Below are 60,948 nucleotides of genomic sequence, written 5' to 3'. Positions count from 1 at the left end.
AATAACTCGTTTGACTCTCGAAAAGCGAAAAGTGACGATCTTTTTGGGACGGAGGGTAGTAATGTACTTTTACCCTACCATAGTTCAAAGTAGAATGGTTATGTTTCCATTTCAGTTATGTTTAACAAAAACGTCTATAAAGAACTAATTGCACTTGCTACAACAAATTCAATAATAGAATATTCAAGAAATTCCTCTTCTCTGCTTCTGGATTAAGATGAAAATGCAATGAATTAATGTGCACATGATATGGTAATGCTCAAGTCCTCAACTATTGAGGTGTAATGTGTTTGCTTTCAATAATTGAGATGTACTCAAAACCAGTATATCAGCTCCTTTAGAAAAACATATTATAATTCTTTTGATTGTCCAATAAATACATATATCCATTATCCTTTCATGGGAACGAGATAATACTAAAACATTTTGTATTTCTTGTGATTGAGGACATTTGATGTGGGCTCCGCAAGAGTAGTCATCGTTATATCTCTGCGAGACTATAGATGATTCTTTTGAAGAAAAAAATAGTAATGGGAGTCACGAGTTTTCAAGCAAAAAATGTACTGTCGTTTATTGTTTCGTTTTCATAGTAACCAACAAACACTTGTCATTCGTCAATTCAAGCATCACTCGTCCAATTTGTACACCGAACCAAATTACATATAGTAGTATATAATATGATACTGTTACTCTGTTCATCTTGTCCCAAAGGTTCTTATATTGAGTCCAAATAAACCAAGGCCAATGCACACTTCATTGATAGATATTCTTGCATGCTTACTGATCAAATCAATCATGAAATTAAATGGCGCTAACATTTAATATATCTCGTTTTATATTTATCCTCACAAATCCAGGATCTATTAAAAATTCCTTGAAAAAGAATTAAAAATCATCAACTTCATGATCCATGAGAACCCAGGATCCATTTTGTTGTTGAACCATTCCTTTATTCTTCTCAATCCACCACGAAGCTGGTACACCATATTCATCTTTTAACGCGTCCAAATACTTGTTAATAAGTGAAATATCGCGTTCCACTTCTAACTTGAACCCTCCTTTTGATCCTTGCGTTCCAGCAACTCCGTGCAAGTAACAGTCCATATTATGCCAACTGCTCTGGTCTCCAGGACCTTTCAAATAGCCCGACTTCCTAGTGTCAACAGCTAACTCGACACCAACATCTGAGTAGCCAAGCAACGGGTAAGTTGGAACTATATCTGGGGCATTTCGGACTCTCAGAGCTCGAAGATTTTGGAGTTTGGACAAGGTTCTCTTAAAATTTTCATCTCCCACCCTTGGACTTGCAAATAGAAATGCCGTCACTGGGAAGCCCTTGTTAATTCCATTGAAGATAATATCCCCTGCATTTAATGTCGCGAGTGCTGACCCCATGCTATGTCCTGTTACTGTTATGCTAATTTCTTCATTCTTGTATTGTTCCACCAATCTTTGAACTTCACCAAGTACCTAAAAAAGTAAGTCAAATATTATTACTCTCTCCATTCCAATTTTTGTGACATGATAGATAGTTTGACTCATCGGGTTTAATAAAGAAATGAAATTTTTTGAATCTCATGTTGCGAAACATGTTATGACATTTACATGAGTATAAAAGCTGCTTATTATGGATAAAAAAGAAGTCTAGATTTAATTGTTTCTTGATATTTAAAAGGTCGTCCTTTTTTGGAATGGGATAATAAGGAATTATAATGTAACATATATAAATTGGAAAGGAACGAGTAATATCTTACTCATATTTTTTGTTTAACATGATTCATGCCAAAAAAGTCTCGTTTCTTGTTGGAGGATGATGAATTTACCTGGTCTCTAGCACTGGCCTTATTGAATGGTGATCGCAAATCGTCAGAAGTATAAACAGAATGCCAACCACGATGAACTTTGGGAACTGATTTTTCACCAAAAATTGTAGGGGCTGAGACTTGAATAAAATCAAAATCATTAAGCCATTCAATTGTCTGAACACTTCCTCTCCAAACTATCACTATATCCCTTCTTCCTAATGCAATTTTCCCCTCATCAGTAGCCACAGCAACAAAACCAACCCAATTTGACTCTTTACTCCAAGCTTCCCGCGACAATGATTTAATAATGAATGCTTCTGGAACTTGTATAGATGATGTCGCGTAGATATATTTGGTCACATCATACTTGAACGGATTCGATATCTCAATCCCCGTTTGAGAGAAGAGGTTCTTCTTAGAGTATTTGCAACTTCCAGCATACTTTGACATCTTGTTGGTGTTGAAGGCGTCTCGGGTTGCTTGGGCCATTTCTCCATAGTGAATGAGGTACCGACGAAGATCACTGTCTAGTGGATCTAATAAGCCTTCCCAATTGTTACTCCCACTAAGAAGCCTCCATCTTTCCGTCATATTGCCCATATTTGTGTACGCACTTTGCATCATTTCTAAGGTGGGAGAAACCATAGAAAAGATGCAAAGTGCAGACAAGAATATGGGCATCTTTTCCATGGTTTATTTCCCTTGTGTTTTTTTTTTTTTCTTGTTTTGAAACAGTTGAAGATTTTCCTCTCTCGTAGTAGTATTTGTTAGTTATTCTTCTTTGTGTTGGACTTCAACATTCTAATTTAAATACTATCCTAAAGGTTTAGGCATAAGGTCCAACTTCCTCGCTAACTTCTAGATATCGTCATTGATTGGGCGGCCAAATATATTCCCATACCTTTTTAACGTAGGGGCAGATGTGCTATGTCCAACTCGGTGCTCCTCCAATTTTTTTGCTAAATATGTAGATTTAGATGATAACAAAAAAAATAAAAATATTAGGTATAAATATAAAAATTAAGCCCCTTATTATTATACGATTTTATTCATTTGTTCACTTCTTCAAGTGTTGACACCCCTTAGAAAAAAAAATGCCATTAAATTTAACCCTTTTTTTTTTCTTTTTTCCCAAGCGAAGCTAAGTTTTTTATCCGATCAATTTCCTTAAAATTTCGAAAGAGCAAAAAGATACCGGAAAGAAAAGATTTAAGAAAAGAGGAGGTGTTAAGAATTTATACATTAAGTATAACCGACAACATGACCACGAATATTGTGGTGGTATGATTGGATCTCTTCATCCTTATCAGATGTCTCGGGTGGATATAGAAAAAATAATGATAGGAAGTGTTATCCCTAGATACGGAAAAATCACGCTTATCATTTTATTAAGCCTTATACAATGTAAATTTAGATTATTGAGACTGCAATAAAAATAACATACCCCGAATAGGAAAAAGAACAGACAACATGGTGATTGGATCAAATAAAAGCAACCCATGAAAACAGAATGGGAAATCCTTGCCGTTTTCACATGGCAAGTCAAAGAATTTCATATTTTTTGTCAATCTTTTTAAATGCCTATAAATTGTCAATGATTCCTGCATTTACGGAAATGAATTTGTGGCCGTTACTTTATGTTGCTTCTTTAATTTGTAGAATGAACGCGTCGATATTTCACATTCAAAAGTCTTTTACTACTCAATAATGTTAAGTCATTATCACGACGATATAACAAACCACAGTACTGGAAATAGACAGGTACTTGGCATCAGGTTACTGAGCTCTTCGGTGAATCCGTGATAGTGGCTTGATTTGCTAAAGTCAACAAGTTTGTAATTGCTTTGAAGCATAGTTGCTTATACAACTTGGAGTATCCAATGATTAAGCTCCTAAAATTTTCGTGTTCTTCTTCGTCAATTTCAGTTTTCTTTTTAATTCCAAAGAAGCAATTAGAATATACCTACGACTAGCCATTTATACCAAAAGATAGAATGAGATTTTACTAAGTGTATAACTATAAATTATATAAAGATTAACCACATTAGAGAAAAATTATACATTGTTGAACACAAAATGTAAATAATAAACTTAAGATCTTGGAGTTCTCTTTTTGGTAATTAAGATTTTATTAACCAAAAGTAAGAGTTATGTACAAAGCTCCAGGATAGAACTCAAAAACTGGCGCATGGACACAGTCCCATGGTCCAGAATCAGCAACAAAACAAAATGTCAAAAAATGGATCTACTTAAGGATAGAAATCCAGACTACTCAATCTTCTGGCAAGTTTAGGCTGCATACTTCCTCTCACCATAGGTTCTTGAATGATCAATCTTATGAGAACCAGGAGACGTTTGTTTGCCTTGGAACAACCTATTGTTTCTCTCTTGCCAAATGAAACACACACTGCCTGCAACCACCATTCTAAACACCTGCGATTGTGCAGCTTTGCCATTAACTTGTTCAGTCATCCATGTTACCTCACTTGTCCAGTCCATTGCACTTCTGTGACAGCCTTGCCAAGTTAGTAGTTTCTCCCTGACTGTAACAGAAAATGTACACTTGAAAAACAAATAATCCAGACTCATCTTCAGTTCCACAGAGATGGCATAATACTTGATGGGTGATACCCCATTGCTTGAGCCTGTCCCTTGTATATATAGATCTTCCTGTTCAGTGCCAAATAGAGGATGAAGATCCACTTTGGTGTACCATATTTATTACAGATAAGTCTTCTCCGTATGATCTTGGAGTTTTTTTTTTTTTACCTAGCTAACTTTAACTAAGACGTTACAATTTTATTTATCTTACCATATTAACATAGGATTTGTTGTGTGCTACCCTCCTAAGTAAGGGTATTCTTGTCTTTTGCAATTATATATACTTTTATATAACTAATATATACTTTTATATAACTAAGTACAATGATAATGTAATTGATGGTTGATCCTTAATCTTAATTTATCACTTGCCTTTCTTCCATATAATATGCTCGTGCTCGACCTATTTTCAAGTTAAATTTTCATGGAACGAAATCAAGGAATACATTCTACAGCTTTACCCCTTTTGTCCTAGCCGCTTCTAGTGCACAGATCCAGCCCTGCATTTTCTCACCTCCCAACCATGATCAACATCTTACATTACTTCACTGCTACCAACTTAAATTAATAGCAAAGCAATTAGAAGTCATCATATTACACTTATCATATACCGCATTATAACGCCCAATACTACAGAAAAGCAGATCTCATTGACCAGATCATTCCGAATATATAGTTTCTCAAAAATGTTTTTGAAAAAAGAAACATTTACTGTGAAAAATCACTGTCATCCTCACGATCATTGAGAGTCCAAGATCCGTCTTCTTGTTGAACCATTCCTTTATTTTTCACGATCCACCACGCTACTGGTACACCATATTCCTCCTTCAATAAGGGCGCTTCCTTATTCACAAGAGCAATATCCCGCTTTATTTCCAACTTGAACTCTCCTTTTGGTCCTTGTGTTCCGGCAATTCCATGCAAATAAACCTCCAGAATATGACCGTTTATGTCTTTCTTCAAGTACTCTGACTTTGTAGTATCAATTGGAAGTTCAAAGCCAACATGTTCATACACTCTCCATTCTGTTGGAGAACCTTCGACCTGTCCACGATCTGGCATCTTCGGAACTGGATCAGGGGCATTGCTAATGCGCAATATTTGAAGATTTTTCAATTTTTCATAAGCTTTCTTGAAATTCTCTTCTCCAACTCGAGGGCTAGCAAATAAAAATGCAGTCACTGGAAACTCCTTATTGATTTTGTTGACAACTATGTCAACTGCGCATAATGTGGCCAATGATGAACCCAAACTGTGCCCACTTAGAGTAATGCTAACTTTTTCCCTCTTGTATTGCTCCACCAACCGTTTAACTTCTTCAAGAACCTGTTTGAATGTTTGAAAGCAACAAAATTTAATGGGTCTCTAAGAGTAGTTTTACTACTTGAAAAGGACTTATAGCACGTTTCAAAAGTACGCTAGAATTTATGGTTATATCATGATAGTTTTACCACTTACTACTTGAAAAGGACTTATAGCATGTTTTAAAAGTACGCTAGAATTTATGGTTATATCATGATAGTTTTACCACTATAGAGGCATGCTCCCTCGGTTGCAAGGTCGCAATTTATGTGACATTGTTTTGTTATCCGAGAGTAAATTTGACTAATTTTTGAAACTAAATTAGATTATATCAACTCAATATTTTAAAAGTGAAAATTATATATTCAAAAACTATCTGAAAAGTCTATAAATTCACAATTTTTCTCATGTCAATATATATAAAAAAAAAAAGTACATTATAAAGTGTTACCTAGTTTATGTTGAGCAAAATCAACCAAAAGATGTTTTTAACATTGGCGTGATATTGTACGCTTTATGCCAAGTCGACACGGTTTTCCTAAGAAGACCTCAAACAATTAAGAGATCATACACCTTATATCAGCTTCTCGATCTTTTCGGTTATCTACGTGGGACTTTGTTTGCCCACCAAACAGTTTGACTCTCGAAAAAAATAAAAATGACATAAATTGATGAATTTTCAAATACAGAACAGATTAAAAAGTAAAGAATGTTGATATAAAAGAAAACAGTTAGATTCCTTACCTGATCTCTAGCACTAGTTGTTCGATTGAATTTTGATGCCTCATTAAGAGAAGTATAAACTGAATAAAAACCTCTGTGTACAAGAATGCCATCCTTGTTTTCTCCAAAGATTTTCTTTGGTTGGACCAAAACCCAATCATTGTCATCATTCATTTCTGCAGGACACATAGTCCCTCTCCAGGCAATTAAAATATCTCTTCTCCCTAATGCAACTTTACCTTCATCAGTAGCAACAGCAACAAATCCAATCCAATTTGATACTTTAATCTTTTCAGCTACATCTGAAGCTCCATAGAAATATTTGGTCACTTCATATTGGTAAGGGTTGTTTTTGTCTAGTCCCACTTTTGTGAATAAGTTCTTTTTTGAGTAACGATTTGTACCTAAATTCTTTGAAGCTGTTTCACTGTTGAATGAATCACAGATAGCTTGAGGCATTTGGCCATAGTGAATAAGGTATCTTCGTAGATCATAATCCAAAGGGTCAAGTAAGCCTTCCCAATTGTTGTTGCCACTCAAAATTTCCCATCTTTCTGCTATACTGTTGTCTCTGTTTTCGATTTCTTTTTTCCTTTTGAAACAACTCTTGATTTTTCTTCTGAGGACTTCTAATCCTTTGTCAATGCATGCCATAGAGATATATCTGGAGTAATTAGTAGCGGTAATTTCAAGATTAGAGTTTATTCCTCTTCTACAATTTAGGACTGAACTAAGCTAAGAGGAATAATTTGAAAACAGAGAAAAAGCCAAAGAATAGGCATCTAGTAGTAGCAATAGGGGGTAATAAAGCAGAAAGCTTAACAAAAATATCTTTAAGAAAAGACTTATCTTAACAAAAATATCTTTAAGAAAAGACTTATACGGTATAATCAAGTAATTACTTCTTATATCATGCTTATGTTGGGATTATTTTATATCATCTTTTAGATGGTTTTAAATTAAATTATGTTTGATAATTTCGACTATCTACCAAACGACCCCATACAGTATAATCAAGTAATCACTAATCCTCTGTTTCAAAAATTGTTTGGCTTACTTTCCTTTTCGATCGGCGTAAAAAAAATGTCTCTTTTGTTTTAGATAATTTTTTAATTTCAACTTTTACGTGTTTAGGACCATAAGATTAAACGATATTTTGATACATTCAACATATCTTTAATTTAAGTCCATAAAATTTAAAAGTCTTTTTTTAAGTCAAACTCAGACAAATAAATTGTAACAGAAGGATTTTATTCTTTTTCCCCTTACCCCATTTAGAACAAGTAAGTTGATTTTTTGGTCCATTATAAAAATTAGTTTTATGTTAATTTTTTTAATAAATCATTATTTTATATATTAAGAATTTCCATAATAAACATAAAAATCTTGTTAGAATCACTTTATTTCTATTCAAATTATAAAAGGTTCATATTCACCTATTTTTAGTATATACTTATTTATGCAATATAAATATATAAAGACTGTAGAATAAGAACACAACGGAAACATACAAAGTTGGTGGCGGCTTTTGGTGAATCAGTAATTCATTTAATATTGTATTTTACTTTTCCAATGAAAAAGACTTATTGGCAATATAATAAACAACGCCTGTAACAAGAACATAACGGCTTTCTTAGGCATGCATTATGGGTGCAGAGTGCAGACAAGCATTTTGATTTGAGTGTCCAAAATGATAGCCCCAATACAGCTGATAGATTATCAAGCTTCTTTTTTACTTCAGAAAATTAGGAGTATATAATTTTTACAGTGTAGGGTTAATTTGCAAACGTAAATTCTTTTCTCTGTATGATAGAGAGAGACAATGAATATGTTCGATGAGAATTAAGGATTTGTACATTGAAGCCCTCTTTGAACCTTTTTTTTTTTGGTTCTTTGAACCTCTGGTAAAACAGTACTAATTGAAATGGATAAATTGTGTATGTGGACTCTAAAGCATCACCTTGGAATGAAGTAATTGTCCGATAGTCTATATTTGGTCTAGAAAGCCCAATATTTTGAATTCGGTCAAGGAAGCCTTATAAGACCTAATCTTGTATACAACAATAATAACTAGGGGAAAAAACATAAATGGACAATATTTAGAAAATATTTACAAACTTGTAGCAGTATTATTTGTTTAACATTTCGTAACAGTTGCATTTCATAAGAGAATTCCTGTTCCAAAAGTTTAGGGAATGCTATCCTAATCTCATGCTCAAACTCATCAAATGGGTTTTCTTACAGTTTATCTCTCTTCCAAAGTATGACTTTGCCATATATAATACTAACTCATTAATAAATGCAATTTTACTTTCTCTCTCTTTCAATATAGTGGCAGACTGGCAATAAATAATGATTTTATTAAAATATTATATGTATGTAAACAATATACGTTTTATATATATAGGCAATACATATGATATATCTTCTTTCTGTAAAATATATATAAATTATACCAAATATATATATAGTATAATTAGTAATATACAACTCCTATTATAATTATACTCATAATATTATTGGTATATTTAGTTATACTCATTATTAATAACTAATTATGCTATTGGTATATTTAGTTATACTCATTATTAATAACTAATTACTAGCATAATTAGTAATATACACCTCATATTTTAATTATACTCATAATATTATTAGTATAATTAGTTATACTCATTATTAATAATTAGTTACAGAGGAGAGAGAAATGAGATTCTCACTAGTATAAGTATTTGTCTTGTTCAGCCTGTAAATACGTTAATGAAACTGAATGTAGGCTAAAGTGGGCCATAATCCCTTGTTTAGTGGGATAAATTAAATTTTTATTCCTAATTTAGGGGAACAAATTACCACACGTAAATATGATCAACAAGTAATAAAATCTGCTATTATTGAAGAACTCCTAAAACTATGCTAATTATGTGTCTGAATATAATATAGTGACTAACAACGTAATTTTCTCTAATAACTAGGTCTTAGTGCTGAACAAGTTTGAATCAACTATGTGAATCCTTACGAAACATGCTTCTCCATTTAAAATCATCTCAAGTCAACATAGGTATAGAGTCTTATATGCCTAAGTAATAAGAATCCAATATCAATGGTGAACCCTTCAGCCGGAAGTAAGGAAATAGTGACCCTTATCATACATGAAGTGATAAGCCCATTGAGAAAAAATAGGGGGAAGTGCACATATAACCGCTTGAAGGACCCAGTTTTACAAATTAGTTAAATTTTAGACTTGAGATCTGAAGTTTCAAAGTTATTTCTTTCGGGCCAAAGTCTAACTTCAGTACCTCAGGTCTATGATAATTACTACCAGAAGGTAATGAGGAACATAAAAATGGTGGAGAGAAATAGCGGGCATCAGATTACACTAACAAGAACAACTTAGAACAGCCCATTAGAAGGGCACGATTGCCCATATTTGGAGGTGGTCTTTAATTTTTTCCCCCTCAAATTGCTAGTCTTTAATTTTTTTGTTTCACTTAAAAGCCGAGGGTTTAACTATAGAAACTAAAGACTGATTTAAAAAAAAAATCGCAACACAGAGTTTCGTAGCAAAATTAGGCTTATTAGAGCAAGGCAAACTTTGTAAAATAAGTAAAATTTATAAGACAAATTTGCCTAACACGTAATTTGCCTTAAAATTATTAGGCGAATTTTAATTTTTTACTTTTAAGGCAAACTCTGCCTTAATGTAGACTTTTAAGGCAAATTCTGTCTTATAAGGCAGAATTTTTGCGAAGCCTTGCCTAGCGAAATTGTTTTTTTTTTTTTCACTGAATGGGGGATTCGAACCCAAAACCTTGGAATATTTTCGATATTTTTTTTTTAAGCGAAGGACAAAAATTAAAGACCAGCGCCTTTGAAGGACATCCGTGCCAAAAAATGCCATTAGAATGGTATTGGGCCATTGATATATACTAGGCTACTATTTGATTATCCCTTTAGCTCATTAGTCTTACTCTCTCCATTGGAAAATTGTAGATTTAGTTGACATTTTTTAGTTGAAAAAGAAATGTTCAAATTTTTTAAAAAGAATTGTAAGATTGTTTGGGAGTTTATGTAACTATAAAGAAGATACAAGATCTTAAAATAAAGGTAAAAAAAAACATTCAAATAAATTGTTGATGCGAGTAAGAGAATCTTCGAAGTGGTTGTTATTGAATTCTAACTGCCTTGTAAATATCTGACTATTACATTATTAATTTAGAAAGAAAAAAAAAACAGCCTCATTCTAGTAGTAATTGTTAGTTGTTTACTAATAGTAACTATAGAAACTAAAGACTGATTTTGATTATGCAACCATGCAAGTCAATAAAAGCCTACAAGTAAATACAGGAAAAGGAGAAAAATCTTGACTAACACGTCTAGAGGATTTACAAAATAGCACGAACAGTGTAATTAATAGTGTCTTCTTTTTCAAGAAATTGCCTTCTCATATGCATAAGTCTTGACCTTGAATGAAATTGTCTGAGTTCTATTTATAATAATTTAAAAAAATATTTGCATTGTCAAGTCACTTAAAGAATAATTGTGATTAAATCACAGTAGTAGGCATTGATAATTAACATTTTCTAATCGGTAAAACTATAACCATCAATTTATAATAAAATTTCCATTGTCAATTTATGTTGCTTAAATCAACAACAATAACAACAACAACAACAACAACATACTCAATGTAATCCCATTACTGAGGGTCTGCAAATAATAGGATGTACTCAACATTATCCCTACATTTATGGGCATAAATGAAAAAAGCATAGGCAGATCGAAGAGACAAAGGCAAAACCTTAAATGAGAATAATCATGAAACTCACACTAACAAAATAATTACACAAAATTGCAAGGTCCTTCAAATTATAAGTGAGAGCTTAATTTGGACATAGTTTCTTAAAGAAATGAGCAGTGATTAAAAGTCATTGATATGTCCAAATCAGAGAAGGAAAGAGCAGTGGGTGCCCTCAATCTTACGAAATTAACTTAGACAAGAATGTCAATAAGAAATGGCCCCTACTCATGGCCATACTCAACTGCCACAGGTCCCTGAGAAACAAAGAAGATATAAAAACAGCAAAAATAACCCCACATATATTTATTTATCATCAAATCAAAGTGTGCCCTCCCTTCTCCTTGTACCACCAACTCTAATATTGAGCCGACCTCATTAATTTTAAGTATACGTTTGGTTTTATAATCATCATTGACTGTCAGAATATTACTTGATAGGATCCTGCAAGTCTCACTTCCTTCATTTATTTTTATTTCAATATTATTTTCCTATAACATGAAGTCGATACGATGTTTCTCCATTTTTTTTTTCCCCTTTGACTATATGTGTGGAATTGATGGTGTTAGCATATGGGCCTTGCAGATCCAGCTGGGATCACATCCAGAGGTCCGATACCCATGGAAGACTCATGGGCTCATGGCCATAACACGAAATATCCTGAACAACGTACTGTTACAAACTTACATCTTAGTATCATTAATTGATTTAATATAGTAAGCATATATATTACTCCTAGTTAATCATGGTCAAGTAACATGCAGAAGTATATATATATATATAAACACATGTCATGCAGAGACGAATCTAGGATTTGAAGTTTATGTATTTCAAACACTAATCTCAAATTAATTTACAATTATATATATATATATATATATATATATATGGTGTGTGCAAAAACTACAAAGTTCTTGGGAATCCCTATCTAAAGTTTTGAATTTGCTCCAAATATTATGTATCTACCCTTATTAACTTGGTATAAATACTCTGTGCGAGTAGCGTTTTTACCGTCCTGGAACTGTACATGTTGTTCTAATGTCTTCGGCCCTCCAACATCTCGAATATTGTATGGGAAAAGAATCTCCGTGTAGCGCGGTATCCATTTCCAAGGAACTCTAGGTGAGAGGCAAAGGGGCACAAATCTTGACAATTAGATCCTAGACCCAATGAATTATGTCGTGTTTTGGGAAAGAAGTGCTGTGATGAAAATTCCGAGTCATTCTTAAAATAGGAACAGAGAAAAGACAGGAAAACAGAAAAAATAACCCTCCTGTTCTAAGAGAGGATTCAGTTATATACATCGTCAGATGACATATGCTTTTTATAACGGGTAATTTGTCAAATTTATAAGATTACAAATCTCATAATTTATAAAAATATAATTAGAGTCTATAAGTATTTTTTAGGTGACCTGATAGTGTAAATAGTACTAAGAATTATCTAACTTAAACTCTTTTAAGAGGCTATGTAGCTAATATATTTAGTCAAATACCCAAAAGGCCCCGGCATCCGAGCATATATACTGGGTAATGAAATTAACCGATATCTTTATGTTTAATATATATGCTTGGCCTTTTCCTTTTTTGTGTTTTGGTTTTTCTCTAGGGGGTTTAGTCACGGAGCGGGAGTTTTTTTTTTTTTTTGTGTGTGTGTGTGTGTGTGGGGCGGGGGGGGGGGGGTGGGGGTGTTTGTTGTTCTGTCTAATATCAGCATGTGACATGGTGGCCCCTATGAAAGATGAAAATAATATTATTGTAGTAGCAGAAAGAAAGGAGCTAATTCGAAGGTTTGCCATGGAGCCAAATGTTGGAGGCAGGGAATAAATGCAAGTTAGGGAAGCTGATGCATGCAAGAAATGTTTGGAAGATAGTATTACTCTCTCTGCCCCAATTCACATGATACAATTTCATTTTTAGTCTACTAAAAAAGAATAATACATTTTTATATTTAAAAATAATTTAACTTAAATTTTTCTTTTTTATTCTTAATTAAATGATTTACTATTTATCTATGGGTTGTTTTAGACTATACATTTCAAAAGTTTTACTTTGTGTCTTAAAATTCATACTTAGTCCATTTATATCACATAAATTGAACGGAGGGCGTATTACTCTTCCTGTGCCTACTTCTCTGCATTTATTGCATACTTAGTTGGTCATGCATTCATGCATATACTTACATCATTTTCTCTAACCCCCTTTTTACATGTGCCATCCTTCATTACTTATAATTTTTGTTTGTTTCAATTTACATGACACTTTTCAGTGAATTAATTTTAAAAGTTGTTAAAAGTTTAGAAATTTAAAAATTATATTGTACAAAAAGTACTGCTTATAAATTACTTATAATTTTTCTTATCTCAATAGGATAAAAAAAATTAAAATATTAATAAAAGCTTACTTAATTTGAAGCTCAAAAATAAATGTGTCATATCAATCGAGACAATATTATATTTATTTGTTTCCTCTTGTTTATAAGGTAAATAATAATTTTCTGAAGGATAAAAGGAGGGGTTACCCTCTGCATTTATCACTCTCTCACCGCATTCTTTTTTTCATGTTTCGACTTAAGTCACCGCTCCCTTGGCTTCTTTCCTCCTTGCACAGTTTTCTTGCCCAAATGACCTCTCTATATATCCATTTATTCTTAACCCACGTGATTTTTTTTTTCTTTCAGAGATTAAGTTTTTATGTTTTTTGTGTTTTGTTTCGCCAGCAAATTACTGTTCATAAGAAGAATATCTAAATTCTAAGGAATTATCTTGCCGGATCGAGTCCTGGCCCATTATTTTTTGTACATTAGATATTCCAATTCCAAATCCTTACAAGTTACATCGTATTAGATTCTCTATAGGACTTGATGATATTAATATTGACGATTTTTTGTAGTGATTTGTTATATCATGCTATCCAATCAATCAGCTATGGTCTCTTAATATATTGATCACTATGGGACCTTAGCTTATACTATATCATAGTTATAGACAAATCAGTAACAAGCGTGTTAATTACAAATATAACTCTCTCAATAATGGACATAAATATACATTCTTCTCTGGATAGTTTGAAGAAACCCGGAGAGTAATAAATTAGGGAAACAATAATCAGATATACCTTATATTTGGCACATGGAGTGTACGTTAAGCTTTCTCAAAGTGGGATTGGACAAAGAGGCCTTTAGAAAAGAGATACTGTTTACCCCTTTAATTAGTCTATGTTACTCTACCTTTTTTTTTTCTTTCAATTTTTTGTTTTGTGTTACTCTACCTTCTTCTTTTTTTTGTGTGCGTTACTCTACTCCACCTTCACTCACTAAGACGCAAAGATCAATTTCTTCCAACATTTGGTTTCTTTTCACCAATTTCTTCTTACATTAGTTCACTATCGTTGAATAGATACAACACCAGCTAAAACAATATCTATGATGTGGGAGTAAACGTCACATTTAATTAATAGCTTATTGATGGAAGAAGTAAAAATAAAATCAGAGAAAACGTCACAGATGAATTTTTGTTTTTTCTAAAATATTATAAAAATTAAAACAATTTTTTATTTATCAAAATTAAATAAATTAATAAGGTTGTCCTAGCTCCCACCACAGCAGTGCAATTAATAAGGTTGCCACATTTGGAAAGTGGACCTAATTTATCGAAATTGCACTTCATATCCTTTTCAAACTCCTATCTTTTGCAGCTTGCACCATTCCCTATAATGTAATAAATCAAAGCAAGAGTATCATAATGTAATGGAGTAAATACATAAGAAAGCGAAGAAGCAGCTGCATCAAATGATCATATAAAAAGGCAAAAATCTTTGCAATCAGAATGGTGTGTTCATAACATCAACTTCAAGAATAAAGTAGCTAGAGCTTTTTCATTTTGTTCGTGTTATCCATTTGCATATCTAAAGGTCAAGAGTTGAAGTAAGAGATATACTGATCAGTGGCATTTGCATATCTAAAGGTCAAGAGTTGAAGTAAGAGATATACTGATCAGTGGAATGAGACAAAACTAATAAGTGAAAAAGAGAGGACGTGAGAGGGAGAGAAAGCTGTATATTTGTTAATGGTCACTATATTGCCAGGCTCACCAATCTTCATATGAAAGTGATATATCGATCCATGAAAATTCCAAACTCCTAATGCAATCCCTTTAATTAATTCCTCACCATCTCCATCCATAAGTGCCTTGCATGTTCTTTCAACCAACCTTACCTAAAAGTAGGGGAGTAAATGGGAAAATTGCCATTTTTGAACCCGCGGTAATCAAGTTTTAGTCAATATCTTAAATTTAATTATTTAACTTTAGCGGCTTGTTAACGCGGAAACATCATTTAGATGATTATACTCCGAGACTCATGGAAACTTTTAAAACTTTGACGTAACCTAAAATATAGGAATCCAGAATGTTCCTTGAGTTAAAACTGACCCCTTTCAAACTCCATGAAAATTTCTAAAGTTTGAGATAGATATGTAGTTCAAACTCAAGAAAAAAATCATGGAGTTTCTAAGTACTTGTAGAAGTTAAAACTCCAAAATATTTTCTTTGAGTTCAAAATAGGTGTCATAAATGAAATAATCGTTTTCACAAAACATATTTCTGATACATATTTTGAAATATAAATATTTTATCATTATTTCACTGATGGTTCCTATTTCAAATTCCACTAAAATTTCATGAAGTTTGACCTTTCAAAAGATCAAAAGAATTGTTTCATGTTTCAGCTATGCCGATTTTGTTCAGATTTTATTTTTGCATTAAAAAGTGGTTATTAATGACATTTATAACGGTGGCTAAACTTTGATTGTCAGCTCAAAAACTGGTCAACCCCCTGAATTTTACAGCAATATATGTGTCAAATGTGTAGTAGAGTTTCATTTACACGGATAAAAATGGAATGAATTAATCCTGATTCGTATCCCCGCTTAGTCAAAAATTAAAAAAAAAAAAATTGCAAGGTATAATTTGGATTCGCAAGGCAAAGTTTTGCCTCAAACTCAACCTGATCAGGCAAAGTTTTGCCTTAAATCTGAAGGCAAAACTCTACCTTAAGGTTGAGGTAGAGGTTTAATTTACATTAAGGCAATTTTTTTTTATTCAGTTGAAATTTTGCAAAACTCTGCCTTAATGCCTAACTTTTGCTACGAAACTCTGTCTTGTAATTTTTTTCATTGAGCCGAGGTTTAAATCCAGGACTTCGGGGTATTAGGTGAAGGGCAAAAATTAAAGACCACCAATTTGAGGGGCAAAAATTAAAGACCAGTGCTTTTGAAGGACAATCGTGCAAACGACCCTAAAATTTCTGGAGCTGAAATGATTTCGGTCAAGATGGGCTAAATAATAATGGATCAATGTCCAATCCACCCAACTCTTACTTGATTTAAGTTTCATTGTTTGTTTTATGTTAATTTGTTTAATTACCGAATAAAACATATTTTTCTTTATTATGATTATTTATAACATATCAAACAAACAAACAAAAAAAAAATCTTCTTAAAATTTTGTTAACATGTTTCTCATGTGTTAATTTAGGCCAGCCCAACTATTTGATGGGCTTAATTGACAGATCAAAATGGACTGAATTAATACATGAACGGATTATTAACCCGTCCAAACTTAAAAGTGTTAGGTGAATCATGTTTTTATGAGCTAGTTTGCCACCCAGCCTCAAAGCAATAGTTGAAAGGGGTTCCTGATTAATTGCGCTTTTGCCTATTAAAAATTAATCCCATTCTGTACTACTTAATTTTCACCGTCTTCCTTGTAAACATGATCAAAATTAAATGTTTAAAATCTGTTGAGTTTGAGCTAAAGCTGATTAAAAGAAATTCTAGCTAGGAATACTTTATCTATTCTTAAGTCTTGGATATCAAAAACTAATTTCCCATGGTTTGGAGTTTAGTGATCTAAACCATAAAATTAGACAAATAACGGGTGGCAACACTACAGGAAAGAAGCCCTTTGCCAACACAAATACTTTTGTTGTTCATGATATATAGTTGTTATTCTAAAAAAGATCTTTTGACAACAACTATTTTTTTTGTTGCATAAATTTTTCCCATTGGCTGTTATTGCAACGACGACGTGCAACAACTTTTTTGTTATTGTCAAAAGTACTTTTTGCAACAACAGTCAATACTATGACAACAAAATTAAATTGTTTGGCAAAAAAAAAAGTTCATTTTTAAAAGATTCATCACATATGCCAACAATAAAACTAAGTTGTTGCCTACTATTGAATTTTGCCAACTATGTTATTTTTGTTGCCAAAAGAGTTGTTGTAATTTTTGTACTTTCTTGTAGTGGAACTAGACCAACCCCTAATTGGTTGTCTGTTATATACAGTTTAAGACAAATTCACAGTTTATATAATGTAAAGTACAAATATCACACTTATACATAGTTGTTGCGTGCGACATAGTTGTTGCGGGCGAACAAACTCACATAGTCACATAGATAATCGAAGGGAATAAGAAGATACATAATAAGTTATGAATACTATGATGTGAGATAACTTGAGGCAAAAAAAGTTGTACTATTAGACCAAATTAAGATTGTCTGCGTTAACTCAACAAAGAGAAGATTTCATGGGCCAACATGACAAGATGAAAATGTAGGACTGCTGGCATGGATGGATTTTCTTCCTTGAGGATTTGGTGGCTATAAAAATATTGGGACAATGTGTGTGATATATATGAGATCTCCATATAAAAGCTTGTCAAATTTGGTGGTTCATTCAGCGGTGGTTCGCTAGTCTTGGTGGAGCCGTGGAGGGTCATACACTATTAGGTTAGGTTATCATGCATCACGCGGGGCTTAATTTGCTCAAGAAGATTTATTTTTTATTGGTGCGGAAAATGTTTTATATTAATAAGTGAAAGTTAAATAAAAAGAGTACGTATAAGTGGAATATTTTAAAAAATGTGTAGAACGGGAATTCGAACCGTAGTACACCAATAAATTTTGTAGCCTACTACCTTGGGCAAAATCTGTAACCGTTCGTAGCTGCTTCTGAAATACTAATATCTAAGGAGTACTACTAGAACTTACGGACATGGTTGTAAGGTGAGATAATTCGAGAAGAAAGAGACATCACACCATGTGAGGGACACATTCAAGTTAATTGTAGCTATAAAACAGTACTAAAATATCTCATCTTAGTCATTAGACTCATTAAATTGGACAACACCAAAACTATACATATAATGCTGAAACTTTGCCAAAACTCTTTGCCAACACATATCCCTGAATAAGTAAAATTTGTTGTAGTAGTTCAAATAATTGTACTCTGAATCTGATATGTTGCGTATGCATTGTATACAATCATTTGAAAGTAAAACAGTCACGTAAATTTTTGGGGAACAATAAAAATGATTAGCAAGTTTTCAAATATATCGTTTGCCCATCATTATTGTAGGTTAGGCACTCAAATCTTGATTCTTTTCTTTAGCCACCAACTTGATATTACCAAATACACACACGCAAATTTTCTAATTTCTCTTTGATGGATGCAAATCGTATTTCCTATCTAAGAAGGAAGCAGGGACAAAGAAAAGAGTAAAACTTGGAACTAGGGGTGTACAAAGGAAATCGACAAACGGCACCAAATCGATAATCCGAACCAAACTGAGAAAAAAACCCGACTAGTGGTTTGGTTGACTTGGTTTGGTTTTAAAAAGAAAAATCCGAACACTATTAGTTTGGTCTGGTTTTAACTAAAAAAAGTCAAACCGAATCAAACTAACCCGACATTACATTTATAAAATTTCAAACATATTTTATACATAAAAATATTTATTTATAATGTAATTTATAAATGTTTCTTTAACTTTTTCATAGTCTTTTGTCTTTTAACATATTATCTCAAGCTTGGAATTAGAATTTTGAATGATCCATTAAGTTTTATAGCCCAATGATATTAGTAACTCAAATAAAACTCAACAAAAATCAAATCAATACTAATGCTAACAAAAGTAATTCATATCTAACACTAGGATTGACAATAATCTTAATATCTATTCTTTAGTTTTATATTAGTTTAGAAAATGAAAATAAATAATTTAATTTTTTTTTTAATATCTAGTCATGTAATTAATAGTTATTAGCCATACTTATTTTAGCATGACTTACTACTTTTAGATTATGATCATTTTATTTTATGCAGTTTCATTAATTTTTTTCATTGAATATTTTAGTACAATGACATCTCTCATCTCGCGTTTTGTGTTATTTTCTTAATAAATATCTTAATTAGATAGTCGTATTTTACTAAGACTAAAAAAAAATATCTGAAGTACAAGTTATATGTTTTGTATGAAGACTTTACCGGAAAAAACTCAAAAACCCCGAGCAACCCGAAAAAACCGAGAAAACCCGAGGTTAAAAAACCCGACTTTTGTTGGTTTGGTTTGATTTATAGAAAAACGGATACAATTGGTTTGGTTTAGTCTTTTAAAAATCCGCGGAACCAACCCAAAATGTCACACCCCTACTTGGAACAATAGGGCATGCACTATGGTAGTATACAACGTCCCATTAATATTTCAACCATAGTGCAAATTACAAATTATCTAAATGTGGGTTGAAATCAAACTCAAAATTGTAACAATAATAAAGCCACATTGCTTTTTGAAAATAATTTCGATTCATAAACTTCAACGATCTTGAGATCTCGGCCTTAAAACACAAGCAATTAGGTGTCACTGCCAAAATAATTCTTAATGATTATGCTAAATTAAACTCCATTATCATCCTAGGTCCTAACAATAGCATAAAATGTCAGGAGTAGAGTGGGCAGATTTAAATTTTAAGCCAAATCCATCAAATTATGAGCACTAAATTCTCATGAAGTACTCAATTAATTCCTTAAATATGCTATCGATCTGGATTTTGCAAAAAAGGAAAAAGAAACTAATCAAGCTCTCGTGTCGCTAAATGCTGGAATTGAAAGGGAAGTCAGTGGTTCATTGTTCAACTTGCTATTGATGTTACCTTTATTAGTCGTAATTGTCACCTTAAATGTAGTGATAAATGCTGAACTATTGTGAGTACTTGACACAGCGGTCAATGATTAATTCAACTCTTACCATATGTCCTACTTCTTCAACAGTTGAACTAAGGGACTATACAAATTCTTCCATTAATCCAACATTTTGAGATATAAACATATGCTAATTTCATAATTAAAGGATTACACAATAGAATTAAAGGATTACACGATATATATATATATTTTCCTGTTTGTAGTCTACTTAGTTAATTGGTTCTCTCACGGTATATGTGTGAGTCGACGTTTTTTTCTTCATGCATAAGCTCATAACTTGGAATGCATCATTTTGTTTCCCCAATACAACCTGATTAGCTTAAACACAGATTTTCCTCATCTCATAAGAAATCTTTCTTTTTTCTCTAATTGGCTTCAATATTTTAATCATTAGATGAACTAGTCTAAAACTTTTTCCAAATGTCAATGGATCCAACAACTTATATATAAGCAAAAAAGTATATTTTATATTCTATTTGCACAATGTAATTATTTTTAAACAATCCCCTTTCTTTCACCTAACTCCGCTATTGATGATTCTTCTCAAAATGATACAATTTAAATAGAAGAAAATAATTTCAAACAGATTTCATGTCTTCAATCCCTCAATTCTTATATTATATTCTATTGATTTTTTTAGAATAGTCATATCACTAAAATAATATTTTTAATAGGTCATATAATCAACGTTAAATAGTTTAAATGCCCTTAATATATTGGAAATGGCAACATCCTTCCACCTATTGGACTCCAATAGCCCTTAACGTTAATTTTCAGGTTAACAATGCCCCTCCTTAGTCCTTCCTCCTGTTGGATCCTAATTTCCCCTAAACGTTAATTTTCGGGTTGAAAATGGCCCTTCTTTTAACGAAATTATGAGGTGAAAAATGTGGGGCTTTAAATAGGTGATACTGATTTTGGTTCACGTGGATATTAGAAATAATTTCTTCTGACTGAATAGATTCAAAAGATAATAATGTCTTCTTCGTTTGAAGCTGCAATTTTTTATTCAAAATCGGTGCAAACAAGCTCCAATACACTCTAAATCTCGGTTCAACTCAACTTCTTATCCTTTAACAATAATGGTCTCTTAGAAATTCAATCCCAACAATTACCAACAAATAAATTTGAATAAGCTAATGGATTGGATCTAATATCCACGTGATACTAATTTATTATTTAGTTAAAGTCTAGCCATCTCATAATTATGTTAAAATGAGGTGCATTTCTAACCCCCAAAAATTAGCCTTAAGATTAATTGAGTTCCAATAGGTGGAAGAAGTGACAATTTAACTCGAAAATTAATGTTAAAGGCAATTGAGATCCAGATATTTGGAAGGATGACAGACCAATTTAAGGTCATCTTTAATTTATATATATTAGGACACGTCGACCTTTTCTGTGTACAATCTCCCTCAGAGTTATGTTGTATAGACGAACAAAACCTTTTTAACTGAAGTGTCTTGTTATAGATCAAACTTAAATATCTTTAAGTTGGAACAAGATTGTCGCTAATCAAGATTACTACTCCAAGTCAAACACACACTAGTTGTACATCCTAAGCAAACAGTCAAAATAATGAAGAGATCTCTTAATGAAAAGTGAGTGAGACCTACCTCAAAATTCAAAACCAACTACCCCTCCTTAAATAACATCACGAAACTTCCAAAATATCGCGATAAAAAGTTTAAATTCTCACGTACTGATAAGCTGACCGTTAGAAACAAATTTTCCATTTCCTTACTACTCTAATTTTCTAATGTCCTCTGAGTCTTCACTCTCAAAAATTGGTTTACTTACAAAAATAAAACATTCGAGAGAATAAATAAAATAACATATCCAACGCTCTCACTCGGCGCGTGATGGTAAATTTTTGTAAAACCAGTGCATCAATTCAAATACCTAATACATAAATTTCAATTTTCATTATGACTATATTTAAGCAATTTATTCCAAGTTTTATTTAATATATAACGTAAATAGTGCACCACCAAAGGATGAGGTTGCTCATCTCTTAATCAGAGGTCTCAAGTTTAAGCTTTGAGTGTGCAAAAATTCTTGGTAAGGAACACTTTCCCCGAACAGGGCCTTATGTAGTGTGAATCGGATAGTCGAATCCGATGTGAGTCTGTGAAGTACATTTGGAAAACCACAAAAAAAAAAAAAAAAAAAAAAAAAGGATAACGTGAATAGTGAGAATACATGTCCATTGGTTAGACCAATTTTCATTAGGATTGACCCGAGCATTTGACTTTGTCTAAAATTTACATTTAAGAAATACTCCCTCCGGATAAAAAAAAGAGTCCACTTAGCCATTTGCACACCCCTTAAGAAAATACTAACTCCTAAACAAAAATAGGTAATTTAACTAAACTATCCCTAATTAAATTTGCATTGAGATTTGATCAGATAACACTTAATAGGGGCAAATATGAAAAAACAAGGTTAATTCTTTCTTGATTTGCTAAATGAACTCTTTTTTTTAGCTAAGAAAAAAAGGCTAAGTGGACTTTTTTTTTTATCCGGAGGTAGTACTAAGTTGAATGCATTTGACATCGGTGAATCATATTGTGTGCAAGTTACAGATTTTTGTTTACTCTGATCATGTTGACGTTGAGGTAAACCAAAGCCTTACCCCTTAAATACTCTTTTTCTACATCATAGCTTGAAGAATGAAATTTGATTTTTTGAATTTTTTTTTTTTTTTTTTTTACTTTCACAAACCTAAAAGATAGTGCATTCACGCTCTTTACCGTGTTAGCTTCAAAGAATAAACGATGCTAAATTTAAAGGATCCCAAAATACTTTACCTTATTTATCCCACAAACTTTATTCTAGATTATGTGCATTCAAATTAAAATAAAATACAGGAAATTTTTATCAAGGCGTATGACCGTTGGAACAATTATCTGTTTCCAACGTTAGGGTAAAGGTAAAATAGTGATTCAATTTCGCGCGTGGATGAGTCAAAATATTTCAACTTTAGTTAAATGCTTGTCTTATTTTTTGTTTTCCTTTTTTGCCTTTAAAAATAAAAATCAAACCGGATCCAAGAAAAGAAGACCGTTCATCGATATCTCTGCATCATTACACATTGAAAGTTCCAACAAACGAATACCCTCTATACAAAAACAAACACAAACACAGTAGTTACAGACTTACAGTATCTTCACTCTTCATACCCCTATAACTCTCTTAAAGAACCCCTACCCCTCCCCTAACCCTACCCCGTTAACCCTTTTCTTCCAGGCACATAGATAGGGACCTCATTTTGGCCTATTTCCTTCTCTTTGAAGGGATAGATAGCATTCTTGAAAACAATAATTAGAGAGTTAAAGCTTTTGTGATAGATGCAAGAATGGTTGCTGGCAAAGTAAAAGGTGTTATGGGTTTACAGAAATCACCTGCAAATCCAAAGCCATCAAAGCAAGATTCATCACCCAAGCCTCCATCTCCTCCACCAAGCAATACAAAACAACAAACACCCAAAACTACTACATTTTCTCGTTCTTTCGGTGTTTATTTCCCTCGTTCTTCAGCCCAAGTCCAACCTCGTCCACCAGATGTTGCAGAACTCCTACGTATAGTCGAAGAGTTGCGTGAAAGAGAGTCACGTTTGAAAACAGAACTCCTTGAAAAGAAACTGCTTAAAGAATCAGTTGCTATTCTTCCACTGTTGGAGAGTGAGATCAATCTAAAAGATTCAGAAATCGATCGGAAGAGTCGGATGATTGAATGCTTAGAAGTGGAAAACGAGAGACTTAGAGAAGAAGTAGAGATATTACATATTGAGTTATCGAAACAAAATGGGAGGTATGATGAGAGGATTAAAGCTATGGAAGCTGAGATTTCTGAGCTTAAGAAAGCTAATGAAGAGTTATCTGTAACAAATGGTGCACACAACAAAGCCAACATGACCAAGTATTTAAGAAAATGCGTTACTCAACCTAGTATTACTGTGACTACTTCAAAACAAGAGGAAATTGTTAGTGCAATGGAAATATGTGAAAGGCCTAGACAACATTCTCGTAATAATTCAGATGAGTTAGCTGAGATATCTGTTGGGATTATTGGTTTAAGATCACGAGTTCCACGTGTTCCTAAACCACCACCAAAACCATCATCATCGTCGTCTTCCTCCGTATCTTCATCGTCATCTTCACCTTCTTATAGTTCATTATCAGATTCAGCTGAACGTGCTTTAGCTGAAATTTCCAACATTCCACCACCTCCACCACCACCACCTCTACCTAAAGTAGCAGCAGTTCCTCCTCCACCACCACCACCGCCACCGCCACTGCCGTCTACAGCGGTGTCTAAAACAGGTACAGCACCACCACCACCACCACCACCGCCACTACCAGGTTTAAAGCCGTTACCAGCAAAGGTCAGGCGAATACCTGAAGTAGTTGAGTTTTATCACTCATTAATGAGGAGAGATTGCCGGAGAGACTCCGGTGCCGGAGTTAGTTCCGGTGCCGATGGTCCAGCCACGGCGAAGGATATGATCGGAGAAATTGAGAACCGGTCAGCGCATTTACTAGCGGTAAGTTTTACCATCATTGTTACTCTCTCCGTCTATTTTTACATTAATATTAAAATTAGATGTTAATATTATTTGCCCAAATTAAAAATATTACTATACGAGATAATTTATCATTCTATACCTATTTTAATTTTATTATTAATTATTGGTTTAAAAACTTCAATAAATTATTAGGGCTTGTATAAATTTTAAAGCATATTTGATTGATTTAGATAATTAGGGGGGTGATATAATAAAATGTCATTTATGGATTCTTTTGAATATATATGACAAAAATCAGTACAGGTAAAAATGGACGGAGAAAATATTATACTATTATTTTGTTAAATTACTGCTTTGCCATTTACCTTTCGCATTACTGTCTGTGAAAATGACTAGTCTTGACTCTTGTGATGTCTTTTTTTTTTTTTGGTACCCTTATTGCACTTTTCTTGGAATTTTGCAAGTAATGTTACAAGATAAGACAGTGTCTAGATTCGAATCAATGTAGGTCGAAGGAAAAGTGCAATTATGAATCAGGAAAGGTGTAATTTCATTAGCTTACTCTGGGCAATTTAGTCATTTGAATGCTTAATAGACTGACCAATCGCTATCACAATCTTTCTGGATTTCATGGGTTTAAGTGAAATTTTTTGTCTCAGATCTGATATATTAGTATTTGAACAAAAGATTGGATTTAAAAGTGCTGCAAATTTCTTTTTAGTTTATCAATAACAACATGGAGTAAAATAATTGAAGATCTTAATCAAAATTTATTTCTTTGACTCTTGGACACTAAAATTAGACTGGAATTTTGGAGTTCATGGAATATTATAGAAAATAAAATGGCATTTTAAGAAGGTTGCCTAATGATGGTTGAAAATAAAGGGATACTTGTTTTAACTTGGGAACTTTCAAAATTGGATGTAAAATCTTTAAAGATGTAGCATTTGAGGGATCAACTGTAAAGTCTCATTGAATGTTAGTTGTTTTATTTAATTTCTGATTCTTTCCCTTTTGCTTCCTTAATTGCAGATTAAAACAGATGTTGAGACACAAGGAGATTTTATTAGGTTTTTGATCAAAGAAGTAGAACATGCTGCATTCAGAGACATTGAGGATGTTGTGCCTTTTGTAAAATGGCTTGATGACGAGCTCTCTTACCTGGTAAACTTTTTCTTTAGTTAATCATTTAAAGATCTTTTCACTGTCTAACGTGCGAAATTGTATATGCTTGGTTAATCAATCTGATGACGTTTTTTCAGGTTGATGAAAGGGCTGTTCTGAAACACTTCGAATGGCCTGAGCAAAAGGCTGATGCATTGAGAGAAGCTGCATTTGGATATTGTGATCTAAAGAAACTTGAATCTGAAGCATCGTCCTTTCGTGATAATCCCAGACAACCCTGTGGCACAGCTCTTAAAAAAATGCAGGCCTTATTTGAGAAGTACTTATCTGCTCTATTATTATTACTTAAGTTCTAAATTAGTTAATCTGAACTTGCATTGTAAAGATAATGTGGTAGTTATTCTAATGTCAATTGTTGTCAATTTAACAGATTAGAGCATGGAATTTACAATCTGTCAAGAATTAGAGAATCAGCTACAAAGAGATATAAAGTCTTCCAAATTCCAATTGAGTGGATGCTGGATAATGGTTTTGTTACTCAGGTAATAAATAATTCTCGTCTCCTTTGTGATTTCTACTAATTAGCTGTTTGATGTTCCACATAGTAATGTCTTCACAATATGTTAAGTTTGACGGGGACCTCAATTCATTCCATCTTTTCTGGTAGCAGCACCCCTTTTGGTGCCTCCAATTTTTTTACTGACTATTAAAAAAAGATACTAGTGACAGTTCCCAAAATCTCTAGGAAATGACGTATAATGCACTGAAGCAAGTTCTGTTCAAAGTCTTGAAGCAAAGCTGGGTAAACCACCAATTACTGACTTTTTTTTTCTTGAAGTCTATAAAACATAATAAATTTTATGTCTCATGGTATAATTTCTTTCTTCGTTAAGAAAGCCAATTTATATCAGATATCTCTCTATTTCTTTATTCTTAGAGTTATGACTTGAGGAAAAGCAATAGAACCAAAAAAAAAAAAAAAAAAAAAAAGTCAGGTAATTGAAGATGGTTCTTGGTGTTACTGGTGTGGTCCCATGGATGTTTTTGCTGATAATAATGGATAGACAAAGCAAATAGCATGGGATAAAATCTATTTTGTATTATTCTAAGATTAGAGGTTACTACATGACAGAATTTATGAGGAAGTTTTGCATTATTAACTATGCCCATGCCTGCATGAGCACATGTGAAGTCTCAGTCTCCAAAACCTATTTGCTTGTCTGCATCCCTTTTTATGCCAATGTTGGTGGTAGTAAGTAGAAAAAAAGGAATCAGATTCTTAAATGTGTTGACCTTTTATAGATCCCTATGATTTTTATAATGTCACACTAAGATAGATCTACATAATTTAATGGCACATTAAACCTCATACTTCTTTATTGTGTTGGTCTTAGTAGTCAACAGTGAACAAAGAGCCTCTAGTAGCAAGAAGTTTCCTAATTGGCAAAAACTTGTATCTTTACTTTTCCTTTCATGGTTTTCAAGATCTGTCAAGATTTAAAAATGCTTATATAATTAGTACAAAATATAATTGAGTTACATTTACAAATCCCCCCCCCCCCAAAACCCAAATATGGTTATCCGCTAATTTTATTTTCTTTCGGAGTTCAGTTTTTGGGCGTATAATTGAGGTTTCTGCAGAATGATATGGGCATCTAAACAAACTATCTAGTCTGTTGGTCTTTATTCCTACAAGATGACATAATTTAAGAACAGGCAAAGTTCACGGACATTCTGCTTGCTAGTTGCCTGCACAATTACTGCTTTCCCTTTTTTTCACCGTTATGTGGGGCAAATATATTGCATTAATATCTACCCTTTTCTTGCAAACCGTGTGGTCTCAAATTTTGTACCATGCTCTGCTGCTTTGATTGAGAAATAACACAACGAAGGACTTGGTGATAACATGAGGTGGTTGTGTTGTTTTTTTGCATTATTGCAGATCAAGCTGGCATCAGTAAAATTAGCCATGAAATACATGAGGAGGGTATCCGCCGAGTTAGAAATGGTTGGTGGTGGTCCTGAAGAAGAAGAGCTTATAATTCAAGGCGTTAGGTTCGCCTTTCGAGTACATCAGGTACTAAAGAAAGAACATTAACTTGCAAATTTGATCTTTCACACGCTTTCTTGTACTAATAATTAAATTTCTGTTTATTGTTTTTGTTAAGTTTGCGGGTGGTTTTGATGTGGAGACAATGAGGGCATTCCAAGAGCTGAGAGACAAAGCAAGATCATGCCATATACAATGTCAAAATCAGCAACAGCAGCAACAACACAAATATGTTTGCAGATCTACACCATGCTAATTCAAAATCTGTAGCGAACTCAGCTTCAGAATGCTGTTATTTTTGTTGTAAAGAGTGACATAACCGTGTCCATGTGTATGTGAATATACCAATGGCAGTAGCCATTTTTCTGCATAAACATTTATTAATTTATTCATAATTTGTGCGAAAATGGACTCTCCATCAGTTAATAACTTGTCCTTACAGCCATCTAATCCATCAGTTTTTATATTTGTTATATGTATTAATCTGTTAATCCTAATTGACCATTTGAAATGACTCGGCAAAATAACTTGAATTAACACCTAAAACAGTTAAAGGGAAATGTAGAGGAAATGACATAAATTTGATTAATTAGAATTGGTTAAATGTTATTTCGATCCCTCAACATGCTCAAACTTCAAATATTAACTTTTACATTTCAAATTCAAGTTTTGAAGTTTTAAACTTATGTCTACTTTTCTTTTTCTTTTCCCAGTTTCCTCACTTTCCTTGACATTAAACAAAAAGTAGAAGATACATTTTCTTTGTGTGTGTGTGTGTGTGTGTGTGTGTGTTTTGAAAGGGGAGAAAGGAGAGCAAGCAAAAGGAAGTTTAACAATTCTCTACCAACTAAGAGGATTTGAAAGTTTATCCCTCTTTATTTGGAAAAGCTTCTCGTCTATACAGATAATAAAACTTCCCTTTTCATTTTGCCCTCATCTCACAAACATAATTAGAGGAAAATATGCCCAATATTTGAAATCACAAACATCCACAACCAGTAGAACTTTAATTTATTTTACTTTATCCTTTTCCCAAATTAAAAAAAAAAGGGAAAAATGAAAAAAGAAAAAGGAGACTAGCGTTTTAGAAGAGCTGTTAAACAAAAATGATTGAGATTATCTCAGTCTCGTCTCCGTCCCATCAACTATAATCCCAACACACTCATCAATTAATTATCTACACTTTTCTCCTCTACCTCAAATTGGTCGCCAAATTACATGGTTTGTGCCTACTTGTTTTAAAGTCTGTTCAATTTGTGGGGTTTTGTTAACTATGGTCATAGGTTATGTTTTTCTCTCTCTCTTTTCCTCCCTTTCTTCCCTAGTTCTTCTAAAGTGATACAGAAGACAATAAATCTAACCTTAGCTTGCAATGATGAATTTACTGGAAAGTACAAGAGCTGGGTACTTTTACTTTTTGGCTTCGCTTCTGTTCCAAATAAATGTTACATATGTAGTAATTAAAGTTTAAATATACTTTTAACAAAAAGAGTTACATATGCAGTAGCATGAGCTTAAGATGATTAGAAAACATTTGTGGGACTAAAACTGATGCTTGTAAGTTACTATTTGGTTACTAGACTTGCTTGTGAATTTGTGATCATGATTGAATTTTTAAACTGCTTGAGACTTGAAAGTAGTTAAAGTATCTGCAGTTTAACGAGTTGTATGGTCTGAAAACAAATGACCCGTCGGTGTGGGCAGTAAAGACAACATTATATTTCTCACTATAAATAATAATCAGGTTTTGCTATTTTCTCTTTGTAAGTTAAGGGTTAAGTAGTTATGTTAGTGCTCTTTTTGTTTTTCTCTTTCAAATAGCTTCTAAGCAGAAAGAGGGCCTATCTCTTGTAGGGAAATGAAATTGGAGAAGTAACTGGTTTCATTTAATTTAAAAGTATTTTGCTTATCTCTTTTATTCTTCTTTCCTCATCAATACCTTTAATTTGTGGTACTTGGAGTTGTTGAAGATGCTTGTTACAACAGCTAACATGATGTCTAAAGGTGCCTGTTAGTTGGAGTTGTACTTTCCACTTGGAACAGCTGGAGATTTTTTCTTTGTAGAGGCTAGAAAATGTTCTTGAATTCTTTTCATCCTCCAAGTATACTTAATTTTCTCACTGAACTTTGTGACAGCATAGTACGAGATTGAGGCCCCTTCTCGAGTCTAATTCATCAGTTAGGACGACAAAAGAACCTGATGCAGTAATGCAGATAATGAATTACCCAAATTTAACCGGTTTATAGTGATATGTTGATAATTCATCTGACAATTTACTTCGTTCAACTTGCTTGGTGGCGTTTGGATTAGAAAATGTTTGAATTTTTAAAGAGCTCAGCCTAATGTTTGATTGACGTAGAATTATCAGTCAGATAATAATTGCTGAAGTAGCTAAAAGGTGGTAAAACCTAGCTGCTGCTTAAACAGGGATTCCTTTAGTGAGAGCTAGGAATGAGAATTCCTAGCCTAAGTTGGAAAAGGGATAAGAAAAATAAAAAGCTTTAATTGAAGATCCTTTTACAGACAATCCACACACTTCATGTTGCTTAAAGCTTGTGTGCATACCATTTTTTAATCCAAATTATGAAGCTTAGGCCTCCCTAGGTAGGATATATATTGATCGATAATGATTGGAATTCCCTTGATGAGGTTCTCTTGGCAAAATTTCTGCTTTGAACCCGACGTAATCATAATGAACTGGAAACAACTCTTTCAAATGGTGCATTCGTACACATCTGCAGGGTAACTTGGTGTGCTGCCACATTTTAATTTTACTATGTTTAGCATGTTTAACTCTCTATGTCTAGTTCCTAGCAATTTTTATGTCTCCATTTATAATGATTTTAGATGCTCCATAGACTTAATGCTACTCAAGGCTATATTTCAACATGATAGGTGATTTTTCTTTCAGTGTTGATGTAGACTCTACTTGGACACATTCTTGATTTCCGTCAAAACATGCTATTTGCAGTCGCGACAAACGTCTCTAACTATAAACTAATTAAAAGACCCTGTTGTATTTCAGCTAGGTTAGTTACTCGTTAAAGTGGTCGAATATTATGAGATGGATTCTTTAGGACTCAACTGTTTTGTGTTAGATGGATTATGTGGCTCATGCAGGATCTATGCCTGTTTTTTCATTCTAGTAGATGAAACTGCAGTCTGCAGATAAATCTGGGAGTTCCTCAGCCTCTTCAACAGTCATTTAGATATTGAGACAGTGAAATCGACCTTTCCTAAGTACGTGATCTTTTTGCTTTCTAACTGAAGTTGACTGAAAAAACTTCTCTTTGGGACTAGTGTATCCCAAAGAAATCGCAGATAAACTGATGATCTTCACATCGTAAATGCTGCTACTTCTGATGGACTGATTCATACATAGCAAATTGAAAAATTTCAGGCTCTAATACTTTTTGAATTCAACTGCATATGTGATGATAAAGTTGGCAGTACTTCTTTTATTTGCTAATGATGTGTCAATGTTAGTAAACATTACGACCTCAAGCCTTGTGAGTGTAGTCCTTTAGATGATTTATATCAATGAAAATCGGTCAATGGAAAAGATATGAAAACTATTACTATTTTCTAAGGCAAAGTTGGGAATCATCCTAGTCTGAGATTTTGCACACCTCGGAGGAACCATGGGAGGTAAAAACCTTGTAGGATTAAAGCAGAGTTTACTCTTTGAGCTGCGAGTTTTGTGTGCCTTTTAAATATTTTTCAAAAAAAAAAAAATCTAACAGTATTTGACTGTATAACATACTCCTATATGATATGCTTTTGTACTACAATTTCAGGTGTGGTTTACTATATTATGATGTGCATGTATTATTATGATTAGATGCTTACCAGTAAATTTGGGGCATAGTTTGCTCTTGGATTTAATACAATTTTAGATGTTGTTAATTTTGCTCTTTAGAGCTAAGAAATTAAGAAATAATGAATCCAGAAGGTTAACGACTCATACAGGAGCTAACTCTGGCCCTCATGATAGAAGTCCTGTACCCTCATCTTCAGTCTGTTGTTTCTGTTTTGTCCTAGCTGATATACCTGTTTGCCTTGCTTTGTCTTTTACTTATTGTAATCTCTCTATGACTCTTTTGGACATCAGGCTGATAATTTGTCCCCACTACTTTGTTTGCTGTTTGGAGTTTCTTCTAGTTTGTCTAATATGGACTTAGCAATATAATTGGCCCAAAATCATAAAATCACCAGCCTGGGACAGTTAATGAATTCCATGCTAAATGAAGGGATCATTGTCTCGGTATATATTATGAATTTCATCAGATGACAAATTTATGTAACAAAGTTCTCTTGAGGATACGATAAGTGTGAACAATGTAATGTCAACATTTGTTGGCCTTGCATCATATCTTACACCATAAACAATGCAAAATAAGTTCTCGAATAGTTACCAATTTTGCTGGTATGTTTTGGATAGCTCTTAAGGGCTTTATGGCCTTTGCTTACACAGGTTGATAATTTTGCATCAAATTTATGAAGCAATATGACTTCAAATAGTTGTTTGGACATTTACTTCTTCCTCTCCCGGAAACGAGAAAAGAAGGAAAAGAAACAGAACCTGCACAAAAATAAAAGAATTCAGGTCTAACTTTGATCCAAATTCTTGTAGCAAAGTTGATTCCACAACGAACACTCATTTTCAAGTTCTTTTGAATGACCAAACTTTTATCTAAATGTTGCAAATCTCTTAGCTGTGAATCTTAAAACTGACTTACACATGATGTTACATATCTGGATAACAAGCTTTTCCATTACTAGGACTGAGTCCAATATAAGCAGAGAGATTCTGCTTTTATTTGTAGTTGCTTAATAAAATGAAAGGAAACTTCAAGCTAGAAACTAGAAGTTAACAAAACTACTATGCACCCCTATTCCCCAATCATAGTGCTTATTACATCTAAAAGCTATTGTATGTCCTTGAATGAATAATTTCACAGCAGAGCCTTAGGCCCCAATAATACACAGACCAATATCAATGAAAAGAAACAAACTATGAGCAGTAAAAATAATTCGTTCATCCTCAGAGAAGAACTGCTGCTGCATAAAGAAGCTGGCTCCAATTATTTAGAAATCCAGAACTGTGCCAATGATTGAAACGTGCACCTGATTGCTCGCTGTTTTGAGCTGATGGTCTTCACATACCTCCACAAATGTACAGTTAATATCACTTTTTAAGTGGAAAGGAAGATTTAAAAGGAGAAAATTATATGAGGTTTTTCATCCTCACATAATCAGTGATGCGTAAAGAAGCTGGTTCCAAGTATCAGGTAGTCCGGGAAGACACCAATGGCTGCAGTCTACACCAGGGTGATTGCCGCTGTACATTGATGGATGAGCATCTTTCCTTAACTGGGATAGAAAGGTGATGTCGAGGAGGTAAACTGGCGTCTTCATCCTATTTAGTACTTTGTTAACTACAACAGCTGATGCTGGTGTCCCTGCTGGATATGTCGATCCATCTAATGGTATTTGCTCTGAGTTACAATTCTTTTGTGATGCTCCCCATTCCTGACCCCTGATCAAGATACAACAAAATGTGAATTTTGAGCTTCTGAATTAGTAAGCATTGCGTATTACATTTTCTAGGTTACCAATCAATATTTATTAAAGAGAAGTATTTATTTTTAAGTGACCTGATTGTGTAGCTAATTTTTACCACGTTTGTGCATAGAACTTATACTCACATGAGAATATGGAAGGTAAATACTTTTGAGCAAATGAAGAGGATTAGAACTTACATATAATGAGTTGGAGAAATGCCCTGGAAGTAGACTTTGGTCTTGGAGGAGTCAACATTTCTGTCAACCCATCTTGCCCAAGTAGTTAGACCCTTGTAAAATGCCATCAAACGGTCCATATCTTTTGATACCTTCGATCCATCTTGTACATAATCCCATCTACAAAAAAATTATGATTCGGTTAATATAATCTTTTTCACACCTCTTTACCATTTTGATTCTTTGTTGTTCAATGAGAATGAAATACATTATATGGAAGAAATCTTCTATATATATTTATAAAGTAGGGACATAGACCCGGTGATGTGACAGCCTCTTAGATCAGAAAATACATTTATCTTTTTTCTCATGTTTTTGGCCTTTTCTTCTTAGTTTTTTGCTTTATTTATTTTAATTTAAGATTCCAAAAAATTGTATCTTTTCGGCTCCATTAACAAACGAAACAGTCGCATCCCCACGAGTGACCAGTGCAACGTTTCGTATTCCTAATTTACTGAAGAAAAAAACCCCTACAGTCTCTGCAGTAATAAATCAACCACAAATCCAGATGTTCAACAATGCAAAATGTGAAAACAAATACGGAAAAGGGCCAAAATTACCCTTGAACTTTAGGAAACAGTTCATCCATACCCTTCGTTATCTTATAATAATTATACCCTTACCGTTATATTATGGGATCAATTATACCCTTATGTCTAACGGCTGTCACGTGGCATCATCCCAGACCTTCAAAATTATTTTCCCCTCAAATTATTATTTACCCACTATAATAACCCAACCCGACCCGGATTCATTTTTTTCAGCCAAAAATATACGGACCCAACCGTATACCCCTTATTGAAATAACCCTACACTATCGCCTTCCGCTCTCTCTCTCTCTCTCTGAACTATACCGTCTCCCACCCAATCCCTGCATGTAAGAAACAAACAATATAAGCTATATTAACCTGGAATAGAGTGGTTAACAAAACAATCTGTTAAATGCTTGTTTTGGTTGGTTGGCTACTGCATTATGTGCAGTAGATGGCTACACAGCGACTGCAGCACCAACAATGTGTGTTTTGGTCATAGAATATATATGTTTCCATCAGCAGTGTGTTTTGGCTACACAGCGACTGCACAGTGGCTACACAGCAGTGGTTGGGTCCGTATATTCTTGGCTGAAAAAAATGAATCCGGGTCGGGTTGGGTTATTATAGTGGGTAAATAATAATTTGAGGGGAAAATAATTTTGAAGGTACGGGATGATCTGCATTGTGTGCAGATTAGGCAATAAGGGTATAATTGATCCGATAGTATAGGTAAGGGTATAATTGAGCGCTTTATAAGTATAACGAAGGGTATGGATGAACTATTTCCCAAAGTTTAGGGGTAATTTTGGCCCTTTTCCGAAACAAATATTTGTGTCCGTGTAAAAATTAACATAGGCTTCCGGCAATGGCGCGGCTTTTCCTCCAGGTTCTTTTTCCTTTTTTTTAATAATCCACCCTATAATGATGTACGCAATTATTTGCAAAATATGTAAGCACATTACATTGAACCACAACTCTATATATTGATCAGTAGGGGAAAAGTTTTGAAAAAGCATTATTTGACTCTCTAATTAAGGACAAAAACCAAACATCTATTAAATGTACAGAGAAAGAAAAATTATTTATTCAAGATATATTTATCTAAATAAATATACATGTAACATATAGATAACAAAATAAACTAGCCATTGTAAAATTTCTCAAAAAAAAAGGGAAATTGAAAATTTTGAAGACGACAATTTGACATTATTTAGATTTAACAATGGAGAAAACTTTTGAAAAATTATTATTGAATCTCTAATTAAGGACATAAACCGAACTATTAAATGTGCAGAGAAAGAAAAATTATTAATTCAAGATATATGTGTCTAAATAATATACATGTAACCATATAGATAACAAAATTAAAAATAAATTAACCATTGTAAAGGGCTATCTCAGAGACCGTGATTTTACTATAATATGTTTCTCTTTTTCTTTTGGCCGTTTATTTGATCAATAAATGTATAAAGATGGACCTTTTATAAAATCATAAGATTACTTATTTATCAGTATTTCGATTCATTTGTATAGCCGCGCGAAGCGCGAGTACATTTCCTAATACTTTATGTATGTGACAAACATTATTGATCTCTTTTTTAGTGTCTTAATATATTATAGAGTGTGTTTTAAACTATGTTGCTCGAACTCTTCAAAATTGTGGATAGATATATGTCGAATCGTCCAAAAGTAATGTATTTTTGGAGGATTAGACACGATAATACTCTTGGAGAGTTCGAGCAACATACAATTTAAACTGCTTCACGGAAAGGTAAAAAAAAAAAAAAAATGGAGGAAGGAAGATTGTACGGTTGAGAGTTGCCCTTGTGAGTCCACCAATGCCAAGAATTGAAAATTAACATATCCATTCCTTTCCAAGCATCACCTTGTTGGATGGAATCCAATTTCAATACCCTTCCAATATTCTCTCTTACTATATCCACAAGATAAGTGGTTCGATAAAGGAATAAAGTAACTCCATAGTCCTGCGGGGAAAAAGATATAAGGCAACTTAAAAAAGTGACAATGTATATCAAAAGCTAGAGTGTAACACCCTTATCTTTTTCATAATATGAGTAACATGGCAACAAAATTGTCAGAAGCTTTTATAGCAAAGCTGTGCATTTTATTGTTAGGTTTGAGGTTTTTTTAGTATATGTGGCTAAGGCGAAAGGTGAAGATACTTATGCTCCGACAACCAAAAAGGTCACATTAAAACTAGCCTTCAAAGATTGGACCTACCAATGATTATGGCAATGTTCTGGCCAGGTAACACCACAGGTTGATAATTATTTCTTTTCTACCATTTTTTCTTTTTTTGCTGCACTTATGGTTTCTTGTAATTACAACAACAACAACTGGATAATAAAGTTGAAGACTGAGTAAGTGTAGTGCAGATGGCACATCGACAAGTAGATCGTATAAGGTGAAAATTTCAAAGCTGTTGCAAAAGAATTTGTCGAAGTGGTGGAACGAGCTTTCCTATTAAAAGCTGCTAGGTGAATCCCTAACGTAGATTAGTTCGATCAACAAGACCACATGATGTTATCAATAACTAGGTAGTCGGATCCTCCAATGAGGTTCAGTGGCGTTTGTTTGAAGTTCTCAAGAATTGAATTTGCAAACTCAGTTTGTGGCTTTTCCAAAAATTGTCTGTTTGGACTGTTATGGTTTGAAGATGTGCTAGTTCAGTTTTTCAAAATTTTTGAGACCTCCAAAATTGAGTTTTGAAATATTTGAAAGTTAAGTTTGTAAATCTTCAAAAGAAAAAATTAACTTTCGTTTTTCCCCAACAATTGAATTTTCAAACTCAGTTTCTGAGAATTTTCATAGAGATTTGTCATTCTCTTTCCTTGGTAAAAAGAAAGAGAGAGATTGGGAAATAGTAGCAGATTGGAGGATATGGAAAAGGGTTAAGCATGTCTTTCACTTGTTCACGGGTTTACTGATGTTGAAGACATGACAAAACCAAATAAAATTCCTTTTTGTCTCCTTTCGAAGTATTTTCTTGAAAGTCTAAAAAGTCAACTTTCTTTTTTCCCTTTGTTGGACTAAGAACAAACACTGGTCTTTTGCTACCACAATTCTCAATCTTTTTTCCATATTTTGTTTGTAGTATTATATTAATGGTTGCCGTCACAAAAATAAAAAGCTCTTCTACTGTTTTACATCTTAGTTGGATCTTGGCTGTTCCCTCCTTCAAGATTCGCCTAACGGATGATATAAAATTGAAGATAATTAATTTTCTCCTTAACAAGTCCGTCTTTATCTTGTACTACTGATTGCATTCTCATATTATAAAACAAAATGAGAGGGAAAGTGGGAAACCAAGGCAGAGCATGTGAGAATACACACTTATGTATGTATGCATGTGTTTTTGCTTTAAGATGAGACTTTAAGCTATACTCCTATACAAAGGCAATATATAAAATATATATGTTTTATTATTAATATAATTTTACTTATTTTAATAGTTTAACTGTCATTTTATAAAGTTACTAATTATCATAGAAATGTATACATGATTGTGAACATACTTCGTCATTGTTTTAAGCCCGGGTCTTGCGCACTTGAGTAAAACCACATTGTGGAATAAGCGCAAACCCGACGGGGAAGTAAACCGTAAGCTGACGCTGTGCCCATGCGACGAGTACCGATTGAGAAGGTATTTGGTGGGGGGGAGGGGTTCGAACCCGCGACCTCCCTTAGGAAGGTCTCCCCTCAAACCAACTCAGCCACACCCGAAGGTGCTCTATTGCTTTTTTATTTGATGTTTTTCCTTCGTATCTGGAACCTGCTGGTCCCATTAAATTTAATTTCATACCACAAAGGATCCATTAAAAGATAAAGCTCTCTTTATTAGAAATTTTATTTTCGGATTTTCAAGACTTTTAATTAAGTGAATTTTTTATTATTATCGGATTTCCAATAAGAGAACTTTAGTTAAGGATGGATCACTTACTTTTGCTATTCCATATTACTAGATTCTTTTTTCACAGCATCATTATTGTCGCAACAACCAACATCATGATCCACTACCATTATAATAACACTTAACGTAGATAATTCTTTTAACTATTGAATTCACCATCAACAAATGATTAGAAAAATCATTTTTGTCATAAATAAAATACTTTCGAATAAAGATGTTTCACACCCAATCGAAAACAGTTAAAATACTGTAGTAAAAGATTGTTCTTTTCTCCTTTCTCTTATCCTTTTTTCTTCTCTCACTTGAGTTTATGCCAAAACAACGATGAATTAGCATAAACTCAATTTTTTTTTTTTTTCGTTTCTCCATTCAGTTCAACAACGACAAGATAAAGAAGCAGTTTTCAATACACCTTTTGAGGGATATGAGATAACCATAACGGATGCGTCGGAGGGACGTCAAGTGGTTGATATTATCCCTTCCGGACCAGAACTTCTTGTTTCCGAGGGCGAATCTATTAATTTTAAGTTCTTCTTCCTCATATTTTCTTCCACAGAGTAAATAGCAGAAAAGAAAACAAGAAAACCAAATACACACACACACAAAGAAACAAAGAAGAGAGCAAAAGAGAGACGAAACCTGAAATGTTACAGAAGAAAATGACTCCTTCCGAGAAATGGCAGTCTTGGAATTGGGCACCGACGCATGAATCATACAAGCCAAAGAATTCCACATGTTCAAACTCAACGAGTCACCAATAAACATTATTTTCTTTCCTCTCCATCTCATCAAGAAATCTTTTCCATTAAACCTGAAACACCAAAATCCACAATCACCAAAACCAAACAAATTTCTTTAAAATAAGAAAAAATCTATTAAACCGTCACACAATAACTACGCCTTAATCCCAAACAAATAACACTGGTTATGAAAATTTATCATAAATTGACTAGCTTTACGCTGACTACCAATTTACGACAACTTTCATCTTTTAACCGGATTTGAAACAAGCAATATGAGTAAGCTCACACAGGCGGAGTATTACTAAACCATAGTATTAAACAGAACAAAAACTTCTCTGTTTCTTCAAAATGGTGGACACAAAATGTGTTGCAAGTCATACTGCAGACTAGAAGGTTTGGAAGAAGAAGTGAAAAGGGTACCTGGGCAAGTTACAAGAATCAGGTTTCCAAGCATATTTGAGGTATTGCTTATCAGGTCTACCATATTTTTGGCAATCAAATTCAGGGTCAATGAAAGGGCAACTTTTGGAATCATAAAGAGGAAAAGAAGGGTCAATGACCCATCTACCTTGAAACAATTTGCACCTGCTACTGCTTACTACTCCTTTGTTTTTCCAACTAAGGCCACTAACATTTTGTACTACAAGCTCTGCTGTGCCAGTGTGCAAGAACAGAGAAATAATGCTAAGTAAAAGCAATTGGCTCCACTTAACCATCTTTGGCTTTTGGTTTTTTGGTGTGGAAATAATGGAGGGAACTAATGAGGGACTTGTCTGCAAGCTTAGTACATTGTCCTATATATAATACTACAACCACAACATACATAATACAATAATTTTTTTTTTTTTTTCTATTATTTTGGTGTGCGTGTGTGTGTTGGTTGGGCCCCGGGGAGGCTGGGGGGGCGTGGTGGTTTGTTTGGTTTCAAGGTGAAGTGGTATCTGGATATTCCTGGTTAAACAGATCACATGATGAAAGCTAAAAAAAAGGAGTGATATCGATTTCTGACATTGAGTTGGAAAATCTTGATTGGATTTGTATCCTTTTATCAAGTCTTCGTGTAGAAATAGTGGGGGCTTTAGGTTTTGGCTCTTAGCAGTTATATTTATTTTTCTCTTGGTATAGTGTTCTTTACAGAGTAATTCCGTCGGCACTACTAATTAACTAGACTTTTTTGTTTAATAGAGACATGTGGTGGTACTCCGAATTCATAGGTCTCAAATTATAACTCCGTCCATGGATTCCACTATCATTAGTTAGAGTTACAAATTCAAATTCTTAAATTGAAGAATTTTCAGTAGAGAGGACATTTACCTCTTAGTAGGCACGTGAATTTGATTAGTCAGATCGATATATTTAGAAATGTCAACGCTTAAAACAAAAAGGTGCGTATATCAGTTTTTGATTGTTTTTTCTTGCAAATAGTTTACAAGAGTAAGAACACCTAACTTAGCAGCAATGACTGCAGTACTGCAAACTCTTGGTACTGATTTGTCCTGTTGGGGTTAATAATTGAAATTAAATCAGTTACTCATAAATTAGCAGTTTACTTTTAGAAGATCAAATTCAGATATCTTAAAAGTTTCATAAATTATTAAAAAGATAATCTTCTCATTTAACATCACTTTATTTAATTCTCAAGAAGCAAAATGGGATCATTTTGGACTATCATGAGTATAGTTGTTGGTTTATTTGCTTATCAATTATTTGAAGTAGAGATTCTAATTTAGTGGAATTGCCTAGTCGGATTATTCCCTCATCAAAAAAGGAAAAAAGAAAAGCAAATAGTTACTTTATTCCTTTATGCTCAACTGATACTTTATTTAAGATCAGTAATCAGTATAGCTAGTCCAGGTTCTTAGTCAAGATTCATTTATTCGTTTCTTTTTTCTTTGGGGTGCATTAATTGTATTTTAAAGATTTATTAGTTTCTGGGCACAAGGGAAGTAGTTCTAGTTTACAGCCTATTTTAGGCTGCCTATGCTATAATCTCTTATGTGGGGTGTTGGGTGTTTTATAGGACAATTACTTTAAGAGTCCGGAACCTAAAGGGCATAAAAATACACGATATAAATCAAAAGGGGGCTGCCTTTTAGTTACATACCAAAACGGGTATAACGTGGAGGTCGCGTTATACTGCAATTTTTTTTTTTTCATTGTCAGAAAATCACAAAAAAAAAAAAATAAAAAAATTAAAAGGTATAACGTGGATCAGTCCACGTTATACCATTAATATATATTTTTCTCCCAAACGTTTTACAAAATAGTTTGTAAGACGTTGCCTGTATTTAAACATATTAGGCTGTGTTTTTAATAAAAAAAAATTATTGATTTTTTTTAATTTTTAAAGCGTATAGTTAATTTCAGTGATTAACTGAAATAAATATTTTAACACATGCAATAATTAAATTTGTGATTAACTGCATTGTATTCTTTGCATGTCAGTATATTTTATGGATGTTCGCGTATATAACACATATTTGATTATTGCATGTGTTAAAATATTTATTTCAGTTAATCACTGAAATTAACTATATGCTTTAAAAATTAAAAAAATCAATAAATGTTTTTTATTAAAAACACACCCGAATATGATTTAAATAGAGGCAACGTCTTACAAACTATTTTGTAAAACGTTGAGTCCGGAACCAAAATGCCCCCAAAAAAATCACTTTGAACCAAAATACCCCAACAAAAAAAAATGTTACAAAACTACCTTTAGCGCAGTATTTTACTGCGTTATAGAAGTTGTTAAAAAAAAAAAAAATCTATAACGCAGTAAAATTCTACTTTGACCAATTATTAGTTGTGTGTTAAGACTCCGAAACGTCAATATTTTATATAGAACCTGATATTTTTTTCTGCGTACAATAATGTAGGCTCAATACATCAAGGATACGTAAATGTTCGGATCGTCATTTTAGGGGTTGAAAAGGTGCCCGAAGTAAATTTTGTTTATAAACTTTAGGTTTAAGTGTTCTATATACATAGACGTCCATTTTTGTTTGAAGACTTGTTATTATTAGCTTAAAGTTTTTTATTTTTAGGGTTTAGATTTAAGTGTGTTATTTTTTAAAGCGTAACTTTATTTGAATATACGCGGTATTTTGTCTTTCGGACGTCCGATTTACGCGATTTTTTTTTGGCAACATATTCGAAAGAAAGTTATGCATTAAAAAATAACACACTTAAAGAACTTAGTGTTTTTTTTCCATAAAAAGATTGCAACATCTTATTTTAATAAATCTTTTCTTTGCGGCGCTTAGTGTTTTCATACTTTGACCAACGATTAGTTGTGTGTCAAGACTAAACGTCAATATTTTATATAGAACTTTGATATTTTTTTTTTGCGTACTATAATGTAGGCTCGTACATCAAGGATACGTAAACGTTCGGATCATCGTTTTAGGGGTTAAAAAGGTACCCGAAGTAAATTTTGTTTAAGGTTTAAGTGTTTCATTTTTTAAGGTTTTGATTTAAGCGTGTTATTTTTTAATCAAGGCATAACTTTATTTTGAATATAAATATAATTCTAAAAAATATAGGGAGAAAAACTAGTTGTAAAGTGGTCAAACTTTAGATGGTCATAACTTTGCGCTCGAACGTCCGTTTTACGTGTTTGTTTTTTGAACTTGCGTATTTTTTCGAGATCTATTCGGACAAACGCTGCAAGGCGGTTTGGCCGAGCCGATTTTTAAAAAAACACCTTTTATCCCATTCAATTTCAATTTTTCCCCAAATTGGCCTGAAATTTTCAATTTTATTTACTTATAAGATGATGATACGCAATAGATTTCAACGTAAAAATTCCGAGGTAATGTAGCTATGAATGTCAATTTCATACGGTTTCAATTTTTGAAAATAAAAAGAACTAATTTTCTCGACATATAAAGTTGACTAAAATAACCTTACGGTCAAACACTAAGTTTTTTCAAACAAATTTAATTATTGCATGTGTTAAAATATTTATTTCGGTTAATCTTGAAATTAACTATATGCTTTAAAAATTAAAAAAATCAATAATTTTTTTAATTAAAAACACGAATATGATTTAAATAGAGGCAACGTCTTACAAACTATTTTGTAAAACGTTGGGGAGAAAAATATATATTAATGGTATAACGTGGACTGATCCACGTTATACCTTTTAATTTTTAATTTTTATTTTATTTTTTCTGTGATTTTCTGACAATGAAAAAAAAAATTTGGAGTATAACGTGGAGGATTTGGTATGTAACTAAAAGGCAGCCCCCTTTTAATTTATACCGTGTATTTTTATGCCCTTTAGGCTCCGGACTCATTACTTTAACTGTTTTCTGGATTACATGCAAAGGTAACTGTTGAAAAAGTAAGATATATAAAAAAATGCTGTAAATGCTTGTTTTCAACTCCAACAACATTGGATATAAGGTCCAAAGGCCATCTAGATAAAGTATATAAACAAATTATGGTAGTAGATAAGAATTTCAACAATTCTTTCTGCTAGAAGAATGAAGTGGGTGAGGTGGGATAAAAACCACGCGAGACTGGAGTGCAAATTTCAACTGACAAAAAATTCTAGGTAACTTTTTCTTATCTATCTAAATTTTGATGAATAAAATTACTTGATATCTATAATTCTATACTAGTGAGAGGTATTAGGTTTTGGCTAAACAAGTCAAGATGCCGAGTTGATCTGAATACTACCGTTATAAATAAAATTATTCGCTAGAATAAGATGCTTAAATATATCACTGCTAAAAAATCTCTATTTTTCTTGAATTTCTCACTGAATGTCGGTGGAAAAAACCTAAATAGTAGTGTTTTCACAAGAAAAAATTAGAAAGTTTCCTAGCATTTCAATGGGAACATATTTCCACCATGTGTTTTCCCAATGAGCTGATTCGGTGAAATTGATATGGAAAAATTATGTTTTATAGTACGAATTTTTCACTGAATGTCGATAGAGAAATCCTTTGTTTCTAGTGGTGTATTACTACGAAACAATAGATAGTCTCAAACATTGGACACAAAAATATACTCTCTTTTGCTGCCTGCAATTAATAAATCCGACAATTTTGTTGTGAATAGTAGTTTTACGCTAGTCGTTTATTTTACTTTTTGTTTGTGGTACATCAAAACGTTAAACACAATTATAAGATCAGAGAACACGCACGCCTCTGACTACCTCTTTTCATTCTAGTTTTAGAATTAAACACCCCGATGGATAATATATTTCGTCATTTGTCATAAAGAACATCGGATTAACTTGTATGTGGTTTTCTTCATTAGGTTTAATTATCTATATTTTGTTTTAGAACTATTCATCTAAATTTGCTTTACTTAGAGTTTTGTTAAATCAAAACTTAACAAGTAAAATTGAGAGCAAAAGTCTGTATTAATTTTATTATTAGTCACCTTTTCGCTGATTATTTTGATAATCTTTTACATGAGTACCTTTTATTATTTTTCTTTTAACAGTTCACATTCGATTTTAACAATGCCAGTTGAATTAATTAGCATTTTTTGCTTTTCTCCAGTGGAAATTTAATATTTTAATGACGGGTAGAGAATCGACGAATATTTTTGAATAACTACCTTGCAATGAAGCATCTTCAATAGTCTATTCCTCGTAGAATTTATTTATGGAAAGAAAAACGTTTCAGAAAAATACGGCAACATGCATTTTCATGGAGATAAAACCAAAGAATAAGACAACGAAAAAACTCATGAATGGAATATTTCCAGTTGGTGACTATCTTCTTGGTGCCTCCAATCAAAAATAGGTAACCAAATGGCAGACCTTTTTTTTTAATCATATTCATATGTGTCTACTATAACACTAGCCATGTGTTTATTTGTGGATGGTCCAACCCTATTCTGTCAATTTTACATTCTAAAATAGGTCTTTGACCTGCTTCATTCATCTTTTGACATGATTAAACTAATTTGATCAATATTTTAGATGAAACTTCTCTTTCAAACTGCATGTGATTCGTCCGTAAGTTGAAAAGGGTATGATTTATTATAAATAAATTAAATATATTTAATTTTTCATATAATTAAGTTTGAACAGAAAATTGTGAATAATATTACAGTTGCTATAATTATTAAATATGCATATATAGAGCGAATAAAGGTTACCTTTAATATTTGATGAGATTCGTAACCCAAAAAAGAGCTTTTTATTTCAGTGAATGACTCATCAGTCCTCTAGAAAAAGACCATATGCTTCATTAATTCCTAAAAATGTATAGTTTAGGATAATTACGAAGCATCTTTGTTTGGCAATTGTTCAAAGTGGCCAACGAATTATGTATTATTCCATGCAAATTAATCCTCAATTATTAAAGGAGAAAAGATTGCCAAGTAAAGGTTTCGTAATACATAAAGCAACTATGACACTTGAGAAGAAAATTGATTATTGGATTAAGATGGCAATTGATTAAAGCAAACGTGTATTTGATATCGTTTTTTGCTATAGAATACATGTTAGTGTCCTAGTGGGCTTGTACCAACACGTGCAACCATTTGTTAATGTACTTTTGGCTAACAATTTCACCTAGTATTGATAATAATGGAGTCCAGAACCAAAATACCCCTAAAAAAGAGAGTTTGAATCAAAATACCCCCAAAAAAAACTGTGACAAAAGTCGCTTTTAACTTGTTATTTTCGTATTAACATTAACAACGAATCAGAACGTTAAGTCCTTAACGCAAGAAAAATCGCGTTATAGAACACTACGTTAAAAAAAAAAAAAAAAAACTATAGCGCTTGTGTATTTTACTATATAGAAATATAGAAAAAAAAAAAAAAAATTGTCAACTTTTTTTTTTTGTAACACTTAGTGTTTTTTTCCATACTTTGATCAACGATTAGTCGTGTGTCAAGACTCCGAAACGTCAATATTTTATATAGAACCTGATATTTGTTTCTGCGTACAATAATGTAGGCTTAATATATCAAGAATATGTAAACGTTCGGATCGTCATTTTAGGGGTTGACAAGGTGTCCGAAGTAAGTTTTGTTTGAAAATTTAGGTTTAAGTGTTCTATATACATAGACGTCCATTTTTGTTTGAAGATTTATTGTCATTAGCTTAAAGTTTTTTATTTTTAGGGTTTAGATTTAAGTGTGTTATTTTTTAAAGCGTAACTTTATTTCTAATATACGCGATTTTTTGCGCTCGGACGACCGATTTAAGCGTTTTTTTTTTTTTTGCAACATATTCAAAATAAAGTTACACATTAAAAAATAACACACTTAAGGAACACTTATTATTTTTTTTTCCATAAAAAGATCGCAACATCTTATTTTAATAAATCTTTTTTTTTTTTGCAACACTTAATGTTTTTTTCCATACTTTGACCAACGATTAGTCGTGTGTCAAAACTCCAAAATGTCAATAATATAGAACCTGATATTTTTTTCTGCGTACTATAATGTAGGCTCAATACATCAAGGATGCGTAAACGTTCGAATCGTCGTTTTAGGGATTGAAAGGGTACCCGAAGTAAGTTTTGTTTGGAAACTTTAGGTTTAAGTGTTTTATTTTTTAAGGTTTTGATTTAAGCGTATTATTTATTTAATCGAGAAATAACTTTGTTTTGAATATAAATCTAATTCAATTAGATAAAAACGTATTTAAAAATACGGGGAGAAAAGTTAGTTGTACTGAAGGGTTTCAAACTTTAATTACACTGCTACTTGTGGATGTCCGTTTTATGCAATTTTTTTTATTATGCGTATTTTTTCGAGATCTATGCGGACAAACTGCTGATGGCCGAGCCGATTTTAAAAAAAACACCTGTTATCCTATTCAATTTCAATTTCCCCCCAAATTGGTGTGAAGTTTTTAGTTTTCTTTACTTATAATATGATGATACGCAATGGATTTCAACATAAAAATCCCGGGGCAATGTAGTTGTGAATGTCATTTTCACTTTTGTGGTTTCAATTTTTGAAAATAAAGCTGACTAATTTTCTCGACATATAAAGTTGACTAAAATAACCTTATAAAAATAGAACACTTAAACCTAAAATTTTCCAACAAAACTTACTTCGGGCACCTTTTCAACCCCTAAAATGACGATCCGAACGTTTACGTATCCTTGATGTATCGAGCCTACATTATTGTGCTTGCGATGAAAAAATATCAGGTTCTATATAAAATATTGACGTTTCTGAGTTGTGACACGAGACTAATCGTTGGTCAAAGTATGGAAAAAAACACTAAGTGTTGCAAAAAAAAAACAATTGACCAATTTTTATTTTTCTTTCTTGTTATATAAATGCGAAAATACCGCGCTATTTTTTTTTAATCGTTTATAACGATATTTTGCGCGTTAAAGAACTTAACCGCCCCGTTACGGTTAAGTCCTTTAACGCAGTAAAATACTGCGTTATAGGTACTTTTGTCACAGTTCTTTTTTTTGGGGTATTTTGGTTCAAACCCTCTTTTTTAGGGGTATTTTGGTTCTGGACTCATAATAATGCACTATTGACAACCAGCAAAATCGTTTGGCTACTTTTTAAAAATTAAAAAAGAAAGCAAGAGAATGAATAAAATCAAACTAAATGTCGACTTCATAATCCTAATAATTATGGAAAATTAGTTCATAGCTAAATCCTAGAACGACATCGAGAATCCTGAATAAACACGATTCTAGAAAGAATTAAGAGATGAGAAAATACAACTTGTGGTTAAATCTCTTTAATCCGGTTGTTAATGATCAAGATTCAAGAACAGAATACATGCAGTCAAATGCTAATGTATGAGTAAGTAATACAAGAGTGAGAGGCAGTAGATCAATTTTCTTAGTTACTTATTTATTAATTTATTTAAATATTAAAAGAAGAACATATGATGATGTAACAAGTGCAATATAATTACTCCTAATTTAAGGTGTCCAGAAGGGAAGAGATAAAGCCAATATGTGAAAGAAAAGAAACTTGTGGAGACAAACCATGAGAGCACTTCCATTAAATTCATGTCCAATACTGTATTAAAAAATGGCAGTATGATTGGTGAAAGAAGCCAAGTCTAATATGTGCCGTGTGGGGTAGAGGTGGGGCACACTTCACCTAGTCCTTGGGGGTGGGCCAATTACAGCTGGGGTTTGTTTTTGAACCCGCGACTTAAATAGCACAAAAAAAAAAAAGTTGAACCAAACTAGTACAAAAAAAAAAAAAAAAACATAAAGAGTATTCACGCACGTACGTGCGTGAAAGAAGACAAAATGTAAAACACAGCTCTTTCACGCACGAATTTTGTGCGTGAATGGGGTGACCAAAAAACAAAAGAGAATATTGGTATCACGCACTAATTTTGTGCGTTAATGTTGAGCTTCTTCTTTTTTTTTTTTTTTTTTTTTTTTGCGTTACCATTCCAATCACGTTTTTTCCATACTTTGGGCAAAGATTAGTCATGTTTTAAAATCCCAAAATATCAATATTTTATATAAAACTTAATTTTTTTGCGTAATAATAATGTCGGCTCATTATTACATCAAGTCCACCTAAATGTTTGGATCGTCGTTTTAGGGGTCTAAAGTGCCAAGTAAGTTTTGAAACTTGTAATATTTATAGGGTTTTGATTTAAGTGTTTTAATAATAATTCATCCAATACGAGAGGTTTATACTAATTAAAAAATAATTCATTTCATTTAATTACAATACTAATTCAAAGCAATACAATAATAAATTACAATAACAATACAATCTTCAAGTTCTAGAGGCTCTATTCCAATCACGTTTTTTTCCATACTTTGGGCAAAGATTAGTCATGTTTTAAAATCCCAAAATATCAATATTTTATATAAAACTTAATTTTTTTTTTGCGTACAATAATGTCGGCTCATTACATGCACAGTTTTGTGCGTGAAAAGGTAAAAACTTTTTTGTCCCTTTCACGCACAAATTCTGTGCGTGAAAGGGCCAAAACTCTTTTACCCTTTCACGCACAAATTCTGTGCGTGAAAGTGTAAAATTTTTTTCCCCCCACTTTCACGCACAAATTTTAGGGTTTAAGTCGTATTTTACACTTTCACGCACAAATTCTGTGCGTGAAAGGGCAAAACTGTTTTACCACTTTAACGCACATATTTTAGGGTTTATTTGCGCATTTTGTATTGCGCACCAATTTAATGCGCACTATAAGTATTGATTTGACAACACACCGCATGACAATTTCGGGAATCTATGACACACATGAAAGGCTTGATTTGACAATATTTTGACAACACACCACGGTTTATTTGCGCATTTTGTATTGCGCACCAATTTAATGCGCACTATAAGTATTGATTTGACAACACACCACGCATGACAATTTCAGAATCTATGACACATAAAGGCTTGATTTGACAATACGTTGTCGCATTATTTGCGCGTTTTGTATTGCGCACCAATTTAATGCGCACTATAAGTATTGATTTGACAATACGTTACCCGTGACAATTTCGTGAATTTATTTAACTTGAATGTTGGCGAGTGAAAAACTCATCAATTGCATAGGCCTAAGTCTTACAAGTCATAAAAAAAATCAAACTTCATTCAAAAAATGTCTCAAAATGCTTCGCGTGTTAAGGTTTCACTATTTTGGGATGGAGATATCGTCGAGGACAATTACTCCATTCGTTATAGTATCAAACCAAAAGCCCATGTTAAATTTCCAACAACTTTAAGTTATGAAACACTAGTCAGTTACTTGCACGAAAGAATGAAAACTACCCACCGAGTTTGGAATCTCAATAATCGCGTATATCCACAAACAATATCAAACGGTGTAGTGCGTTATGGCATGCACAATATCAACGATGATGAATCTTTGAGTGATTATTTGGGATCGGGAAGAATATCGTGATTTAGTATTCATTAATGTTCTTGAGATGTATGTTGAAAAGATACCTCGGGAACAAGTCCCTCAAGTCCCCCTATTCATGGTAACACTTATGGGGACTTTAGTTCTTATGGAGACATTTTGAGTGGTCAAGTGCCGCTGGAAAATCTAAGCCAGCAATTTAATCACGCTCACAATGCAAATTGGTAAATATGGTTTTTTATATTATTATTATATGTAGTAGCATGTGTTTGTTGTATTTAATTGGTAAATAACCAGTTTTCAAATCTTTATAAGAACTATTCTCAAAACTCACCAAATGGTACCAAATATGGATGTTGGTCAATCCTCTCGTTCGGTGGAGTTGATCATTCTCCACACCATGACGTTGCTTATGAACAAATGTGAAGTTCATCACCTTCATATTAAATTATCTATATATATGTATGATGTTGGTATTTAAAATATGTTACTTTTCATGTAGGAGGATGAATACACTTAATAATGAAGATTTTCCTAATTATTATGAGTCATCATCAAGTGATGACGATGAAATAGCTAATAATGCAGAGGTAACCGATGATGAAGACGATGATGATGTTCAAGTTGGTATGACCAACAATATTCCTCAAAGCCAAAACCAACAAGAACCAATGCACCACCACGTACCACCACCGATGGCTGAAAACCCAACTTCTGAAAGCCCAATTCAGTGGCATTCTAACAATATCCCTTATCTTGATAGCCTGCAGGGTATGGATTGAACCTAAGGATCTCAACAAAGATCGATGCTACCTTGCAAAGGGAATGTTGTTCGCATCCAAAAAAGCTTTGCAACGGGCTGTCAAAATTTATTGTTTTAAGGACATGAGAGAGTTTAAGGTTGATCACCAACCTCAAAGATATGGAGGCTAGTTTGTAGGCAGCGGTATCAAGGTTGTGAGTGGTTGCTTGGGGAATTGTTAAGCCTTGATGGTATGTGGGCTATCACAAAATTCCGCGAAAGACACACTTGTGATATGGAAGAAAATCGAGCGCATCATTATAATTTAGATACAAACATGATTGCTCAAGTGTTACTTAAAGACATTGCGAAAACGCCAAGGTAACTTATCCTACCTAGTACATTATATGTCTTATATCAATTGAAAGATTATTACTAAATATGGTTTGTTTTAACTTGGTGTTCCCCATTAAAGATTGTATTCGAAACGTTCAAGATATATAGTAAAACTATAAGCAATGTAGGGATTTCGGCGTAGACGCGCTTTTGAGATGGTCTTTGAAAATTGGCATACTTCTTTTCGATCGCCAAGGTATATGGCAGCTCTACAACATTTTAATCGGGTACTGTTGTAGAGTGGCGACTTATAGAGGGTAAGATCTTCAACTTCGTATTTTGGACATTCAAACCATGCATTGATGGTTTTGCTCACGTAACCGACCTTGTTGATATCCATAGATGGTACGTACGTATATGGTGCCTACGACATCAAGCTACTAATTGCAATAGGAATGGATGCCAATGGGTCAATATTTCTCTTGCTTTCGCAATTGCCGCTAACGAGAGCAACGACACATGGGGGATCTTTTGACCCATTTGAAAACTCATGTTATTAAGGATCGTACCGGATATGCGTCTTTGTCGATCGTCATAAAGGCATATTGCACAATATGGATAATTTACCGGGTGGCAGCCTCCCTTTGCTTACCATCGCTATTGTTTAAGGCACTTGAAGGCGAATTTGCAATCAACGTTTCATAATGGCACTCTAAACAAATTGATGTGGGGTCACGATGGAGCATCAACAACGAAAATGGGCCGCAAAAATGGATCCGATGAAGGTCGGTGAGTGAACCCGCATACGTTTGGTTGATGAAGCTCGAGGTTGAAAAATGGACGAAAAACTGGCCGACGGAGGAAAAAGATGGGGCATGCTCACAACAAACAGCTCGCAGTCTTTCAATGGCTTGTCGAAATCGCTCGAGGACTACCTCGTCACCGCAATGGTGAGAATGACTTTCAAGGAGGTGGTGGAGCGATTTGTTGTTAGGACAAGGCAAAGCGTAGCGATATTAGCCGACGAAGGGACATGGATGCCAAAGCCCTTCAAAACTATGGAGCATTATAGACAAAAATGTGAGCGTCACCAAATGACCGAGTATGACCCAATTCAACATGTGTATGAAGTTAGGACGGGTTATTATAACGGTAAGGGTGGAAACGTGCATACCGTTTATGAGGCAACAAGAACATGCACTTGTGGTAAGTGGCAAACGTACCACACGCCGTGTTCTCATGCTGTCAAGTGCTTCGATAGAATGAGAAAAACGGTAACAAATTATGTGGCGGGGGAATACAAGGTCCACAGTTACCTTAGAGCATATTCCGGCCAATTCCACCCACTTGGTAATGAAGCTTATTGGTCAAACGAGCCGTTTTCGATGGTTGCTAACAAGGATTACATTAGAAAATTGGGCATTAACTCACGGAGTCGTAGACCCAATCAAATGGATGTTAGTGAAAGAACTTACTCTCGCAAGTGCTCTATATGCAAGCAATATGGCCATGACAAGCGTTCATGTGGGCAACAAGGCCGTGGTAGTACAAGCACGTCTCGAAAAGTACTAGAGCCTCTAGAACTTGAAGATTGTATTGTTATTGTAATTTATTATTGTATTGCTTTGAATTAGTATTGTAATTAAATGAAATGAATTATTTTTTAATTAGTATAAACCCTCGTATTGGATGAATTATTATTAAAACACTTAAATCAAAACCCTATAAATATTACAAGTTTCAAAACTTACTTCGGGGCACTTTAGAACCCCTAAAACGACGATCCAAACATTTAGGTGGACTTGATGTAATGAGTGCCGACATTATTGTACGCAAAAAAAAAAAAAATATTAATTTTTATATAAAATATTGATATTTTGGTATTTTAAAACATGACTAATCTTTGCCCAAAGTATGGAAAAAAACGTGATTGGAATGGTAACGCAAAAAAAAAAAAAAAAAAAAAAAAAGAAGAAGCCTCAACATTAACGCACAAAATTAGTGCGTGATACCAATATTCTCTTTTGTTTTTGGTCACCCCATTCACGCACAAAATTCGTGCGTAAGAAAGGCCAAAACCGTGTTTTTGAGTTTGGTCCTTTCACGCACGAATTTCGTGCGTGAATACTACTTATGTTCTTTTTTTTTTTTGTACTAGTTTGGTTCAACTTTTTATTTTTTGTACTACTTAAGTCGCGGATTCTTTGTTTTTATGTGATTGAATTTATGTGTCCAAAAGAGAAAAAATGACAAAAATGGTTTCTTAAGTTTGGGAATAGGTGTAACATGCTCTCTTATGTTTGTGAGTTGGTTCTTTAAATTTGCCAAAAGTTAATGTTTTTGGTCTCTCTCAAAAATATTTAACAACTCCATCTGTTAGATTTGATGAAAACTGTGAAATTTTTTTTTATCAAAAACACTAGGAATGTTCTATCAGATCCAAGAAATTACAACACAAAGAACTGTACTAAACCCCCAAAATAGCAGAAATTGCACATAGAAAACTGTAGCTGATTCTTGAAAGAGAAAAAAAAATAGAAATTGCAAAAAAAAAAAAAAAAAAAAAATGTATTTTTAAATGTGAGTTCCCGCTAATCTTTTTCTATCTACAATTTATGTCAAGTCTAACAAACTTAAATATGTTAAATATTTGATAGAGACCAAAATGGTTAACTTTTGACAAACTTAAAGGACCAACTCCCAAACATAAGGGACCATTTCGAACCTACTCCCAAACATAGAGGACCATTTTTGTCATTTTCTCTATCCTAAAGATATAAAATTGTATTTTTCTGAAATCGAATTACATTTCGTGTTTCATTTGGATACGTATTTTGTGTTATTACAATTATTTCAATTTTGTAAGGAAGTAATAAATTTAGTCAAGAACTTCGGAGCAAGTACGATTTTTTTCGAATCTTTAGTTCGAAAATAAGGAAATCAGTAATTCGTGTTATAGATTTGAGATCTAATGGGAAAATATAAAATAAGAATATGTAGGAAGCACTGCAGAACCGAATATGAAGATAAAAAAGGATAAGGTAGAAGGAATAGGTGGGATAATTATCTTATTAAGACTACTAGTTTGAAAGAATGAGACAATCAAGACTTGTAATTAATTTACTACGAATACTTTGTTCCAAGAGATTACACATGATCAACATTGATTTTCTTTTTTTATTGGACATCAGAAAGGGTATGTGGTAGATATATCTATAGTTTCACTAGTTTCAATTCAACACACCAGGGCATGGTTATGGTACGAAGAACATAAAAAGAAAGATTGTGTTAGAGTTATGTTTAACTTATAATTTTCTTTCAAATATTTTAGAAAAAGATTATGGAACCTAAGCCCCGTACGTGGAGGTTTACATCTCGCTAGATCTCTTTTAGAACATAGTTCAAACAAGTCAGGCAATTTTGTATTGCTTTCCAACTACTTGAAATCTACTATTCGTATTCGGAGTATATACTTCACATTTCACATTGGTTTCATACAGTAGAGAGGAACTTTAGAAAGGTCAACGTGATAGTGAAAGTCAAGAACTCAAAATGGACTAAGGTGTAGGTGGGCTACATCAAGACAGTGGGCCCTAGGAGGTATAGTGAAAGTTGCTCCTTGCAATTGCAATTTGCACGCTGCCCAATTAGACCTCTAGCGTTCTTCTGTTGAACAAACATATGATTGAAAGTTTGAAACATATAGAATTGTAAATTAAGGCAAGCAAATGCCTTATGGGACCCTATTTACAATTCATATTGATTGGAGAGGCCTAGTTATGATTTCAACTTTATAGATTTTGAGTTTTAAAACAATAATTTTAAGTGTTAATAATTGTTCTAAATTTTATATGAATACATATTTAATGAATTTATTAACACAAGTGCACTATCCAAGGAAAAGTAAATGAATTCGACCAAATCCGTATCTCGATTTCTTCCTCCGCCCCTGATTGATTGTTTAATCCTTTCATCTTTGTATTTAAATCATTAGAGAAAACATATTTAAAAACAAGCTATGCGCTCTGCTCCTTTTCGTTTTTTACCGGACCAATTACTTTACTTTTTTGTTGTTGATAAAGAGATAGTAAGATTTAGATTCAACATCTTTGTAATCATCTCATCTAAAAGTTTACATATTGGATAGAATACACTATTAGTTAGTTTTGTAACTTGAAAAACTGAATATAAAAAGCTAGTTGAAATTACAATTAGCCTCAAACAATTAAAAATAAACAAACTTGTTGACAATGATAATTGTTTTTGCTAAATGTAGGGTATAAACAAAGTGTTCACATATTTTAGACATCTACTAATAAGAAATAAGAATAAAGATAAAACTAATTACTATAAGTGATCGTTGATTGAGAAACAATCATTTATCAATCATCTTTCTTATCGCCCAACTTGCAATCATCTTTCTTCTTGCCCAATTTGCAAGGAGAAGTTTCCACTTTGAATAATGTCAACCTGATCTGGCTTTGATGTCACGTTTATTTAATTTGACTAATCTAATGGGATAACTAACTGGGTTTCTTTTCTGCTTTGTCAATATACGTCCGAAAGTATGTGCATGGATGCGATCTGTCATTTTAAGATCGTTATTATTGTCATTATCTTTTATCTGGAATGTAGCTCAATACGTTAAGTGGTTATACTTACTGGTGGCTTTTGTCTGAAATGAATAGTATTATGAATGCGAAACAGAATAAAATTTAGTACTATATTAGTTTTTTAAAATATTAAACTATTATTAGATAAAATTTTGAGAAAAAAGTTGTGAAGTAGGTCAATCTACTCAACCTTATAAAACGTAAAAATAGAGGAAACAAATATCCTCTTTAAATATACGTATTAACTATTAAGTAACTTTGAAGATATATATATATATATATATTTTGGTTCTCTTTATCTTCGTCTAGTCGAGTCCCAGTCTCCCAGAGGACATTTTTTGTTCTATTTATCTTCGTATAGTCAAGTCCTAGAAGACATTATACATTTATCGAAGAATTCAAATTAAGTTGATTGAGATTCGTTAATCCAATGTTACACTTGTTTTTATCGATCACTTGCACTATAGCTAGTCATGAAATAGTCCAAGTCGTTAAGTTGGTCATTCGTCTAATCCACTTTTGTTGAGTCTTTTGACGTTTTTCTTCAACATCAATTATAGAAGCAGTGTTTTAATAACAGTAATCTCCATTGTTCAGATACATATTCATATTCTACTTGTTCCAATAGACCTTTGTTTTTGAAAAATCAGAAGAAGAGTTAACACCCATCCAAACTTCAAATCATACACATGCAAAACGAGGTCGTGATTAGATAGCAGCTTGTGCATTTAGGGATAAATTAAACTAATATTAAAGCATGATCAACAGAAGCCATAATTGACTTTTATGCATGCATCTTGGTGCTGGATTTGAACTGATGAAGTTGGGACCGCAAATTAAATCTTGCACCTAAGAGTCCGTTTGGATTGGCTTTATGTTCGTTTTCGAACTTTTGAGTGTTTGATTGAATTTATAAGCCATTTTGCGTCTTAAAATAAGCCTCAAAAAATAATTAGGCTCATTTGGCTTAGTTTATCTAAAATCTATATCAAAACAAATTTATAAGCCAAAAAAAATAAGTTGGGCTACCCTAACTTTTTTTTTTTATTCGCTTATAAGTTGTTTTCGAGTTTTTATGTTCGTTTTTTTTTAAGCTCATCCAAACAGCCTCTAAGTCTCATTTTGCATTTTTTTTGTGCGGATTTCCCTTCAAAAGCACTAGTCTTTAAGTTTTGCCCCTTAAATTGGTGGTCTTTAAGCTATTCCTGCAAGCCCTTTGTTTTCCTTTTGAACCTCGTCACTAAAAATTAAAAAAGAATTCGCAAGGCATAAGTTGGGATTTTCAAGGCAGAGTTTTGCATGCCTCAGGCAGAATTTTGAATGCAAACTCTACATGCAAGCAGAGTTTTGCATGCAAAACTCTACGGCATAGTTTCAGTTTGCAAAACTCTACCTGCAGGCATACAAAACTCTACCTGCAGGTAGAGTTTGAAACTCTGCCTGAGGTAGAGTTTTGCATTCAAAACTCTGTCTGAGGCTTAAATTTGGCCCAAATTTGCCTAACTTGCTACAAACTCTGCCTTGCGATTTTTTTTTTTTTACTGAGCCGAGGTTCAAATCCCAAATCTCATAGTATTAAGCGAAGGACAAATATTAAATACCACCAATTTAATGGGCAAAAATTAAAGACCACCCCAAAATAAGGGCATTCCTGCGAATTGCCCCTCATTTTGGCCTAATTAACGTAACCTTTTACATGGACAAATAGCTAACATACATGCTTGAAGAGGTTTAGTCTCGATCCAACTCATTTAGAAGTGGGTTTTGGTTCAAATTTTTGGGGAAAAAAATGTTTGCATTTTTTCCTAATCCTTGCAAAATTTATTTTTCAACCAAACATAAAATGAAGAATCCACTTTGATTACTGTTTCAGTGTTTGGTAAAAGCTTATAACTTTTTCCTTCTTTTGGGAGAAAAAAAAAAAGCTTTTCTTTCTTGATGTCTGGTTGAATTTCTTTTTATAAAAGGGTCATTTTTTTTTGCAAAAACCTATTCTTCAAAATTTCCGAGAAAACACCATTAAATCTGGAATCTTTTTTTTTTTTTTGCACGGATTGCCCTTCATTTGGGATGGTCTTTAATTTTTGCCCTTCAAATTGGTGGTCTTTAAATATTGCCCTTCGCCTAATACCCTGAAGTTGTGGGTTCAAACCCCAGCTCAGTTAAAAAACAAAGAAATCGCAAGCCAAAATTTCGCGCAAATTCCGCATGAGGCAGAATTTTGCAAATCGCTACGCAAATTCTCGCATTTAGCCTTGAAATGCAATTTGCATGGGCTGAAATTCTGCCTGTGCCCATGCAAATTCTGCCTGAAGGAAAAATTTTAAAGACCACAATTTTTAAGGGTAAAAATTAAAGACCACCTCCAGCGAAGGGCAATCCTGCAAATTGCCCAATCTTTTTCCTTGGCCACCATGGGCTAGTATTTTTACAGGCCTCTGGCCTTCTCTAACATGTATTGGGCTCCACCTCATTCAACTAGCACTCCTGTTTTAAGATGTCTTCATCAGCTCAGCTGGAATATCATATATACCAAAAAATCCAAGAAAAAAAGTTGCACAAATTTTATTTCTTTTTAGTAAATTGTGAAGCTTCTTTTGGTCAAAGGTTTTCTGTTCCTTTTACATTTGGGCTCCAATATTAGTCGTACATGTTATATGCGGATTTCTAGCAGTGACAGATACTTTGATTTTTTTTTCTTTCCAAAATTTAAAGACTGGTGATAACGCCTATATGTTTAGACCTTTATCCAACTTTGTGATAAGATTTTTCTATGTGAGCATAAAAGTTATTTCATTGAAAACTATTTAAAAAGAACAACCAATAAAATTACCCCTTTGTCTGAAAAATAAACCTTTGGACACGTGTGGTTTCCATTTTGAAACATATTGAATACTGGAGTAATTTAACTTAATAAATCCTGACCATGGACGTGTAGAAAATTCTTAAATGAAATAAGATAATGAAAGCCCGTGCTAGCACGGCCTCAATATAAAAAATAATATCATACTTTTCTTTTTAATCTATCAAAAAAATAATGATATATTTTTATATTTAGAAATCATTTAACGTGAAACTTCCCCTTTTACCTTTGATGAAATGATTTAAATCCACACAAATATCTATGACTTCTTTTAGACCACAAGTTTCAAAGATTTTTTTTTTTTAATTTCGTGTCTAGTCAAACTATGTCACATAAATTAGGACAGAGAGAGTACCTTTTAGTAATATAATTATAATTTTTTTTTTATAGAAAGTATTATAATTCAATTAATTGAAAATATCAATAAATTATTTCTTACCCACTTCTCCCATATATGACTTTCCGGTTTGTTCTTCAATTGAAAGATTTGAAATACACCTTCTCCTACCGAGTTTCATGCCATCATCTATTTCTACTCAACAACACTGAAAAACGCTTTCATGTGTTAGCATCTATTGTAGTCTTAAATTTTTAAGTATATGTGTATAAGTTTTTTGACCGTTTATATTTTGTCTTCTTGATGTTATTCCTCATTATTTGTGTGAGACGTATGTGTCTAAAATTAGTACATTTTTATCCTTACCCAAAGGTATAAGTTTTAAATCTTTTGGTTTTATGCCTTCTTTAGCGGTTTTTGTGTTTAATTTAAATCGTTATTTTTTCGAATTTTCTTCTTTTAAATTTTTCTCAAAGCATACCTTTACCATTTTCTGAACTTATTATCATTATTTAAATGTCCTTTATTTTTTTTTGCAATTGTCTCCTACTTCTTCTCGCGGATCCATCTTATTTTTTTTTTAACTATTAACTATTATAGAAGAGTGGGTTGATGACCAAACCCACTCTTCTATAATAGTAAAAAAATGCCAAACTTCTCTTTCTCTTTTTTCAACTGTTCAGTATCTAAAATTTACTTACCCGACTAATTTGAATTCATATCGAACAGGACTATTAAGAAATGGTAAAGCGCTCCATACCGAAAGATTCATCATTCTGGTTAAGAGTAAATGAATATTCCTTCATACCCTCGGTGGTAAACGGCAAAACTTATGAACTGGTGATTCTGAACCTCGGGTCTATATAGGGACGGGCAAATACGATTCGACATCAGCCAAAAACATGGGCCAGATACCAAATCAGCCCAGTCAACTAGACTAATCATTCAGGCATGACTAAGATTTTGTGATCTTCTTCTTCAAGCTTGAGGGTCATTTGCAGTTTTGGCCCTATTTTGTACTAGTCTTTAATTTTGCCCTCAAGAGAAATAACTTTTTTGCTGGGTATAAGTTTATAATTTCGCATCATCATAGCTACATGGTTACAAGTTATGTACCACATCCTTAAACCAAGAATTTATGTCCCAGCTAGACATAAATTCAGTTTAAAAGGACAAAACTTAAAGACCAGCCCATTTGAAGGGAAACCATGCAATTGGACAATTCGCACAATTGCCCCTATTTGGACTGGTCTTTAATTTTGCCCTTCGCCTAAAAATTAATTTAAAATATCCGAGTGTTTTAATTCGAACCTAGCTTCAAAAAAAAATTCGCAAGCGCAAGTTATGCCTTGTTAAAATGTTACAGTAACTTAGTTATGCCTTCAGGCAAAAGTCATGCCTTAACTAAGTTTTGTCTTATAAATACTTTTTACGAACTAAGAAGTAATGACATTCTACCTATAACAACAATGACATTCAAGATAGCGGTACACTCTTTGTAAAATTACCTTTTTACAACAGTCATACTCAAATATTGTGTAATCATATTTTGTAAGAAATATAATATTATGTATAAAAATAAAAAACTATTGTTAGAGTCAATTGTTACTTGAGGTGAGGTAGAAGAGTCGATTGTTAAGCTCTCAGACAGTCTACAAGATAAAGCTATTGAATTCCCTTTTACTGAAAGTTTGGATAAAATTCTTCATCAATTCAAGCTTAATATTATCATTAAGAGACTGGAATTTACGAAATAACCTACAATTATAAAATTGTTACGTCAAACTTGAAATATTTAAATTCTCAACTAATTTCAAATGCATATGTTCCTTAGATTTTAATTCTTTATCGGTATGGTACAACTAGTTATTGATTTATTAGTAATTTATTAATCTTTTCATTTTTTTAATTAATGTGATATGAAAGTCAATGGGATTTTGAAATTAACAAATATATTGTTTTCGTTTATATGTAACATATAAAGTAAATAAAAATAATTGTTTGCGTACTTTTATTTATAACAGCTAAAATGAGATCTAAACATCAAATGCCAGTATACATACATAACAACGCCTTCCTATAACAATCATGAAATTTCATGGACAAACGCTGCCATTATAGAGAGGTTTGACTGTATAAACATTGTTACATGTAATCACTTTTTAAGTGACCTGATTGGTTTAAATTTCACACCATCAATACTTAAAACTTTTATTTTTTATTTTTTTTATTTTGGGTATAATGCTCGCAAGATAAGACTCTGTACTTTGGAA

At 33.0% G+C, this 60,948-nt stretch overlaps 4 protein-coding genes across 4 annotated transcripts; 1 reads left to right on the top strand and 3 right to left on the bottom strand.

The window, feature by feature from the left end:
• Positions 1–673: 673 nt before the first annotated feature.
• LOC132044465 (phospholipase A1-II 1-like) lies at positions 674–2,606 on the bottom strand. The gene is made up of 2 exons (XM_059434955.1): positions 1,824–2,606; positions 674–1,470 (listed from the first exon to the last, which is right to left on the bottom strand). Exons 1-2 carry the CDS (start codon positions 2,493–2,495, stop codon positions 886–888), a joined length of 1,257 nt encoding a protein of 418 aa, XP_059290938.1. The 5' UTR covers positions 2,496–2,606; the 3' UTR covers positions 674–885.
• Positions 2,607–4,954: 2,348 nt separating this feature from the next.
• LOC132044459 (phospholipase A1-IIgamma-like) lies at positions 4,955–7,262 on the bottom strand. The gene is made up of 2 exons (XM_059434940.1): positions 6,453–7,262; positions 4,955–5,732 (listed from the first exon to the last, which is right to left on the bottom strand). The coding sequence occupies exons 1-2, from the start codon at positions 7,083–7,085 to the stop codon at positions 5,115–5,117; spliced, it is 1,251 nt and encodes a 416-aa protein (XP_059290923.1). The 5' UTR covers positions 7,086–7,262; the 3' UTR covers positions 4,955–5,114.
• Positions 7,263–23,412: 16,150 nt separating this feature from the next.
• LOC132044453 (protein CHUP1, chloroplastic) lies at positions 23,413–28,380 on the top strand. The gene is made up of 6 exons (XM_059434934.1): positions 23,413–24,816; positions 25,831–25,962; positions 26,061–26,242; positions 26,354–26,465; positions 27,866–28,000; positions 28,092–28,380. Exons 1-6 carry the CDS (start codon positions 23,629–23,631, stop codon positions 28,227–28,229), a joined length of 1,887 nt encoding a protein of 628 aa, XP_059290917.1. The 5' UTR covers positions 23,413–23,628; the 3' UTR covers positions 28,230–28,380.
• Positions 28,381–32,661: 4,281 nt separating this feature from the next.
• On the bottom strand, positions 32,662–39,834 carry LOC132044444 (protein trichome birefringence-like 38). The gene is made up of 6 exons (XM_059434923.1): positions 39,403–39,834; positions 38,879–39,050; positions 36,118–36,293; positions 33,737–33,895; positions 33,226–33,513; positions 32,662–33,130 (listed from the first exon to the last, which is right to left on the bottom strand). The coding sequence occupies exons 1-6, from the start codon at positions 39,696–39,698 to the stop codon at positions 33,019–33,021; spliced, it is 1,203 nt and encodes a 400-aa protein (XP_059290906.1). The 5' UTR covers positions 39,699–39,834; the 3' UTR covers positions 32,662–33,018.
• Positions 39,835–60,948: the final 21,114 nt, after the last annotated feature.

The sequence above is a fragment of the Lycium ferocissimum genome, chromosome 2, assembly GCF_029784015.1.
Source record: "Lycium ferocissimum isolate CSIRO_LF1 chromosome 2, AGI_CSIRO_Lferr_CH_V1, whole genome shotgun sequence".
Taxonomy (NCBI): Eukaryota; Viridiplantae; Streptophyta; class Magnoliopsida; order Solanales; family Solanaceae; genus Lycium; species Lycium ferocissimum.
This window is presented reverse-complemented; position numbering and strand designations above follow the sequence as displayed.

Excerpts from the sequence above, each read along its gene's own strand:
- LOC132044465 (XM_059434955.1), bottom strand. The coding sequence starts at position 2,495 with ATGGAAAAGATGCCCATATTCTTGTCTGCACTTTGCATCTTTTCTATG. Across the intron at positions 1,471-1,823 it reads AGGCCAGTGCTAGAGACCAG|GTACTTGGTGAAGTTCAAAG; the intron begins GTAAATTCATCA and ends TTACTTTTTTAG.
- LOC132044459 (XM_059434940.1), bottom strand. The coding sequence starts at position 7,085 with ATGGCATGCATTGACAAAGGATTAGAAGTCCTCAGAAGAAAAATCAAG. Across the intron at positions 5,733-6,452 it reads CAACTAGTGCTAGAGATCAG|GTTCTTGAAGAAGTTAAACG; the intron begins GTAAGGAATCTA and ends ACATTCAAACAG.
- LOC132044453 (XM_059434934.1), top strand. The coding sequence starts at position 23,629 with ATGGTTGCTGGCAAAGTAAAAGGTGTTATGGGTTTACAGAAATCACCT. Across the intron at positions 24,817-25,830 it reads GGTCAGCGCATTTACTAGCG|ATTAAAACAGATGTTGAGAC; the intron begins GTAAGTTTTACC and ends CCTTAATTGCAG. Across the intron at positions 25,963-26,060 it reads ATGACGAGCTCTCTTACCTG|GTTGATGAAAGGGCTGTTCT; the intron begins GTAAACTTTTTC and ends ACGTTTTTTCAG.
- LOC132044444 (XM_059434923.1), bottom strand. The coding sequence starts at position 39,698 with ATGGTTAAGTGGAGCCAATTGCTTTTACTTAGCATTATTTCTCTGTTC. Across the intron at positions 33,896-36,117 it reads CACAAGGGCAACTCTCAACC|ATGGGATTATGTACAAGATG; the intron begins GTACAATCTTCC and ends ATTTTTTTGTAG. Across the intron at positions 33,514-33,736 it reads ATTTCTCCAACTCATTATAT|GGGTCAGGAATGGGGAGCAT; the intron begins GTAAGTTCTAAT and ends TATCTTGATCAG.